Source organism: Hypomesus transpacificus, chromosome 6, assembly GCF_021917145.1.
Source record: "Hypomesus transpacificus isolate Combined female chromosome 6, fHypTra1, whole genome shotgun sequence".
NCBI lineage: Eukaryota > Metazoa > Chordata > Actinopteri > Osmeriformes > Osmeridae > Hypomesus > Hypomesus transpacificus.
The window spans coordinates 6,814,541-6,883,518 of record NC_061065.1 but is presented as its reverse complement, the minus strand read 5'-3'; the positions used below and the strand labels follow the sequence as shown (position 1 = coordinate 6,883,518).

Here is a 68,978-nt window from a genome sequence, read left to right as displayed (position 1 = left end):
ATATTTCCGTACAAATTAATTTACATGTATTAATTTACTAAATGCTTTTATCCAAAGCTTCATACAAATAGTGTCTGAAATACATGCAGCAGATCACTTCAGTCAAGCACCAGTTCTCACAATGCTTCAGTGGTTAGTGCCAAAGGATGGTCTGTATTGTTGTCGGACACAATCCAACAACCATTTCACCATTAAATCTTACTTAAAACTGTTCTTGCTTCAGACTACATCAAGAAATCGAAGAGAATCCTTCAACTGAAGATGGTCTAATCCACAAGACTCCCTAACATTGATCTTGCCCTACAGCCAAGATCCCCAACATGCAGCCAAAGTGAATGAAACTTGAACAAAGGTCAACGTGAACTGCAACTGTCTGTCTCCTTCCTACTCTGCTCATCAAGGTTTATATACAGAGTATTTTGGGCAGTCCATTACATAAGATAGCATTTCCTATTGGATATTGGCCAAGTGACAAAATCCAGAAGTGAGAAGTTTATTGAGAATGACCTTCACACCAAGGACCTTACCCTAACTTTAATTTGAGATAGTAGACATGTATTAACCAAAGAATACATTGCCAACAACAATGCACACCATTTTAAGATACTGTTTTGATTCACAACGAATTCGAGTAATTCTTACCTTGACAAATAGTGAGATTTCAGGTTGTGTGGGATTTGCTGGTGCAACACTATTCTCGTCCAAAGTGACATTCTCGAGAGTTTTGAGGCTGTAGTCGACAATCTCCTCCGGTTCTGAGGGCAGGTCGGTGTGACTGTAGGCCATTAGCATCCCATCCTCCGCGTTGTCGTCCTCGAGCAGTATCGGGGGGTCATCGCACGGGTCTCTGAGAGACTCGGAGAATGCCGATGATGCCGCTGACAGGCGTCTCGAGAAGCTCGAGACGTCGGCTGCCTCGCCGTTAACCTCCGCTGTTGCATCCACGACCACTGCAGCTGTCTCAACTGCTGCCACCTCTGGTATTGTCTCAACTTTTTCAACTTTCTCATCTTTGGTTTTCTCATCTTCATCGTCGCTAGAGGATGAAGATGAGTGCTCTTTGGATGGTTGCTCTTTTTCACCCACGGTCTCCCTGGTGTCCATATAGTCCGGTGATGATCGCTTTTCTTCTTCGGTTGCATGCACCACGATTTCACTGTAAATCGCCTCTGTCACCTCGCTCGGTGTCTCATAAACAGCTCCTTGGTTCTCATACTTGGGCTCGACTGGGCTGTCTGGTCGTTCACACGGTTTTTCATACAAATTCCCTTCGTCTACTTTTTCGTAAATGTTTTCCATATTTGTTGCTTATGTCTGAGCTCGGTTGCGGAGTAAGGTGAAGTTGGAGTTGAAACACACTGACGCACACACACTGACGGCTGCGCTGTTGGATGGAGCGCATGAGCAAATGACTGATGACTTATGACAGAACTTTGATCCTGGCAGGCAACAGGTGGCTTATGCAAATGAGCATCTCGATTGAGACCTTGTATCGGGGAATGCGTTTCCCAAGTCCGCTCCGTAACATATCAAGTTGGCTAGATGACAAACCTTTTCAGCAAAAGCCATCCCTGTCGACAAAAAATAACTGTTTTATAAGACATATTTAGCAATATGGATAAAAAAACAAACAGGAGCAAGCTTTCTAAAAGGTGTATTTTGACAAAAGTAATGTGACACACCGTCTTATCATTTGTCCCTTTATTTCAGCAGAAAATGTCAATTAAATTGCATCAATACCACAATGTTATTTTTCAAAAATTAGTACTGTCCCTTTATTAAATACCTCTTAATTTTATATTCGTATTATTCCAAATGCAAAATAACTGCACCAAATACAGAATTTAGATTTTCAATTAGTTCTTTTTTTTCTTAATATAACATAAACACGTATGGATTCCTCTTATTCAGGGAGTAGAAGCACGTGACCAGACAACCCTTTTTTCCTTTAAGAAACAAGACAATTGATTAATCAAAAGTTATCATTTTTTTATACAAATGTTTTGATTTGTCAATTTAAATTCAGTAAAAAGTATATCACAGTGATGTTGTCTGTTATTTTTGGGCAGAGATGTTTAATGTGTTTAAATCTAAAAAGACAAATTCAATCTATCATATTCTTAAATAATCTATATCAACATACCACAATGACGTAAGAGTAAGAAGCTAAATAACTCAGAATCAAATGAAAAGCGTTTCGGCTAGAGGCACCTATCATTGTTAAATTCAAATAACGTCTACAAATAAAGAGTGCAAACAATATATTTCCCATAATGCCCCTTGTTTTAGTTTAATCATTTAGTGCAAATCAGGGGAACCACTCATTCCTCCGTTCTCAGTAGTCTCAACAAAAAGGGGGCAAGGAAATGCTTACAAACCCTAAGACAAAATACTGACCAATAGCAATTGCACTTCACGTTTCACCAACAAATGGTCATGGATTATCAAACTTGTTCATGGGGCTACAACACACAAGCATTTTATACAGGAATATGCCCCCATCATGACAAAATGCATGAAACAAAATAAATAATTCACACAAAAAGAATTGCACATTACAGAGAGATGATCTCTATGAAGTTGAAAGGCAAATGGTATTGGCTACTGAAGGGCAAGGTAGCAATGGATGGATCAATGACTGTACACATGAGCAGCTTTTGAGAGGCTACTATCCTAGCCTTCTGCTAAAACATACTCCTCAAACCAAACACTAAAAACTCACTGACCCATTCAGTTCTTCAAACTGAATCTAGCTTATTGGAATAATTAGACATGGTATATCCATGCAATGTATAATGCTGATGTGTTATAGATTAAAAGAGAACAAGCCTGTTCTCTGGCCACACATGAATGCATTTCAACTGGAAATGGTGCCTGTGAATTTATGTAACAAATGATGCAAGCCAGTATCTAAACAACACAAGTAGAGCTTGCAGCTTTAAACTCTGTGACAAATGATGAGATTATGAGACGTTCAATGGCAAGGAAAGCAAAGCCAAACAGAAGCCTGCATTAAAGGTGTAAACCCTAAGTTCTTTAACTGCAGTACGGACTGACTAGAAACAACCCCATTGCCTTTTCCCTGTTTCCATTTAGACTCATCCAAACACAGGAGATAAGTAGACGTTTTGGACAGGCCTACATTACTGACTACGGATGTAGTTCTACATAGTGCACATGACTACTGTATAGATTTAGTCACACTTGGGAAGAAGCAACTGGGGTTCTGTTTCGAGACTCAAGCCATGTTTTATTTGGGGAATTAACTTATCTTTTTTTTTTTTTTTTTCTCTCCCTTCTTTTCTCCTTTTCGTACTCGCCTGCCCTACAGGTGAAGCTCTTCCTGCAACAGCGGCTGGGACATCTCCCTGTTTCGGATGGGCAACGAAGGCCGCTGCCTCAGAGTCACATGTCTGACAAACACCTTCAGGAAGCCCAGCACCATCAATACTCCCAGCAGAGAGCCCACAACGGGGGCATAGGAGGACTCTTCAGCCCCAGCCTGGGTGGTAGGTGTGGGGGGAAAGGGCTCAGAGAGGAGGTCCTGGACCCTGGAGAGGGACCCATTGTTGGGCAGAGCGTGGAGGGACAGGATGTGACACATTAGAGGGTAGAGGTCAACGGAATGCATGGAGGTCTTGACGTAGTTCCGCCGGAAAGCAGGGCCTCTGGCCACAAAGACAGGTTGCATGCTGGGTAAAGAGTTGTTGTATCCGTGGTTTCCCACTATAAATTAACAAGAAAGAAATGATTAATACCTCTGATAACAAAACGATTTCCTTTGGTAATGGTTTTTTAATTTTTTATAAAGGGAGTATTTATTCAGAAATCTAGAAGTCAATACTGGTTTGAACTTACACATGAATGGTCCACTCTTGTTCTGCATGATGGTCCATCCCTCTTTGGCTTCGATGATAATAGGCATGATTCTAGCGTTGTGTCGGTAATGGAAGTGTTCGGGGATATTCTCCTTCTTGTAGACCATCATGTTGGGGTTTGCATCCACCAGCTTGTCATACACCTCATCAAACATTCCTGTCAAATACGGGAGCGGTTTAAGTAAATTGTTACAACTGCATTTACTCCATTGTGAGGTCACTGAATATTGAGATGGCCATTGTTGTTTTGATTTGTAGAATATTATAATGCCTATTCTGATGGAGTCTTTAGCATGCTGTGACTATTGTGATGTCCATGTAGAATGTTGACATTGTTCAGCTCAGACGTCAGATTGCAATCACTCAAACACAACACAAAGGCAATGAATCTACCCCAAGATTGTTTGAAAAACAACAAGGAAAACCTGAATATTTGATGAGCACACTTTCTTACCCTCTTTGGGGAGTATGCCCACCACTGGACTTTTATCCACCCAGGTGTACAGCTCTCTGGGAACATACTCATCCAGTTCAACGATCTTGTCAGTGGACAGCTGCGTCATGCCGTGGTCACTGGTCACCACCAGGTTGATCCTCTCATACAGGCCAGCCTTCCTCAGCTCGTTCCTCAGATATCCCAGCTTATCGTCGATGTCGGCGATGACTACGTCCATGAGAGAGCTTTCTGGGCCCAGGTTGTGTCCGCTCTCGTCCGGTTCCTCCCAGTAAAGGACCCCGAAATCCACCGCTTCTTCTTCGGGGCCCGAAAACCATTCGATGATCTGCTCGACGCGAGTCTCGAAAGGAACCGAGGCATTGTAGGGAAGGTAGCGGCTCGGATACATCCCGTGGATTTCCACATCGGAACCAGGCCACATGACCGCTCCGCTGCGCCCTCCCGCTCTCTGATTGGTCTCCCAAATAGGCACCGCCTCCTCCCACCACCGAGAGTCATACATGCTTGCCGTCTCCATGGAGAAGGACTGGTTGAGTACCGGGTCGAACATCTCGTTGGCAACGATGCCGTGTGTTTCAGCGTACAGTCCCGTCACCAAGCTGTAGTGGTTGGGGAAGGTTTTGGTGATGTACGCGTTCTCCACCTTCTCCACCTTCACCCCTTCATCCATCAGAGCGTTGAAGTTGGGGGTGGGAACTCGGTTGACGTAATCCCAGCGGAAGCCATCGAAAGACAGAAGAAGAAGCTTGGCACGACCCCTAGAGTCCTGGCCTCTGGCAGCGTGGTTCCTGGCAGCGTTCCCCCTTCCATGGGGATCCTGGAGAGAGACCAGTGGCAGCAGTAGGCTCCACATGAGGACCAGGGGCCAGCCGGAGAATCCTTTCACTAGGCTGCCCAGCATCTTACCCTCCTGTGGGAGAGGGAAGGCAGACAGGTAAGCAATGAACAAATACACAACTCTTATAGCATGCTGTGTCTGTTGAACCCATGAAGTCAACATTTAAAACAGTCCCAATTGTTGATGACTGTTTGACGGTGTAGCTGAGATGTTTGTGTTTTGATGTGTGGCTAGGTGTGTTGTGAAATGATTGGTTTGAGTTGGCGTTGCAGAAATTGTAGGAAATGGCATCGCTGCAATGCATGCACTACATGAAGGAAGTTACGCCCTAAATTCAAGTCAAAGTATACTGTGCTATTACAAGCAACACGTAGCTGGTATGATAGCTTGATATCTGCAAGACAATAATGATGTCATCCCAAATATGACAGGTTATTACAATGTAGCATGCAGACTATATAAATACAAAGTGAAACGGATACCTTGATTGCCCTTGACAACCTGAGAAACAGAAAAACGTTAAGATGATGAAAAACATTTCGTATTTTGTTCGACGTTTTATCATGCTAGCGAGCCAGCTAACTGAGTGTTTCTTGCAACATAGCAGTGACGTCGGCATTAGTAAGCTGGTTTCAAAGGAATACATTATGATCATAAAAATTAATCGTATAATCTCAATGTTTTTGAATGCTTGTTTACGAATATATGCCATTGCTCTGCTGTCAACCTTACCTTGTTCTCTGATTCAGCACTTGCTTGCAGCCTGCGCTAAAATAAATAGACGTCTCGGTTCAGTCAAAGGAAGTCCCGCCCCTAGAAAATGCATAATCTAAAAATACATTCAAGAAGACTGCTACTACAGAAGCGCCAAATAGGAACATATCCTCACATAAATTTTAATGATATTAGTGTGGTATCGTTTATCGGTAAAGACCTCCATAAAATTAGCTGGAACAATCACACCTGTTCAGATGACGTAATGTATACACTTACTAGATTGTTAAGTAGCCTACAGGCCCTAAATGGTAGACCTACTTGCGCAATTGTGAGTGAGCAGATCGTAAACAGGTTTAAACATCGTATACTTTTTATTTTTATAATATAAGCCAATAATTGTGATAGGCTACCTTAGTTTTACCCTTTGCAAGACATTAACCTGGATGTGGCACAAGGTGACAAGTGTGTAAACAACAAGGAATGTAATAGGCCTCCCCCTTAAGGAAAACATAACCCACCCCTTTAGAGTTAAATCTATTGCACTAATGTTCTTTGGACAATGACGCGTTTTATCCACAAGATGTCAGTCAAGTGTTACTAATGCTATACGATTCCAAACTCACTAGTGGCCTGTAGATATTTACATGTAGTCATTTAGCAGACGCTCTTATCCAGAGCGACTTACAGTAAGTACAGGGACATTCTTCCCGAGGCAAGTAGGGTTGTGTGCCTTGCCCAAGGACACAACGTCATGTGTATTGGCTGGGAATCGAACTGGCAACCTTCAGATTCCTAGTCCGATGCTCTACCCGCTCAGCCACCTGACTCCCTATGACCTCAACTATTTCAAACCTGGGAGTGTCTGGTGGTATTAAAAACTAAGTTTTATGCCTTTTGTGTGTCAAAAAGTGTCAGGCAGTTGTCATCAAGCAATTTGCCCAGTCTGTTACATCACAACATTTACAATCCCAATCCAGAGAACATAGGCCTAAAGGTTTTTACATGTTCTCAAAGTTGACAATCACATCTTTTTTTATGAACAACATCCATAGTACAATATATAAATAATGAGTAAACAATCCACCGGGTAACACCAGCATCGCCGCTGACCCAGGAAATCCAAAGTATTTCTGGGTATTTCTCTGGAAGGTGACACTACAGTGCAACGCCAACCACAGTGATCCACCACATCTCCCTCCAACCCCCCCCCCCCCCCCCCCCCCCCCCCGCAGAGGGAACGTCCTCAACCTCCAGGAGACCGGGTTCCGCCTCGGCCCAGGCTGCACCACTTTAATTGGATTCCTCGCAGTCCTCCCACATGGTTGTTGTCTAAACCTGCAAAAGAACGGCTTCGTGGAAACTGATCTAATACATCCCCGAGTGTCTTTTGTTTGCAATCAAAGAAAATCTGAGAAATTTGAATTCTCTGTATCTCACTGAGCAATTTAATTAATGCTGGCTATGTAACCCTTCATCATTCACTCAGGCCATTCATGACACAATCAGCTCTGGAATTGAAGACCTATTGTTACACCACTACAAATTACCCATTCTCTTGCTCTCTGTATCTGTGTAGCCAATCTCTCTCGCTCTCTCTTTCTCTTTCTCTCTGTTATTTTTTCCTATCCATTTAGCTGACAGGGTAAATCTAGTTAGAAGTTGTGGGGCAAACCATGTGTGTTCTAGGTTGGTTTCTAAAACATTGAGGTATTCAGGTCCAAACAGTTGTGTAAAAGGTTTTGTGATGCGAGAGGATACGCTATTTATGTTACAACTTATTCCATTGTGATGTCACTGAATATTGAGATGGCCATTGTTGTTTTATTTTGTAGTATGTTGTAATGCCTATTGTGAAGGAGTCTATAGCATGCTGTGACTAATTGTGATGTCCATGTAGAATGTTGACATTGTCATTGCAAATTAAGTATACACTATTGTGATGCTTTTCAGGAATATTATGGTGTTTATGCCATGGAGTTGAGAGACTTTGTAGGACAACCCTATATTTGGTCTGGATAAAACATGATTGATCACACCATGATTCCAATGATAATACTGCCACTAAAAATGAGCTCTCAGTAACAAATATGTCACTACTGAAGTTGCTTGAAGTTTAACTACATGAACACAATATAATATAATCCGTCTGGAAAACACGTGTCTGGAGGGTGTTATAGTTGTTTATTTTATTGCGACTTCCCCTCCCATTAATTAGGTGTCTGAATGTCACCCCCACCGTTCTGGCCCGTTCCTGGCCTACAACACCTCGATACACCGAGAGCGGTGTCAAGTTTCCATTGGTCTCTGTCCTCTCTGTTTCAGCATACACATCCATCAGCGATTGAGCTGTGATTTGCGTACCAAAAGCAATAAGCCAATCACAAAAACACAATGGAAATTCTTTTCGAAACCTCGACCAATGAGCTCGTCTATATGATTTACATAGTGGAGATTGGACCAATCGCACCCCTCTATAGTAGACGATTCTCCTCATGCTGTCCTATGGTTGAACGCGGTTTAGAGTTTTAGGTCTGCATGTAATTAACATGTTATTATCGAAGGTGCTTAGATATTGATCCTGTCATTCGTGCAGTTACAAATTCGCGCCTTGGACCTTCAGATTCACCAGATCTATTTGCTTGGTCGGAAAGTTGATCTCAAGAAAAATGCCTAAGAGAAAGGTGAGGCTTTTTATTCCATCGCTAAAGCAAAATCCGTCAACTTGAAAATGTAGTTTCATTTCGATGCTTTTTTCCGATTTTATTTTGGCGACGTCGAGCAGGTGAGGGGATGCCAAAGTTTTCAGACCAAATATTGTCCGTTACAACCTACGAGTCGACTGATCTATCTTGACGGAAGCTAAGAGATATGCATTATGGGTATTAGTCACCTGGCGCGTATATTTTTATTTTAATCGTGTAACCTTGTTTAGTACTACGCTTAATGGCTGTTCAATCGATGGTGGTTTTATCGCTCTCCACCCACCCTGTCACCAGTGTGCGCACTCGAAAGTCACCCGGTGGTGGATGCGTGCCCAAACCCACCGTCAACGGTTGATATTTTAAAGTGACCGTGCATGAAAATTATTTATTTATGGGTATTATAAAAACGTACACTCCAATTTCGTCGATGAAGACTATGAGGTTTTAAAGGTGCATTTTCAAGAGACATCTTTATCCTCGCCCTGTCTCGTGCGTTATTTGTCAGCGGTGCCGCTGACTGTCCACAACCACCGATCGAGTCGGAGAGAGAGAGCGAGAGCACGGACAATTAGGCAATTGCAGTGCCACGGTCCAATGCAAACAACTGGAGCTGTGGCGCATTGTACAAGTCCATATACAGGGCTTCTCTCTAACCTACAATTGCCATTGTCTGTGTAGTCGTTTGTATATTTGCCTCTGATGACCAAGTGGGGGGAGTTTAGGGGCGGAGGTCGTTGCCATGCAAACGATGCCAATTATCCGACGGCAAAACGAGCAGTTTGTCCAAGCCGGTTTGCTACAAACGATTACCAGACTATTTTGTAAATAAATTGTAGGCAAGTCGACCACTTTAAACTAATGTAAAATGTTATCTCACTCAGGCAGTTAACCTCACACACAGCACATCATGCTGTCAGATGGTTTTGTGAGGAAATACTCTATACTTAATATATATCTATACATTTTAATAAATGTAATACGTTTATTTCCAACAATGTTCTATAGTCTTGAGAGGAGCAATGCTGACAAAGTACCCTACCACATCCTCACTTGAGATGCCTGATGTAAAAAAAAAAGTGGCCTATAGCTGTAAAAGAAACAACTGCTTGTTTGTGTAAAAGTGAAACAGCCGCTTCTGCTACTAGAAACTTTACAGGAAACAATCAAACAAGAGCAGATTATTTGAGTCAAAAGGAAATGACTTATTTTTTGGTGTGCTGAGGTCATGTGCATTGGGTTAGGGGTTACCTTGGACCACAACCAAACACACGTACTCTGTTAAGGAGGAAGTACAGTCAAATGTTTTGGCAGTTAAACCAGCATCTCACTTTGTCCACACACACCTGTCCACACACACACCACACACATCTGACGACAGCCAACACGGAAGGAATGCAGGATGTGTTGGGTTATTCAATGTGATGATTGTTTTTTGATCCTTGTGTTCCTTCCATAGTCTCCAGAGGTTGCTGAAGGCAAAGATGCCTCCAAAGTCACAAAGCAGGAGGTATGCTTATAGAGGGGAGTGTATACTGTGTGTTTGTTTGCTGTTTGTGTGCAGTGTGTGTGTGTGTGTGTGTGTGTGTGTGTGTGTGTGTGTGTGTGTGTGTGTGTGTGCGTGTACACTGTAACAAACACAAATAGGCTTGTTAAGGAACACAACACAATCACTACAAAACACATATTACACCTACATGCCCCTAAAGGTACAACTGATATCTGTCTCTCTCTCTCTTGCTCTCTGTCTCTTCCTTTCTCGCCCGTCCCTTGTTCCTTTAGCCCATCAGACGGTCAGAGAGGTTGTCATCGGTGAGTTTGATCCTCCTCCTATCTGCACCTCTCTCTCTCTCCTCTCATGTCTCTACCCACATCAGCTCACTTTAAGGCCAGACTGAGTCTATTTGGAAGTTGTATTTGCATCCTAGAAAGGGTTCTAAATTTGAATGAACACGTTTAACCGATTTATGGAAGGGATTTATCAGTTAAATCGAAAATCCTTGAAACAAACCCCAGTTTGCATATCTGGATGAAGAAACACCTCCACAGTATCTACACGCAGTACTGATGTCATCTACACGCAGTACCAATTTAATACCACGTACAGTACTGTACAACAATATATTATTATATTCTAAAGTAGAAACTGACTTTCAAAGTTCCCTGTAGATTCTGTCTGGCCTTGTCTATGTGTTATCTCTGTTGTCCTTGTTCATCCTTAGTCCTGAGAACTGTTGTTTGTCTGGGTGGTATACTGTTGTCCCAGTAGGACTTGGTTGTAGGACTTAGGGGTCAGATGGCTGAGCGGTTAGGGAATCGGGCTATTAATCAGAATGTTGCTGGTTTGATTGACCGTGCCAAATGACGTGTCATTGGGCAAGGCACTTCACCCTACTTGTCATGGGGGGAATATCTGTACTTACTGTAGGTCACTCTGGATAAGAGCATCTGCTAAATGGTTAAATGTAATGTATAAATGTATAAACTGAGTATCTGCTTATAGATGTTGTTTGTAAACTATTTGGGTTCCTTTCTAATATATTCAAGGATTGGTTCGTGTTATTTAAACATAGATATTATTAGCAAAGAGATCATTTTAATTGCGACAAATGAAATCTTTACAGCAAACAATTCTTTCCTTTTCAAACTTCAAAATCCATCTCCTTCTGTAATAACTTCCTACTTTCACCCAAAAGACCCATAGGTCTCTATTTGCTGGAGCAAACTTGGTTACATCAAAGCAACATAACCCTTCACTGAATAGATGCAAAATCAACAACAAAAACAGTGATAATAGCATGCCTTTTCAGCTATGTGTACATAACAAAACTGTAAATGTAAGTACCTTTCTAACATAACAACAAACATGTTTGTAGAAGATTTGCCTTACACCTCCAAAGTACCAATTCTGTCTCCAGCAAGCTTAGGCAGAGAAATTTCAACAAACATCCAGCCTTCTTCCTAAACTCTCGACACAGCGACTGGGGTCGTACCTTACACCAGTGGTTCCAAACCCTGGTTCTCAGGGCCCCCTGTCCTGCATGTTTTAGATGTTTCAGTGCTCCAACACACCTGATTCAAATGAATGGGTCATTATCCAGCTTTGCAGAAGCCTGCTATGAACATTAATTTGAATCAAGGTGTGTTGGAGCAGGGAAACATCAAAAACATGCAGGACAGGGGGTCCCTGAGGACCAGGGTTGGGAACCACTGCCTCACACGACCAGCTAGGAATTGTGTTAACAGAGCTTTCTCTGACCTGCAGAAAACGGCACCATCCAAGCCAGAGATGAAGCCCAAGAAGGCTATCTCCAAGGTAGGGTATTCCCTCACCAGTCCAGTCCAAGTGCAATAGCATCATGTTGTTGTTTGGATGGTGGATGCTTCTGTTCCTCTGTCTTGATTGGCTGCCTCTGCACAGAAGCCTGTGGAGGACAAAGGATTGAAGAGCAAGAAGGGCGGAGCCAAGGGGAAGAAGGATGAGGGTCCCACCCAGAATGGAGGGAATAAGACCGATGAGGTATTTATGGTGCACTGTTCCTTTAAGAGAAGATAGAGATATATAATGCCAGTTGAGTGCTCAGGCTCATACATTCATCTAACGCTGACTTCTCCCATATTGTGTTGTTAATGTCTCTTCACTCGTGTTAACACATGCAAACACAACACACGCCTTACGAAACCTCTCCACCCGCACTATACATACAAACACATGTTCTCACTCCTACACACACACACACAGATCTGTGTGTCTCGCTCGTCTGTGTGCGTGTCGTCCAGGAGAAGCGCAGGCCCTTCCTCGATGTCAGTCAGAGGGCAGAGTGAGACGGTCCGAGTCAAGGGTACGCTCGTGTGGTGGTGTGGCTTTTACATCGGCAGCTTGACCCAGATTTCTGTGCCCTAATACTATATTTATACCCGCATTGTATTCATCTCTGGTGTGATATTATTTTTGAGGACGTGTGCACGCGTGTGTGTGTGTCAGTGCACTGAGGTGTAGGCCCTGTTTAACCAAGGGCTGGCAGAAAGGCTGGCCATCTGCCTAGTGATTGGTTGGCTCATCTGAAGTTTGGAGGACTGCCTCCAGGATAAGGATGGGACAGTTATAACGTCAGCCAAACCGTGCTACGACATGACAGTAGCTTGTCGATGGATGACTCCATCTGAGTCCTTTCAGATCTGCCCAGGGTCCTTATTTAGGAAGAGTCAATGAGAAGGAAACATCTAAAGACTATTGAGACCCACCCGGAGTCCCATCTAACCTGTTGTTTATCTTTTCTCCGGCCGTCGCTAGGAAACTGAAACCGTGGAGACGGCCCCCGAGGAAAAGGCATGAGGAAAGGGGCGTGTCGTGCTGACCCCTCAACTCATTGGCAGCATAAGCATCTTTTTTTACTGAGGATTTTGTAACATGCTGAATTTTTAAACGGGTGATAGACAGAATGATAACCAGCACCCCATGTCCAGACACCTCCTTCAGTTCCCTGTTCTCCTTCCTTCCTCTCCGTTCTGTTGTACCACACGCCCCGCTCCGCCCCCCCCCCCCCCCCCCCCCAAAGACAGACAGAATGAAGTGACGTGTTTTTATAGAACGACTGGGAGTATTCTTCATCTCAAAGTGAGGGTACTGTTACAGTGTATCTTAGTCATGGTTTTACTTTTAATGAAATGAACCTGCCTTTGACAGACGGTGGGCGTAGAATAATGTTTTTTAGGTCTTCAACTCTGGCCTTGGGGTGACGGTTAGGATCCGGGGCAGGATGCTGATCCTACATCTATGCCTTTAGGCCTTTCCTTATCTCAACTAGTACACACAGAAGGTCACATCACAATCATAAATCACCTTCTCAAATATTTTTCAGAATTGCCACTCTTTGTTTTGCATACACATTTTGCATACATACCTTTTCTGTCACAGTGTTCATTCATGTGCGTGCGTGTGTGTTGCCCTAATTTAACTTTGTTTACAGTTTGTGGTATCATTCCTCTTTAATAAAAAACCCTTGTCTCCTTGCAGAGCAGTATAGCAATAACAAGTGGTGCTTTTAAAATGCTCAATGGGCAACTTGTTTCTCTTGAGATTCAATCTGTGGAAAATATTTTGAAATAAAATGTTTAAAAAAAGTAGATGAGCTCTGTTTGCTGTGCTTCTGTGTGTTCACTGTTTATTTAACGGTAATCAACAGTATTGATGATTCTAGTACAGTACCAGTTGACTAGTGTACCTTTAAAGACACACTACAGAATCCATTATCTTTGTCAAGGACTTTGAAAAATTAAGTTGTGCCAAACGGCCATGTGAGTCAGGTGAGTTCTAGCAACGAAATTCTTATCAGAGGCCCTCAGGGGAAAATGCTTGGTTGGCCTGATTGTGTACCCGCTTTGTTGGTTTGCAAAGCCCAGGTATCGGAGAGAATGTTTCTGGTGTGTGAAAGTGACAGTTTGCATGTGTGCATGAGGCCTGTGTTGGAGTTGGTTTGAGCGTTCAAACCCTTTTTGAAAACCCCCTACAAAGGCCATGCCTTGTGTGTGTGTGCGTGTGTGTGTGGCTGGGTGTGTGTTTGTGTGTGTGTGTGTGTGGCTGGGTGTGTGTGTGTGTGTGTGTATGAGGTCGGCAGGGGAAAGTGGCTGTGTTAAATACAAATGCTGTGTCAGGAAGTGAAAGGTCAGCATTTGACATGGGGGCAGGACAATTGTGGGAAGATTTGCCCTCTATGGTGCAGCCAGATGCCACTCAGGAACCTGGGCCAATCGTTTTTAATTATCACTTTACTACCATTTGTGGGCAAAATAATTCTGAATCTATTTAAAATATGAGGATGTAAATTTGTGAAACTCCGACTGTGCTACAGTAGCCTGGCTGCCAGTCCAACTTCTCCCCGCCCAAAATAAAATTTTGTCGGGAAGTTGGGTCTGGAGGGTCTCGTATTGGGGACCAACTACAGAAAACCAGAATCTGGGCGAACCAATGAAATTACCAGGGCGGGCTTTATACGATGATGGACAGATGATCAACAGTAACGTAATCACCCACGTCACAAAACAGCGCTTAAGTTGAATTTGTTTTGTATAAACATGGCTACCGCTGGAGATCTGGAATGTTATGTCTGCCATCGAGTCTGTTTTAGAAAACATCGACAGCGCATTAATTTTGAAAGAGGAACAGAGACGCAATCAAGGCATTTGTCGATGGAAAATATGTTTTTGCCGTCCTTCCTACGGATTTGGTAAAAGTTTAATTTATCAGCTGGCCCTGATGGTCGCGAAGAAGATGGGACACAATGAAAACCTAGTGGCCATTGTGGTTTCTCCTTTTCTTTTGTGGAGTTGTAATCCTAAACGGAGAACTTGTTCGTATATGCATTGCCCTTTATTGTTTCGCTCAAAAAGGTTGACTGTGTGAACAAGTACTCCCCTTACCCTTAAATTAATTTTACAACACCGGCAAAAATCGTTTGTATTCATTCTTCAAGCATACTTCAAGTCTACTTGTAGTTTAGTTCTGTTGACAACAACTATGCGGTGCTTAACATACGTCACATACTCTGTTGCTCTGATTGGTTGTAGATCTATCCAATTGAGCAAAGAGGCATTTGTTTTCCAGGCTCGTTTGAAACACGCCCTGTAGTCAAAGCCCAACGGAGAGTTCTCAGACTCATATTCTGACTAGAATTATGAGTATGACAACGTCAGGCTAGTGCTACAGGCCTACATTACACTTTATGTGTGTTGTAATGATCCATTCACATACAATAAAACCTATAGGATTTCAGATATTCTCTAGGCTGAGCAGTAGTTCTAACCGATGGTAAGGGAAACACTGGTCTCATCTCCCCCCTCTATGCCATTTAGAGGCGAATCAAAATAAACATTTTAAATCAAGGTTGCATTAAAGACGGTTTATAGTTGTCAATCATTCGTCTTGCACGGATATGAACCAGGAAAACTGTGTTTATAATTGTTATGATGTTGATTGCTTTAGCACAGTAGTTAATGTTTATGAATGCAATGTTAGCTTCAGTGAAAGTCTAAACATACAAAAGATAAACAGTTGGCTTCCAACAGTTTAACACAATACTCACCTGCCTTCCTAACATAAGCTCAGAGATTAATATATTTGCTTATAGCTGACCCAAACAGGCCATCAATGTATGAACCATGAAACCTATTGCATCCTGAGGTCCTATGTATATATCATAGTACATGTTCACATACTAAATTGATGTGCAGTTATTGTAAAACAGGCTTTCTAGTAAGTCATTCAGCTATCGGACATTCCATTGGTCTACTGAGTCACCTTTGACCCCTCCATGGCCTGGCAGTTGGTGGAGGAAGTTGCAAAAACACAGAAGGAGGGTGCCCCCTAGTGGATGAGTCAACCAGCACAGTTAAAGGTCAGGGATCAGTATGTTGGGTACAAGCAATTCAATGTGCCAGTATCTACCTGAGTCCACTGACACACACACACACACACACACACACACACACACACATACAGAACAACCAAACAAAAATGTTGTTGACAAATGAGCTGGGTAAAAAGAAAATGTGTCACAATAAAAAATGGGGCCTTTTTATTTGAAAGGTAACTGCTAACGTAACAAGTCACCTGTAGAAACCCTCCATGTTCTGGAGACAGAAGCCCATGTGGCCTGTCTGATTCATGCTGCCTCCTCTTTCTCTCTCTCTCCCTCCCTCCTTGTCTCTCTCTCCCTGTCTCTCTCCCTCCCTGTCTCTGTCTCTCTCCCTCCCTGTCTCTGTCTCTCTCTGTCTCTCTCTCCCTGTTTCTCTCCTTCCCTCCCTCCTTGTCTCTCTCTGCCTGTCTCTCTCCCTCCCTGTCTCTCTCTCTCTTCCTATCCGTCGTTTTGAGATCCATGTTCATTCTGGGAATGCGATAAGGTTCTTTCACGTTACGTTGAAGTGTGCAAAGTTTCAAATACGGCATGATTGGTCTCTCCCTGTTCCCTTGATTACTTAGTAAGTACGTCTGTGTCTACGTGTGTCGCAGAGAGAAAGTAAACATTTGAGAGTGTGTGTGTCTTTTCTATTTGACATTAGAAGGTTTGAAGTCTTAATTAGAAATTAGGGCAGATAACATTGTATCGCAAGTCCTTAAGCTTGGAATCTTAATGGGATGCTTGCATAAACATGGTTTTAAATGGTTGGGATGCTTATGAGGTTGGTTAGGGTGTGTGGAAATATTTCCATGATGAACGTATTGGATAATTACACAAAACTGTGTAAAAAAAAGGTCAAGGGCTTAACTAAGTCTCAAATTTGTCTTAACATCCCATGGTACATTTTTAACTCACCGTAAGGGAGGTGCTGTCTATTTGTCTAAGACTCTAAGGTGTTGAACACCATCCCACTTGTGTTTGTTTACAGTCACCGCTAACCTATCAGCGTCAAAACAGGCCTAATACAGTAACACGTGTTCCATTACTAAGGCTAAATGATGACCTGTATCAACACTACTGATTTGTTAGTGCACATTATTAATATAACGTTCAATATTGTTTTTCACATTGATTATCTAGGAACCGTATTACAACACAAAACGCACTCACGAGATGGAGGCTGTATCTCGAACTTTAAGAGATAAGTCAGTCGGTAAGCATTAACATATAATATATGGTGTCCATCTCTATGAGTCTCTTCGATGATTATCGTTGGCGTTGAACGTTGATTCCAGTCACTCACGAGGTTTCATTCATTAGGCTGCATTCCCCTTTTATCCGGCCCTTCCCCCATTTTACTGCCAGGCAGCATTTGGAAGAGAAATGGACGACTTCCCTACCAAACTGCTCACGGAGTGGGTGGGTTAACGACATGTTACACAATAATGTCAAAATGACCATGTCAGCCACTAGATTAGTAAAAGGAATGTTGAAGATGGATAGATCAAAAATAGCGTTCTACATTTAGGCAACGCTTAAAAGGACAGACCTAAGCCGACAACATCGGAAGAGTTTATAAATACATAGATCGTGGTCATACATTGAAAATGTAGCGCCGCGCACCAATTATTTTGACGATGTGACAAGACAATCATGTCAGTAGCCGTCTTGATTAGACTGAAACAACCATTTTCTGCTACATGCCTCCCTTTCCTCTAATGTTGCCATTTCTACCTCCCCTTCTCGTTCCGTGCGTGCGTAAAATACACTACAGTGTTCGGTATTCCTGCGCAGAGGGCTTGCGCTTTTTCAGTGAAGCAGGGGGAGGGGGGAGGGAAAGCGAAAACGCAGCGCTATGACTGTTTACAAGCAGCGATATGAACGGAAGACTCTTGTACCAATCTCATATGCTTTTAAAGGTGGTTATTTCAAGTATATCACATTATGTTTAAGACTGAGCACATGTGAAGTACTAATTGTCCACAACGCGTAAGGATACAGACGCAGCCGGATCTGCTTGTGAGCAGTGGCTGTGTGTAGCTGAATGGTGGAGCTCTCTTCCTGGTGGATAAACAGTGACAGCTCAGGGCAGCCACCTAAACCTAGAACTGAGTCTGGCGCTGCCCTGCCAGCCATCCTAAACAACATCAAAATGGCTACAGAGAGTAAACACGTCGTGCAGTTGAAATCTGGTGAGTAGAGAGATCTGGATATGTAACATTGGTAGGTTTAGATTTACCTAAATTTCTTCTTCGCCCTCCTCTAACACTGCTCCCGTCCTCTCCCCCCGAACAGAACTGTACTTCCTAATAGCCCGGTTTCTAGAAGCCGGACCGTGTCAAAACGCAGCAGAGGTTTGTATATTGGTATTTTAAGATCATTTGTAATGTTTTTAAGATTGGATAGTTCCATGTTTTTTTTATTTGTGTTCTAATTCCAGACCCTGATAAGAGAGGTGGAAGAGAAGGAGGTAAGGCACTGTGTCTGCTCGGGTTGAATCTGTCTGCACACGCTGTAGTTTCTGATGTTGGTTTCACACAGATTTCTCATTTAATCTTTAAAAACCATAAGTGGGTACATTTATAGACGGACTGACCGTGCTCAACATTGTTTCCCTGTCGCAGCTTCTGCCCAAAAGACTGGACTGGACGGGGAAGGAACACCCTGGGACATACGAAAATTTGGTAAGGGAGCACTATAACTGAGAAAAAGTTTTTAGAGAGCAAAATATAAATTGAATTTCCCGCAATTTTTATTCTAGAGGAAAAAAACTCAAATCCACTTTACCTAGAAAACTGAAACAAATCGGGGTCACATGGCACTAAAAGGTCGAGTCCGGGGATCCAGTGAATCACGATGTGTGAGTTTTGTGAGATGCATGCCCAAAAGATGTAAATAGTTCAGAGAAATGTATGTGAAATGTTGGTACGTCATGAGTGTTGTGGTGTAGGAGCGCGAGGATCCGGAGGAGGGACTCCTGCGCCATAGCACGAGATGGAGGCTCTCGTGTCCTGCGATAGCCATAGTCTGTGTGGGTAAAACACACACGGGGACTAGTTGAATCACTGCTTTTAGGAGAATATAAACAGTGTTTTAAAAATTCGTTTGGACTGAAATACAGCTTTATTTGGTCCGAGTAACACTTGAAGAGGTGTGGACATGGGAGAGCTGGGGAGTGTGTTACACCAGGGCAAAAGAAGAGCGAGATCTAGACATAATGTGCATATGAGAGGTAACGTGGGCTGGTGTTATTTTATAGCGTTTTAATTTGCGTGTTAATTGACAGGTAAATAACCAGTGCTCTTTTATGCATGTTTTAACGCAAGAGGGCGTGGAGAGTATTAATGCACTTTCAGTACGACACTTGTTTAGGGCTAAGAGAAGGATTGCGTGTGTTCATATTTTTTTTGCGTTTTGAAAGTTTTAGATTGTTTGCAATTTGTGAAAGGATTGACCTATACCCTATATACGAAATAATACCATTTTTTTTTTCTTATTTTGGCAAGACAAATATTTTTCGCTCACACACATTAGTGCTACACCCATCAGGCGTCAACGGAGGCTGCAGACTCGAGTAGATTTAAATATATAGGTTTAGAACATTATTGACGTTGTCTGCCTGTTTTTTTATGCTCGGCTCTTTCCACTCCCCGCGTTCCCCCTCCGCCTCCGAGCGGAGCAGTGACGCGGCCGTGCCTCCTGTCTCCTGCATGTCTATTGTGGATAATTCCTCCGCGTCTCGTCTTGAAATGCGACATGCTCTCAATTATCAGACAAAAAGAAATAAGACGTTAGAGAATTTGATAGATTAACATCGTCTCATTATGTGAAATTAGCTACGAGTATACGTAGCCTACATAAAATAATCCAGCCTATTCGTTTGATCGTTACTTATGAAGACATAAGTATTTGATAAATCTAGTGGTAATTAATAATGTTAATAATTATTATGGATATTGACCTACTTTAAATGAATACAAAAGTGTATAAGAAACAACTGAAGCTATAATCATAGCCATTTATTGTATTGACATTTGTGAATGTCTTTACTTTGAATGTCAAATCATAAGTAGCCTATTAGCAATTTATTAATAGGTCATTAGCAATTATCATTATTATTTGTATACATATTTTTTTCCGAGTTCGTTTGTCAACTCATTGATTGAGTTTGTTGATGAGTAGGGCCACATTGACAGTTGTTTAATGTAATGATTAGGCATAAAATTCACTTATCTGTTTAAATGAGTTTATCCTAACAAGCTGGCTCAGTTATTAGAGTAGTGGTTGTTGGTGTTGGTGTGTGAGGTTTACTGTCCTGTTCAGGATTATGAACCAGTGTGTCCTGCTGTTCATGCACACCCAGCCTGCCGCCTGCCTGTGTCTGGTCTGGGCCACACGCTGTGTGGAGGTGTGTGTGGAGGTGGGCGTGTTCCTGTGTGACTGCAAGTGCATTTAAAAAAACAGATCACGTCTGTGAACCAGCGATGATGTTCAAGGCAATTAAGAGGTCATTAATTGTGTGTGCTGTGGAAGGAATCAGTCGCGCTAAATGCAAAGATAAAAGGGAAAGGAAAACATGTTTCATTCAACAAGAAGTGCAGAGTAGGTCTGTGTTGATATGTGTGTGTGTGCTTGTGTGTGAGAAAACAAATGTGTTTTCCATCCAAAATGGACATATCAGATGTCCTTTTGTAAAAAGCTATCCTGTTTAAATGTCTTTTTTTCCAGCGTTTTTTTTTGTTGGTATAAGGAGACCTGTTTGTCATTGAACAGAACTAGGTCATGCATTTCAAGAGATGTGCATACAGTGATACAATATGGAACAGTAAACTCTTAAGAAACGGTTCAGTCCACACAGATGCTTGCAGTTAAAAGGCTTTTTACAGAATTGTGTTTTTAATGTGTGTGTGCTTGTGTGACTGTGTGTATGTTCTTGCGTGCATGTGTGTGTGGGTGTACGTGCTTGTGTGACTGTGTATGTTCTTGCGTGCATGTGTGTCTATGTGTGGGTGTGTGTGACTGTGTGTATGTTCTTGTGTGTGTGTGCAGGTGCAGCTGTATGGGCACGTGCGTCCAGACCACCTGCTGCAGGTGTGTTCCAGGGTGTGTCCCCTGCTGGAGCAAGACGTCCCGGCCAGCGTGCCTGGAGTCCACAGCCTGCTGGGGGCAGGACGGCAGGACCTGCTGAGGACCAGCAAGAGTAGGTCCACACACACACACACTTACACTTACACACACCTACACACAGACACACACTCACTTACATTTACACACACTTACACACACAGTAACCCATACACATGCAGACAGACAGACACACTTACCACATAAACACATGCACACACATTTTGTACACACACCCACACACTCTAAATAAGGGTGTGAGATCTAATTGTATCATGTTTGTGCTGCAGGCTGTAAGCATGTGGTGTGGAAGGGCTCTGCCCTGGCAGCCCTGCACTGTGGCCGACCCCCAGAGCCCCCCATCATCTACGGGAGCCCCCCCAACATCGGTAGGTGGTGCTGGGCTGGGTGGGCTGGGCTGGGTGGGCTTGGAACACCAGGGTCATTTACAGGACGTTCACCAGAGCATAGGGAGGAAGAACACAATACTAACAAATGAGGGAAATTGATTAATTTCAACAACCACTTAACAAACGCTGTTTCTGATTAAGAAACTGAGATTACTGATGAGTGTTTGTTATTTATTTGTCTGACTGTGTGTGTATTTGGGACTTTTATTAATGGTGTGTGTGTGTGACCTCTCTCTGTGTGTGTGACCTCTCTCTCTCTCTCTCTGTGTGTGTCGCTCTGTTCTGTACAGTGGAGACGAGTCACGGGCGTCGGCTGAACGGCTCGTACCGTCTGGGCCAGCTGCTGCCCACAGCGGTCTACCAGCACATGAAGATGCACAAGAGGATTCTGGGACACCTGTCCTCCGTGTACTGTGTGACATTCGACAGGACAGGACGACGCATCTTCACTGTAAGAACTGTGTGTGTGTGTGTGTGAGCATATATGCTGTGTGTGTTTGCAGAGCTTCTGGTGTGTACAAGGTGTGTGTGTGTACTTTGCTGTGTGTGTTTGGAGAGCTTCTGGTGTGTACAAGGCGTGTGTGTGTGTGTGATGTTTGCATGCAACCAAATCTTAAGGAGGTTCTCTCTGCTGTGCAGGACGTGAATATGTGTGTGTGTGACCAGAGCATCTGGAATGCTGGGACATATTCACGCATGGTTTTCATTGCCATTATTAAAGAGGTATTTGTCCAGATTGAGTCTGGGTCTCTGTAGCACCCAGGGGGCGGAGGGCGTTCGGACAGGGGGCCCTGTCAGGGCGCTCGGTCAGGGGGCGTTCGGACAGGGGGCCCTGTCAGGGCGCTCGGTCAGGGGGCTCGGTTAGGGGGCTCGGTCAGGGGGCTCGGTCAGGGCGCTCGGTCAGGGCGCTCGGTCAGGGGCCTCGGTCAGGGCGCTCGGTCAGGGCGCTCGGTCAGGGCGCTCGGTCAGGGGCCTCGGTCAGGGCGCTCGGTCAGGGCGCTCGGTCAGGGGCCTCGGTCAGGGGGCTCGGCAGGGCGCTCGGTCAGGGCGCTCGGTCAGGGGCCTCGGTCAGGGGCCTCGGTCAGGGCGCTCGGTCAGGGCGCTCGGTCAGGGCGCTCGGTCAGGGGCCTCGGTCAGGGGGCTCGGCAGGGCGCTTGGTCAGGGGGCTCGGTCAGGGGGCTCGGCAGGGCGCTTGGTCAGGGGGCTCGGTCAGGGGGCTCGGCAGGGCGCTCGGTCAGGGCGCTCGGTCAGGGCGCTCGGTCAGGGGGCTCGGCAGGGGGCTTGGTCAGGGGCCTCGGTCAGGGGCCTCGGTCAGGGCGCTCGGTCAGGGCGCTCGGTCAGGGCGCTCGGTCAGGGGGCTCGGTCAGGGCGCTTGGTCAGGGCGCTTGGTCAGGGGGCTCGGCAGGGCGCTCGGTCAGGGGGCTCGGTCAGGGGGCTTGGTCAGGGGGCTCGGTCAGGGGGCTCGGTCAGGGGGCTCGGCAGGGCGCTTGGTCAGGGCGCTTGGTCAGGGCGCTTGGTCAGGGGGCTCGGTCAGGGGGCTCAGGCAGGCCTGGCTGGCTGGCCTGGGGCTGTTGAGTATGGAACTGTCTGGAGGTAGAGGAGCTGTCTGTGAAGGATCATTCTGACCTTTGACCTCTAGGCGGGGTTGAGATGTCAGTTCTGGCAGTGTTGTCGGATCTTGTTCTGATGCTGTGCTAACGCAGGTCCGATGCTAACGCAGGTCCGATGCTAACTCAGGTCCGATGCTAACTCAGGTCCGATGCTAACGCAGGTCCGATGCTAACACTAATGCCTGCTGCTACTCCATTTTCAGCTCTCAGTTTTTAAATCTCCAGAAATGGCTGCTGGGAGAGGTGCTGTTGAAGGCGGATTAGATTGACTCTGTCTCCCTCTCTCTTTCTCTCTCTCTCTCTTTCTCTGTCTCCTTTCACCCTTCTCTCTTTGCGTGCTCTGCCATATTTTCAGTTTCTGTCTCTCTATCTCTCACTCTCTTTCTCTCTCACTCTATCTTTCTCTGTCTCATCATACTGAAGAATAAATGTTTCCTCTTAGGCGCTGGCTAACTGCCAGAATTCAAATTCACTCCCTTTCTAATTCTCTCCATCCCTCGCTTACATCTTTTTTTCCTCACTGCCTTTATCGTCAGCTTATTTTTTTTAAATAGATAGATCTTTCTTCTATTTGTATCTATTGATGTATCCTCCTGAGTTATGGAGTGTTGCTTGTATTATTGAACATCTGATAAACTAAATAAGATTATTGATCAAATGCGCCATGTATTGACAGCATAGTTAGTGGTGTGTCTTCAGTCAGGCTGGTGTGGATGGGACAGGTGAGGGCGGGGTGCTCATTCCATCTCCATCCCTCAGTCGTCAATCGACTGCCTGACTGACTGTCCATGCCAACAGAGATTATTCCTGATCGATGATCGAGCGCAGAGTTTGAACTATCGATTGCTAGATAGACGTATTGATCAGCGTCTCCCGGGTGGACGGTAGCGGCTCGAGGCGATGGGACTACCACGTCGATCTCTTGCCTCCTGGATCTGTAATCCTATTGGTGCCTTTTTTCCCAGGGCTCTGACGACTGCCTGGTGAAGATCTGGGGGACGGATAGCGGGCGGCTGCTGGCTACCCTGCGGGGCCATGCGGCTGAGATCTCCGACATGGCTGTGAGCTATGAGAACACCATGCTGGCTGCAGGCAGCTGTGACAAGACCATCAGGGTGTGGTGTCTGCAGACCTGCGCCCCATTGGCTGTGCTGGAGGGGCACGCTGCCTCCATAACCTCACTACAGGTGAGTGTGTGTTTCAGCTCTCCCATTGGATATTTCACGGTGTCTTGTCCTGTGATTGGTGGTTTTGCAGTTCTCTAACCTCTCATTGGTTGTTTGCAGTTCTCTCCTCTGTGTAGCGGGTCCAAGCGCTACCTGTCCTCAACGGGGGGAGACGCCACCATCTGCTTCTGGCAGTGGGACGCATGCACACTGAAGTTCAGGTGAGACTCATGCCTCCACGCTCTCCTCACACACACACACACAGTGGTGCTGACAGCTGGTGTGTGTGTCTCCAGTCAGAGGCCCAGTAAGTTCACGGAGCGCTCCAGACCAGGGGTCCAGATGATCTGCTCTTCCTTCAGCGCAGGTACGCAACCATGACAACACGATCACTCAGTCAGGATGCCTTGAAAATAATACTGAACGTCTGTCTAATTCGGGTGTGTCTGTATGTGTGTGTCTGTGTGTGTGTGTGTATGTGCGTGTGTGTGCTCTCCCCAGGTGGAATGTTCCTGGCCACAGGAAGCACAGATCACATGATCCGAGTGTACTACTTTGGCTCGGGTCAACCAGAAAAGATCTCGGAGCTGGAGTCCCACACGGTAGGACAGAACTTTCTAGAAAACACGCTTCGGTTCACGTGTGTCGTGAGGATCTCCCAAGCCCACGTGGGGAAGGGGGCCCCTCTAAACACAACACTGTGACGGCATTCAGCCTCCTCCCTAGTGCTCATCGCATTCACTCACACCCAACCTTCTATCTCCCTGCAGGACAAAGTTGACAGTATCCAATTCTCCAACTGCAGTGACAGGTAAGGTGTTTCTAAGCGTGTGTGTGTTTTGTGGGGGTGTTTTGTGTGGTGTTGTGGGTCTTGTATGAATCTGAGGGGTGTTGTAGCAGGACTTTGTGCTGTCAGCAGAAACACTACCGTCATTTTCTCTACACCTGCACGGATAAACACATGTACACACACACGCTCACAAAACACACACACAGGCACCAAAAACACATTAGCAGCGTATTTAGTGTATGCGTGTGTGGCGTTTGCAGAATAACGCATTCAGCTGAAATTCCTAAATTCTTAATCTGCAGTGAGGGGAAGAGGGAGAGAGAGAATTACAGAGGGGAAAAGGAGGAGGGAGAGAGAGGGAGTGAGAGGAAAGGGTGAAAGAGAGGGAGTGAGAGAGGAGAGGAAGAGAGAAAGGGGGTGAGAGAGAGGAAATGGTGAGAGAGGGAGAGAGAGAGTAAGAGAGGAAAGGTTGAGAGAGAGGGAGTGAGAGAGAGGAGGAAATGGTGAGAGAGGGAGAGAGAGAGTGAGAGAGGAAAGGGTGAGAGAGAGGGAGTGAGAGGGAGTGAGAGAGAGAGAATGAAAGGGTGAGAGAGAGAAGGAGAGAGGTCGAGGTTGAACAGGAGGAGTCGAAAGACTCCGTAATGTTTATGTAACTATTGCATATGTATGTGTGTACTTGTCTGTGTGTGTGTGTGTGTGTGTGTGTGTGTGTGTGTGTGTGGCAGGTTTGTGAGTGGCAGCAGGGATGGTACTGCACGGATCTGGCAGCTGCAACAACAGGGCTGGAGGAGCATTCTACTGGACATGCAGACCAAACTGCCTGGGTATGTACACACACACACACACACACACACACACACACACACTATGCAGACACACACACACCAGGGAGGCTTTAGGGTCCTTAAAAAGTCTTAAATCATTTTTCCTTATAAGGCCTTAAAAAGTATAAAATTGTCTTAAATTCAGATTGGATGGGTCTAATTTTTTTTTAATGTCACTGCGAAAATGCAGGCAATCTGTTTGCCAGGTTGAATTTTTTTTTTGAAGGCCATATGGGCTGCGTTATCTATGTTAACGTCAGAGCGTGGCCTACTGTGCAGATTTTGATGACGTACAAAGCATTGGCATTACAGGTAATACAGCAATGGTTGATAGCCACTCAATTTACAAACATGGGGAAATGAAAGTTCAATTACAAAGGGCTTGAAAAGAACAAGTATTCTTGTTTAAGTTTGGTGCCTGGAAAGGCTTATGAAGCAAACTGTGTGTTGGAAGAATTTCAAACTTGGGACAATGGGGATCAGAGCGATGGAATCGCACGTGCAGAGCAACAGCACAGAGACTACGTAAAGGCACGCCAGCAACCTGCAATGGCTAGTTTCTGCTCAACCATTTCCACCGCTAGCAACGATGTCAAAGCTACAACGCTGGATGTTACGATAGGAAATCCAGAGCCAACAATGCCATGTGACTTCTGAGCAGTTACACACATTTAGTCAATGTTCTTAAACTCAACCGATTATTGTCATTTTACTATACTGTACATTTTGAACAGACATCAGTGTGTTTATTTAGAAAGATTACTGTATATTTCCACTTTTGATTTGTAGTTCCATTGTAAGTTTGGTCTTAAATTTCATTTTGAAGTGGTATTAAAAGGTCTTAAGTCTTAAATTTAACTTGTTTATACCTGTGGACACCCTGACACACACACTATGCAGACACACACTCAAACACTTCCTTCACAGACAGCCCCTCTCTCTGATGATTCATGTGAAACTCCCTTGACTCATGACTACATGATGATAGCTGTTACAATGTTTTCCTTTGTTGCATCAAAGCTTCTGATATTTACCCCCTCCCCCCTCTCCCCCTGCAGGAAGTACAACCCCCCTCCGCTGGAAGACAAGGTGACCAAGCTGAAGGTTACCATGGTAGCCTGGGATCGCCACGACAGCACGGTAATCACCGCTGCCAACAACCTGACACTGAAGGTCTGGAACTCCACCACAGGGAACCTCATCCATGTCCTCATGGTACGGACTGACACACACTCACACACGCATGCACGCACCACCATCAGCGGCTAGTATTGATGGATGATGTCTCTTGGTGGCCGTACAGGGCCACGAGGATGAAGTGTTTGTCCTGGAGCCCCACCCCTTCGATCCCAGAATCCTCTTCTCTGCCGGGCATGATGGGAATTGTATTGTGTGGGACCTGGCCAGGGGAGTGAAGATCCGCTCTTACTTCAACATGGTGAGAGATCTCTACTGTCCTCTCTCTCTCTTTCTCTCTCTGTCTCAGCCATGCTACAACAGTTATGTGTGCATGTGTGTGTGTGTGTGTGCGTGGGAAGTACGGGGATAGCTGATCTGCGTGTGTGAAAGCGTCCTTCACTCGGGTCATTGTTTTACATCCTGACTTTGTCTCTATGGTAACCGAAGAGAGTGTGACAAGCAGGATGTCTGAGGGAGGGGGAGCGAGGCAGCTCAGAGGGGTGATTAATACCAGGATCACCAGGATCAGGAAGGTGATTAATACCTGGATCAGAGGGGTGATTAATACCAGGATCACCTGGATCAGGAAGGTGATTAATACCAGGATCACCAGGATCAGAGGGGTGATTAATACCAGTATCACCTGGATCAGAGGGGTGATTAATACCAGGAAAAGAGGGGTGATTAATACCAGGAACACCAGGAAAAGAGGGGTGATTAATACCAGGATCACCTGGATCAGAGGGGTGATTAATACCAGGATCACCTGGATCAGAGGGGTGATTAATACCAGGATCACCAGGATCAGAGGGGTGATTAATACCAGGAAAAGAGGGGTGATTAATACCAGGAACACCAGGAAAAGAGGGGTGATTAAAGAGGGGTGATTAATGCCAGGAAAAGAGGGGTAATTAATACCAGGAAAAGAAGGGTGATTAATACCAGGAAAAGAGGGGTGATTAATACCAGGATCAGAGGGGTGCTCAGGATCCTCTGCTGCTCACTGGGCCTGGCGGAGTGGACCGCCACGGACACCACGGCTGTGGGCTATTTCAGTCCCGATGCTGGTGTTGTGGAGCATAAATAATAACGATGAAAACAATGTTATTGATTTAGCAGAGGCTTGGATCCAAAGTGGTGTACGGGTGGGGGTTGGGGGGATTTGAACCTGCAGTCGAATGCTCCACTGCTGAGCCATCCTCTATCCCCTATAGCTGTACAGAGTGCAGACGGAGGATGTGTGAGCGTGTGAGACATGTTTGCTGTGTTTGCTGTGTGCAGATCGAGGGCCAGGGCCACGGGGCGGTGTTCGACTGTAAGTGCAGTCCAGACGGACAGCACTTCGCTGCCACTGACTCTCACGGACACCTGCTCATCTTCGGCTTCGGCTCCAGCAGCAAGTACGACAAGGTAGTGCCTCCGAACCGCCCCGCACAGTGGTGGCTCCGCGCTCCATGCTTTTACCTAACCACACGGGCGCTCTGCCCTCACTCTCAGCCCACAGAGTGGTGTGTGAAGGCTGCATCCTTCACTTCTGAACAGCTTCCGGAGCTAAGACAAGCACACTGTCTACATCTGATAACACTGTCTGCGGCAGCCTACCTCTCGAAATGAACTGTTCTGACCCACATGGAGGAAGGCTTCACCGATATTTCTTTCTCATCTCTGTGGCTCTCTTTCTCTTCTGTCTCCTCTGTTGTCTCTCTTCACTCTGCTCTTTTCTACCCCTCCTCTCTCGACTCCTCTCCTCACTCCTCTCCTCTCTCATCTCACCTTTCCTCCCTCCTCTCCTCTCTCATCTCCTCTCCTCCCTCCTGTCCTCTCCCCTCTCCTCTCTCCTCTCCTCTCTTCTCTCCTCACCCTTTTTTCTCTCTCCTGCCCTCCTCTTCTCTCTCTCTCCCTCCTCCTCCTGATCCTTCTCTCTCTCTGTCTCAGATCGCAGATCAGATGTTCTTCCACACGGACTACCGCCCGCTGATCCGTGACGCCAACAACTATGTCCTTGACGAGCAGACCCAGCAGGCGCCCCACCTCATGCCCCCGCCCTTCCTGGTGGACGTGGACGGGAACCCCCACCCCACCCGCTACCAGCGCCTGGTCCCCGGGAGGGAGAGCTGCAGGGAGGAGCAGCTCATCCCCCAGATGGGGGTCACCTCGTCGGGTACGAGCCCACGCAGACACCCCCCCCCCCCCCCCCCCCCCCCCCCCCCCCCAGGGTCAGGCCTGCTGGGTGCTGCCACATGTTTGAGTCAGCCTCTGACTTTCTGTTTTTTTCCATGTGTCTGTAGGGAGCTCTCTCTCTCTCTCTCTCTCTCTCTCTCTGTCTCTCTGTCTCTCTCTGTCTCTCTCTCTCTCTCTGTCTCTCTGTCTCTCTCTGTCTCTCTCTCTCTCTCTCTCTCTCTCTCTGTCTCTGTCTCTGTCTCTCTCTGTCTCTGTCTCTGTCTCTCTCTCTCTCTCTCTCTCTCTCTCTCTGTCTCTCTCTCTCTCTCTGTCTCTCTCTCTGTCTCTCTCTGTCTCTGTCTCTGTCTCTCTCTCTCTCTCTCTCTCTCTCTGTCTCTCTCTCTGTCTCTCTCTGTCTCTGTCTCTCTCTCTCTCTCTCTCTCTCTCTCTCTCTCTCTCTGTCTCTCTCTCTCTCTCTGTCTCTCTCTCTGTCTCTCTCTGTCTCTGTCTCTGTCTCTCTCTCTCTCTCTCTCTCTCTCTCTCTGTCTCTGTCTCTGTCTCTCTCTGTCTCTGTCTCTGTCTCTCTCTGTCTCTCTCTGTCTCTCTCTGTCTCTGTCTCTCTCTGTCTCTCTCTCTCTCTCTCTCTCTCTCTCTCTCTCTCTGTCTCTGTCTCTGTCTCTCTCTGTCTCTCTCTGTCTCTGTCTCTCTCTCTCTCTGTCTCTGTCTCTCTCTGTCTCTCTCTGTCTCTCTCTGTCTCTGTCTCTCTCTGTCTCTCTCTCTCTCTCTCTCTGTCTCTGTCTCTGTCTCTCTCTGTCTCTCTCTGTCTCTCTCTCTCTGTCTCTGTCTCTGTCTCTCTCTCTCTCTCTCTCTCTCTGTCTCTGTCTCTGTCTCTGTCTCTGTCTCTCTCTGTCTCTCTCTCTCTGTCTCTGTCTCTGTCTCTCTCTCTCTCTGACATACGCCTTCTCTCTAATGTGTGTTTGGTGTTGACTGTCCCCCCCCAGGTCTGAACCAGGTGGTGAGCGAGCAGGCAGAGGAGGGGGGCAGTGCCCTGGACAGTATGATCCAGAGACTGCAACAGGAACAGGATCAGAGACGCTCCACTGACCCCTCACACAGCAGGGCCAGCAGAGGTACACACACCCACCCACACACACACATATACACACCCACACATACACACCCACACACACACATATACACACCCACACACACACATATACACACCCACACACACACACTAGGGGTGGAACGGTACACTAAAGTCACGGTTCGGTTCATACCACAGTTCAGACATCACGGTTTGGTACGAGTTCAGTACAACGGAGGGAAAAGCAAAACAAACCAGGTTCCTCTACGAGTGAATACGGGCGCATTGAAAATGAATTGTAAATTCCGATTGCGTAATTTTTTGGGCCCTATTTGTATGTGTATCTGAAGGCTGGTTAAGCACTGTAGTTAAGAGAAGTTGGACATTTCTTTTTTTTTTGTGGTCTCGTTCCAGTGATTGGCACACCTGGGTGATGGTGTTGGATATGTTTAGTCATTTAGCACCCGCTCTTATCCAGATGTGTTACATGTGTTAGCATGTTAGATGCATCTCCACTCACATACCCCACAACTGCTGAACAACGCCGACACAGTGCTCGTCTTATCCACCACTCTCTCACCTGTACTACTGGAACTGAATGGGAAACCCAAGTTTTCCCAAACTTGCGATCTTAAAGAGGCCGGCGGGTCCTCTATCCATACTCGTCCTTAGCGCTGCTTGCTAGCTCTGACTCACAGCGTCGCCATTCAAAGCTTAAGAGCTAAAGCGGTGCAACAGATTAGGTGTCCCTAAAGAACACGAGTATCTAACAGTAGTTCCGCATTACATTACCGGTAATCAATTTGCATTCGAATTGTATTTATTTTTATACCATGTATTTTCCATGTAATTTCATGCACCGAACCGTGACGCCCGTACCGTTTCGGTTCAATACGAATATATGTACCGTTCCACCCCTAATACACCCCCAGACACACACACACACATATACACCCCCACACACACACATATACACACCCACGCACCCTCACCCACAAACCCACACACCTTCAAACTGATTGGTCCATCTCCTGTCAGTCATGTGGTGATGCCCTTCCCCCCCAGGCTCTGTGGGCTCCCCCTCGGAGGTGCACTCGCCCCCCAACGTGGGCCTGCGGCGGAGCGGGCAGATTGAGGGCGTGCGGCAGATGCACAGCAACGCCCCCCGCAGCCAGATGGCCACGGAGAGAGACCTGGTAGCCTGGAGCCGCAGGGTCCTAGTGCCTGAGCTGGAGGACGCCACTGTCAGGTGACACACACACCTGATTCACCTATACACACCTCTACACACACACACACACTCTCGTACACTTATTCACACAATCATATATACACACACACACACAGTTAAGGTTGAAAGAAACAGGCGACAAGTGTGAAGGCGGGCAGTCTGACCGCGTGTGTGTGTGTGTGTGTGTGTGTGGCAGGCGACAGGTGGAGTGGAGAGAGGCTAAGGGAGAGGAGGAGATCAACATCTACAGGTCAGAGAGAAGAAGACGCACCATCCACTCCCACCGAGAAACCAAGGTACACACACACACTCACACACACACACTCACACACACTCACACACTCACACACACACTCACACACATCTGCAGCCCCGCTGAGCGGTGCTCAGGCATCTTCAGTGGTCTGTTGTGCTCAGCAGATTCTGCCACTTAATCTACCTCAGGTCCACAACCCGGAGTGTGTGGGCGAGGAGGGGAGGCGGAGCCAAAGTAACCATGGCTACCACACGCGGGCCGCTGTGGAGGAGACGAGCCGTGAGAGCGCCGACGTCGCTGACGATGACGACAGCACGTCTGAGGTACTTCCTGTCACCACGACAACACATGGGCAGAAATCCAAACTGATAGATTTTACGTTCGTTTTTATTCACAGCACATAATTTTAGTTGATTAATAATGTCTGATATGCCTATGAGATGCCAACATGTTAACACTGTGTGTGTGTGTGTGTGTGTGTGTGTGTGTGTGTGTGTGTGTGTGTGTGTGTGTGTGTGTGTGTGTGTGTGTGTGTGTGTGTGTGTGTGTGTGTGTGTGTGTGTGTGCAGGGCGAGGCGGAGGTCCTACCTGTAAATGGAAACTCCTCTGAGGAAGAGAAGGAGAAGGAGGAAGAGGAGAAGGAGCCTTGGCCGGACGACCACAGCAGCTCCAGGTCTGAACAACATTCACACAAACACACACAAACACTCACACACCACACTCATCATACACACTCACTAACAAACCAAACACCCTGTCCATCCTGTTCTCTGGTGCCTGCAGTGACTACTCCAGCGACTACTCTGACTGGACGGCGGACGCAGGGATCAACCTGGAACCACCGAAGAAGAGCGTGAGGGTGAAGAAGAAGAGCAGCGGCTCGGAGGAGGACGGAGAGAAGAAGAGAGAGAAGAAGAGAGACAGGAAGAAGGACAAGCCAGACAAAGACGAAGCACTACCAAAGAAGAAGAAGCCAAAGGAGAAGAGGAAGGTGTGTGTGGGCTCGCTTGTTCTTGTCCGGGGCAGCCCAGAGAGGTGGAGCTCTGTCTGTGCTGTGTGTGGGCTCGCTTGTTCTGTGTCTGGGGTGGCCCAAAGGGATGGAGCTCTGACTGTGCTGTGTGTGGGCTCACTTGTTCTGTGTCTGGGGAGGCCCAGAGGGGTGGAGCACTGTCTGTGCTGTGTGTGGGCTCACTTGTTCTGTGTCTGGGGCGGCACAGAGGGGTGGAGCTCTGACTGTAATGTGTGTTTCAGAGGGCGGAGTTTCGAGAGGAGGAGCTCATTCTTGAGGAGTGGCTCCCGTCTCCGTGGATCACAGACACTGTCCCCCGGAGGTGTCCCTACATACCACAGATGGGTGACGAGGTACAACAAACACACACACACACACATGCTGTCTGTAGATACACATGAACTCACGGGGACACTTTCACTTGTGTAAAGCTGCATATGTGTCTGTTGTTTTGGGGTTACTTGCAATATTGTAATGTGTGTGTGTGTGTAGGTGTATTACTTCAGACAGGGCCATGAGGCCTACGTGGAGATGGCCAAGCAGAAGAAGATCTTTAGCATTAACCCCAAGAAGCAGCCCTGGCACAAGATAGAGCTGAGGGTAAACACTAGTCATAGCCATCTCGTGTGTGTGTGTGTGTGTGTGTGTGTGTGTGTGTGTGTGTGTGTGTGTGTGTGTGTGTGTGTGTGTGTGTGTGTGTGTGTGTGTGTGTGTGTGTGTGTGTGTGTGTGTGTGTGTGTGAGAGTTTGTGAGCACAGGTGAAAGGATAAAGTAGAAGTCACACGTTGATGTAAAACTGGGAGATGGTGTGTTGATCTGTGTGTGTGTTTGTGTGTGTAGGAGCAGGAACTGATGAAGATTGTGGGTATCAAGTATGAGGTGGGTCTTCCTACACTGTGCTGTCTGAAGCTGTCCTTCCTGGACCCTGACACGGCCAAGCTCACCGGAGGATCCTTCTCCATGAAGTAAGACCTCACTCTGCCTCTTAGTCTCACATTCATCTTCTAATCATGAGATTAGTTCAAGACCTTTAAACCTGAAATATATGTGCCACTATTAACTTACCCTCATAGTCCAAGCCCAGCCAATAGCAATGATTCACTGTGGATCTTGGGGGAGGTTAACTGCTGCTGGTGTTGGTCTCTGTTGCCATAGGTACCACGACATGCCCGATGTGATTGACTTCCTGGTTCTGCGGCAGCAGTTTGATGATGGCAGAGACAGGGAGTGGACGATAGGTCAGTCTCTTCTCTCTTTTCCTCCTCTTCTCTCTCTTTCTCCTTTTCTTTTTCTTTCTCCGCTTCTCTTTCTCTCCCTCTCTTTCTCTCTCTCAGTTTTTTTTCTCTGCGGTACGGATGGATTTAACTGTGTGTGTGTGTGTGTGTGTAGGGGACCGGTTCCGCTCGGTCATAGATGATGCGTGGTGGTTTGGGACGATAGAGAGCCAGGAGCCGCTGCACCCCGAGTACCCTGACAGCCTGTTCCAGTGCTTCAATGTCTGGTAGGTTTGGTGTCCTGCGCACCTCATACATCACCACACACCTTGCTTTACATCATCACACACCCTGCTTTACATCACCACACGCCCAGCTTTACATCACCACACACCCAGCTTTACATCACCACACGCCCTGCTTTACATCACCACACACCCAGCTTTACATCACCACACATCCAGCTTTACTTCACCACACACCCAGCTTTACATCACCACACATCCAGCTTTACATCACCACACACCCAGCTTTACATCACCACACACCTTGCTTTACATCACCACACACCTTGCTTTACATCACCACACACCCAGCTTTACATCACCACACATCCAGCTTTACATCACCACACACCTTGCTTTACATCACCACACACCTTGCTTTACATCACCACACACCTTGCTTTACATCACCACACACCCAGCTTTACATCACCACACACCTTGCTTTACATCACCACACACCCTGCTTTACATCACCACATGCATGGATGTATGTTAGTGGTAGTGATGATGCGTTTCCTGTTCAGCTGGGATAACGGCGACACAGAGAAGCTGAGTCCCTGGGACATGGAGCCAATCCCCAACGAGGGTGAGACTTGGTCACGCCCACAGGCACACGCACACGCAATGAATTGTTGTTTGATATCTTTGCATGCGTATTTTCATACTTTCTGCTCCCTCCCTCCTTCCTTCCTTCCCTCCCTCCCTCCCTCCCTCCCTCCCTCCCTCCCTCCCTCCCTCCCTCCCTCCCTCCCTCCCTCCCTCCCTCCCTCCCTCCCTCCCTCCCTCCCTCCCTCCCTCTCTATAGCAGTGTTTCCAGACGAGTTAGGCCAGAGCGTCCCTCTGACGGAGGAGGAGCAGAAGGAGCTGCTCTACGTCCCTCTGGAGGGAGAGTGGGGCTCACGCACACGCTCCCAGGAGTGCGAGCGCATCATCAAAGCCATCCACCAGCTGATCACCCTCGGTATGATGTCATCCGCAGGGGACACACCACTAACTCTGACCTCATCGCTCGGAGACTGTTTCCCAGAAACGGGCAGTTCTCAATGGCTTCCCAGCCACAGATGAGCTGGTGTTAGTCATTGTGCTTAACGGGAAACTTGGCTTCACAGACAGTGTGCTGTGGTGTTACTTGCTCCCCCTGGTGGTGGTTGGCGGTCTTGCAGGACAGAAACCCAGTTCATCCTCTGATCTTCTGGGTTCTCTGTTTCCTACAAGCTGCCTGACTCAGAGGATTGTACTTGTGTTCATACAGTTGAGGGTGAAGGATCTAGAGAAGAGATCATGCTACCAACTGTGAACCAGTCCTGTCTTAACGAACGAACCCCCTCCCTCTCCCTGTGGTCTGGTTTCAGATGTGGCTGCTCCATTCTCCTTCCCGGTGGACCTGCAGGCGTACCCCACCTACTGCACGGCCGTAGCCTACGTGACAGACCTCAGCACCATCTGCAGCAGGCTGGAGAACCACTTCTACAGGTGCGCAGTGTGTGCGTGAGCTCGTGTGTGTGTGTATCAGGAATATGTGTATCAGGAATGTATGTATGTGTGTGTGTGAACCAGGACTATATGTGTGTATCTAAGTGTGTGTGTGTGTGTGTGTGTTTATCAAGACTGTGACTATGTGTGTGTGTCGTCCCCAGACGCATGTCCTCTCTGATGTGGGAGGTACGTTACATTGAACACAATGCCCAGACCTTCAACGAGCCGGGAGCCTTCATCGTCACGACGGCCAAGTTTGTCTCCGACGTCATGCTGCACTTCATCAAGTACGTGTGTGTGTGTGTGTGTGTGTGTACAGTCATTCCCATCACGGCCATCTGTATGACTCATGAATGAACCTGAGCACTGTATCTGATCTTTGTCTTTCTCTTTATCTGCCCCCCCCCCCTGCCTCTCTCTCTCTATCTCTCTCTCAGGGACCAAAGCTTGACTGACATCATTCCCCTGTACAACAGCATGAAGAAGACAGCTTTCTCAGACTCTGAGGACGAGGTGTGTGTGTGTGACTTGTTTGTGTGCGTAATATTACTGAGTAGAGACCGATGTAGGACTGTACACAGTCTTTGAACACGGGGAATCTTTGTCAATCTGTGTTTCCGTGGCGATGCAGGATGATGATGAAGATGACGATGATGAAGACACCGACGCTCCTGGAACCTCCACCAGGAAACAGAAAGTAAACAAACAAATGCACCTCCAATCACAAACACTGCTCCGCCCATACTGTGGTGCATCTTGCTGATGTCACATCCTGTCTCCAGACGCGGCGTCCGATGAAGCGGCAGCTGTGCACCAGGCCGCCGTCGTACGACCCCCAGGCCTGGAGAGGGCGCTGCAAGGAGCTGCTGGACCTCATCTTCCAGTGTGAGGACTCGGAGCCCTTCAGAGAGCCTGTCGACCTGCAGGAGTACCCGGTAAGACCTGACACCCCTACTGTGTCATCACTCTCTCTTTAGCTGTCTGTCTGTCTCTCTCTATGTCTCTATCTAGCTGTCTCTCTATCTAGCTGTCTGTCTCTATCTGTCTGTCTCTGTCTCTCTATCTAGATGTCTCTCTCTGTCTCTCTCTATCTCTCTATCTAGATGTCTCTCTCTGTCTCTCTCTATCTAGCTGTCTCTCTCTCTATCTAGCTGTCTGTCTCTCTCTATCTAGCTGTCTGTCTCTCTCTATCTGTCTGTCTCTGTCTCTCTATCTAGATGTCTCTCTCTGTCTCTCTCTCTGTCTCTATCTGTCTGTCAGTCAGTCTCTCTGTCTCTCTTTGTCTCTCTATCTGTCTCTCTGTCTCTGTCAATCTGTCTGTCTTTCTCTGTCTCTCTCTCTGTCTCTATCTGTCTGTCAGTCAGTCTCTCTGTCTCTCTTTGTCTCTCTATCTGTCTCTATCTGTCTCTGTCAATCTGTCTGTCTTTCTCTGTCTCTCTCTCCTCCTATGGCCCCCTGCCCTGACCCGTGAGTGTGTGTGTGACAGGACTATCTCCACATAGTGGACACTCCCATGGACTTTGGCACGGTGCGGAGCATTCTGGCGGCGGGGAAATACAAATCTCCCACGGAGCTTTGCAAAGACGTGCGTCTCATCTTCAGCAACTCCAGAGCCTACACGCCCAGCAAGAAGTCCCGGGTGAGGCTGAACTCGGCGCTCGCTTAGCATTTTCGTCCCGTCTAACGGCTCAAGCACGGTCCATACATCTGACACACAGGATAATCCCGTTTCCTCCCAATTAATAATAATGATTGTTCTTATTGATATTGATGATTATTCTTCGACATACTGTCGCTGGCAGGGTGTTCATTAGTGATGGAGGTGTCTCGTGTGTGTGTGTGTGTGTGTGCAGATCTACAGCATGAGTCTGCGTCTCTCGGCGCTGTTCGAGGAGCACGTCAGCTCCATCCTGGACGACTACAAGGCCATCCACGGCCTGACTGACCGGCCTACCAGGCAGACGGACAGACAGACTCGACTCGCCCCAGACAGACAGACGCGACACGCCCCAGACAGACAGACGCGACACGCCCCAGACAGACAGACGCAACACGCCATGAAAAGGCGGAGGAGGAGGAGTGACTCTCCCGCCAGCAGCACTGCATCCAGGTAGTGTGTGTGTGAGAGTGTGTTAGTGTGTTAGTGTGTTAGTGTGTTAGTGTGTTAGTGTGTGTTAGTGTGTGTGAGAGTGTGTGAGAGTGTGTGAGAGTGTGTGTGTTCTGGCATATAACCCATGTCCCTCCCCCTATTAGCCCAGAGAGAAAGAAGCGCGTGTCGTCACGTGGGGCTACGAGGGCTGAGTCCTCCGCCCCGCCCCCCCCGGTGGCCCCCCCGCGGCCCCCCTCCCTCAGGCAGAACCTACCCCTCAGACAGCCCCCCCAGCTGCTCAACGGCAAGGCCGACACACACACGCCTGGACGCACCCGCAGCACGGCCCGCCACGGCACTCACACCCCGGGGTCCTCACACACGCCTGGGAGCAACACACACAGCCCTCCAGGTGAGAACACGTCCTGTCTACCTGGAGACACAAAGGCTACGATGCCTAGATCTACTAGCTCCGGTGATCCTTTCTGACAGGGGATGTCATGTGGTTGCAGAGCTGTACAAGCGCCTGTAGAAGTGTACAAGCGCCTGTAGAAGTGTACAAGCGCCTGTAGAAGTGTACAAGCGCCTGTAGAAGTGTACAAGCGCCTGTAGAAGTGTTAAAGTGTGTTTTTGTGCCGTCCCCCTCAGACCTCCCTCCTCCTCGCTCGCTGCGAGGCCACAGCTCCGGGCCCACCCCGTCTCCGGCCCCCGCCGAGCGCTCCCGACACCCCCCCGTTAGCGATAGCAGTGGAGGGAGCAGCATGCGGAGGAAACTCCGGACTCCAGTACGGCACACTCCCGGTAAGAGGGTGACACAATGTCATAAAAAGAAATATATGTTTGATAGACTGTGTTGTATAGATCCTCAATATCTCTCTCTCTGTCTCTGCAGCCTCTCCCTCTAGCCCCTCCCCCCAGTCTACGCCTCACCTGAATGGCCACGGGAGTCATGTGACCTTGGGCGTGGGAAGGAGAGGACGGAAACCCCGAGCGGAGCCGCCAGCGAGCCCTCCAGAGGTAGTGACCCCAGTGAGCCCTGCCCGTAACCCCCGGGGTCGACCGCCCAAGAAACGAGGCAGAAAAAGCAAGCAGGAGCTGGAGGCCATGAGGAGAAACTCCGCCCCCGACGATGACCTGGACCAATCCACAGGGGACGAGGGCGGGACTTCCTCCTCAGCACAGGAAACGGCTGTGCTTTCAGACTCCGGTCTTTCAACTCCCAAGCCACGACGCGGTAGGCCGAGAGTGGTCAGGACTGAGGAAGCCCCACCCCCAGGCTCATCTGACCTATCCCCTTCTCCGCTGAGAAGGAGCTGCCGGCGACTCAACGATGAGACCACTCCCCCTTTGCAGGCTGCGCACCAATCACATCAGCGGGATTCCCCAGAGGAGGACGACGAGGACGAGGTGGGGGGGTCGATGCGCACCCGTAACCAGGGGCGACGGACGGCCTGGTATGTGGAGGAGGACTCGGAGGAGGAGCAGAGACAGCTGTTGTTTGAGGACTCGTCAATCAACTTTGGAACCTCCTCTAAGGGGCGGGTCCGCAAGCTCACTGAGAAAGCCAAGGCCAATCTCATTGGCTGGTAACTACAACAACCAAACAGACACACAGGACAGACAGGGGAGGTGTCTAGGGGCTGACTATAACCCCACAGGGAGCAAAGTAATTGGATCCGCTGTGTGTGTGTGTGTGGGGGGGGTGGGCGCTGCCAGTCTATCTGCTGCTAAACAAAGCTGTGCCCAGAGCCTCCCCTCTCATCCTCTCATCTCCTCCTCCTCATCCTTCCCTCTGCTCCTCTCCATCCTCTCCTGACCCCTGTCTCTCTGTCTGTCTCTCTGTCTGTCTGTGTCTGTCTGTCTGTGTCTGTCTGTCTGTCTGCTCCTCCAGCTGTCCAGGATCCGGACCCCACACATGTTCTTCTGGGCTGCAGGACTATACTGGCAGGCCCCTCATCCTGACTTTTTTGGGGGAGCCTTGTGTGTGTGTGCGTGTGTGTGCGTGTGCTGAAATACCAAATGGAAAGACTGAATGTGCACCTTGGTGTTAGTGGGTACCATTGTTTTCCATTCTCTGTGTCCGCATGCCCACGACAAACTCTGCTCTCCTGTGCTCTGAAGACCAGAGCTCTGCTCTCCTGTGCTCTGAAGACCAGAGCTCTGCTCTCCTGTGCTCTGAAGACCAGAGCTCTGCTCTCCTGTGCTCTGAAGACCAGAGCTCTGCTCTCCTGTGCTCTGAAGACCAGAGCTCTGCGCTCTGAAGACCAGAGCTCTGCTCTCCTGTGCTCTGAAGACCAGAGCTCTGCTCTCCTGCGCTCTGAAGACCAGAGCTCTGCTCTCCCGCGCTCTGAAGACCAGAGCTCTGAAAAACACATTGTTGTTTCTGCTGCGAGAAAGGAGAGGCAGCAGCAAGGTTGGATGGATCATATTTTATATGTCTCAATGAATTCTGATAATTAGCAATACCTTGTGCCTTTCTGTGGTGTGTGAGTGTGTGTGTTTGTGTGTGTGTGTGGGGGGGGGGGGGGGGGGGGGGGGGAACACTCACCCCATTTCCCCCTTCAGAAATGTTCAGTTGATGAAGGGTTTGTCATTCTGGTGACATGATCATGCATGGTTTCATTGAGGTATATACCAATAACTACCCAGAAAGTGTGTGTGTGTTACATGTGTTTGGCTGTTTAAATATGACTGAGAATAGGGTCCACATGAGCGTACAAACAGTGGCATACAGTATGATCATGGTTTAACCTCTCAAAGATATTTAGTGATAACATTGTTAATTGAAAGAAAAAAAAATGTTTTTGATGTTACAATACCAATATCCATGTCAATATTATCCTATTATAGCCAAGGTGTAATTGTGAGTTAAACCTTAGGTACAGAGGATTGAGCTTGGTGTTTAGCTTTGAGATGCTCTCTCAACAGTGTTTTATGCAGTTGTAGGGAGCATCCATGTTTATTTTTCAAATGAGTTTAAACTCTTAAAAAAAAAAAGAAGGAAAAAAAACAAAAATAATTTCAAATGTTTCTATGTTTTGACGGTGACCACACACATTTCCGCCATGCATGCCCTTGCACTTTCTCACGCCTAACCCAACCCAACCGGATCGACCCAGATCAAACTGGATTGAACAGGCTGGAGCGGGCCTCTAACGACCTGGAGGCAGATCCCAGACTCTATGTTCTGATTGTGCCTTGGCTCCTCCGGTTCCTTGGATCCTCTTGATTCTCCATGTCCCACTTTGGATCTTCTTGTTCAGCCGGGCTCTGTGGACTCCCCAGGGTGTGCTGGTTCTGGTCACTGGACGCATGACGCTGGACTGGACTGGTGTCCAGACTGTTTTGAGGGCTGAAACAAGACTAGCTGTGTCCAATGTGGACAAGGCATTACAACACATACACACACACACAAGTTTATTGTTTTCTCTGTCTCTGACACATGGTGACGAACTACGATACTGTTTGTTTTTATCTTTGTAAATTTTATATTATGATTCTTTTATGCCAAAATCTGTCTGTGGCTACTAGAGGGCAGACCGTGGCTGTTGAATGTTGGTTTGTTCAGAGTCAATACCGGATCATACCTAAAACACACACACACACGCTCTCTGGGGAGGGAGGGAGACCGGGGGGAGACGGGGGGGCACCCTGGCCCCCTCAGCTGATAAAACATCTCTCACTTCAGCCGACTCAACACACGCCCACGTTCCTGTAGTCCTGGAGCAGTCGCACTGAGCTGTGAGAGGGTCACAATGTGCTGAAAAAGTCTTTTATACTCTCCTCTGTGCTAATATATATATATATATATATATATGATATACATACCTGATATCTGATGACTTATACGTTTCTATGGGCCTGTTGTACGTGCTGTGCCGGTCTCTGATCAGAGGGGGTGGGGGGGGGGAAGGAGGGAGGGAGGGTCTTCTGGTGTGTGTGAAGTGGCTGCATGCTAGCCACTGGGGAGGGGGTGGGGAGGAGGGATTTTGGGGGTGGAAGGGTGGGTTGTCTTTGTTAGTTTGGATACTTTTATATAAAAAAAAGAGTTCTTGCAAGAAAGCATAAAGCTAGAATGTATGTGTAGGGGAGTACTGATGTCCTGTTAGTTCATACTGATATTTTAAGGAAATAAACAGTTGTGTTTCTATATCTGGCTTGTTTTTGTCAGCTATACATTTGTGCAATTTTGATTGATAGGCTACATGATATACTGTGCTCTGCACACAAAAAATACAAGGCTGGATTGGACCTCCCGCCACAACACCGCCTCCTATGTCGGTGTCGCGCCACTGACGCAGCGTGTCCGCGAACTGGATCCGGTTCTGACGTGGCGAGATTCAAGAGGCTCGCTGGCTGCACGTGGGCTGCCACTATTGGGCGCATAACCAGTTTGGCAATTTTGGAAATGGAAATACGCAGGTGGCAGCCAGGCCGAAACTGAAATGTATGTAAATACAAACTGGCGAACCACACAGAGACAACTCTACTCCCTCCCCTATGTCCTTTACACCTACAAGTGCTACAACACTCTTCACTAGACCGCATATCTTCTATTCCTTAATGTATTACAGCAGTTTAACGTTTATTTGACCCTGGAGTTCCTGAAAGGTAAGGGCTTTCGTAACTTGTCAACATACTGCTAAAGGAAGTAGACTACAAACAGGGACAATGTGCCATATTACATTTGTATTATGTTAATGTTCTGGCTGAACTGTTCATATCAATTAGTCAACATTAAGTGGAAAACATTAGGTAATATCTCCCTAAATGTTTCACACATTTTCACTTAAGGTGACGCCATGCCCCGCCTCACACCAGCGACTATACTGCAGCTGTCACTGCTCCTTTCCGCTTTACCAGCGCAGTAGCCTACCTCATCTCCCGGTGGACCGGAGCCTCGGTGGCGCAGCGCTATCATGCAACCAGACGGTACACACGGGCCACATGACGCAGATCAGAGCCACTCGCACTCGGCAAGAAAAGTTGACGTCATCATCAGTGTCACGTTTATTTCAGAATTTTGGCAGTTTGGAACGAATGGAGCGATACTTACCTGAGCGCGGACGCCTGGACAGAGTGGCTCTCTAAGATACTTTTCAAGTTTCAGTGAGTGGGGATGTGCTGGACTATACCTTGCTTTTGTATCCATAGTTGTGACTTCATGACACAGTCACTTGAGTCAAAGGCAGTACAGTCAGACCAGCTTTTGGCGCGTTTGCATTTCTTGCAGGGAGCTCGTGACAGGAGAGGAGGAGCCTGGCGAGTCTCCCGCCCTGGAGGTTCTTCTCCATGACAACGACCAGGGATACTTCGGAGGTGTGTGTGTGTGAGCCAGTGCACTTAGCAGAGCGAGAATACTGTTGCACGTAACCAGTTGACTTCAATGAACCTAGATAGAATGTGTGTCTATGTAGCCAGTGTACTTGACCCAGACAGAACACATCTCCATTAATCTACCACACATCTCCCATTCCCCCTCCATGCAGCCTCCAGGACTGTGCGTAGCCCACGGCCCCCATTTGTGTTCATGCGGGTGGGGCAGGTGGTGATGGAGAACCAGGGTAACATGGTGGGGGTGGTGGTGGCCTGGGACTCTGAACTACAAGCTCCACCAGAGTGGATCAACAGGGTGTACTCCAACTCTGAGGTCAGACCCCACTGTGACCTTTGACCTTTAACCTCTGTCAAGCCACACTGCCTGGTGATGAGTCAGGTAGCATGTTTGTATCTGTGTGTTTTCCAGGAGGTCGCAGCAAAACACACGCCCCACTATAAGGTGGTGTTCAGTGGGCCGGGCCAGTCATCCATAATGGTGGGCTACCTACCCCAGACAAAACTGAAGAGGATAACCGGGATGAAGGTAGGTACACACACACACACACACTTTTCACCCCTGACCCGGAAATGAAAACGAGGGTGCATTTGATTGTTCAAGCCGGACATCCCCACCCTGGAGCAGTATTTCACACACTTTGACGGGGAGCAGTTTGTGATGCAGCCTTGGCTCAAAGAGATCTTTCCTGAGGACTAAGGTGGTAACAGGGAGGTGAGAAGAGATCCAACACCGTGGAAAGGGACTTACCGCTGCAGTGTGTGTGTGTGTGTGAGAGTGAGAGATAGAAAGAAATGGAGAGTATGTGTGTGTGGTGCTGGAACCAAACTTGTGCTTTTTAAAATGGCTTCTTTAAACTGGTGTTCTTGATCAAAGTGGACCGTTCCAAGGAAATACAGTAAACATTCTGTAATGTCCTGGTCGAACTGGTGAATCCCCCTCTGAGCCACTGTCTGTCACAAACGTGAAGGAAAACAGAATAACCAAACAAAAACCCCAGTACCCAGTGTCAGATCAAAATATTTTAGTACCTTGTGCAATAAACGACAGAAGTACATCCATGTTCTTTGACGTCATATTTTATGTGTGGATGAATGTGTGTGTGCATGCTGCTGACTGCACTGGATTGTGGGTAGTGAGTTTTTATAGCTTCTTCCTGGGTCTGAGGTTGAAAGACACAAACACACGAGAGGAGACGGTGAGGGTGGGCCTGTGCGGTGGTCTCCCACCTCGTTCCTCTGCCCCTTCCTCATCTGTCCACTCGCTGGCGTCCTCCTCTCTGACCACCAGGGGGAGCCCCAACACCTGTCCCAGGCGGCTGCTCATCTCACAAGCCTTCAAACGGGCGTTTTCCACGGCTGCAACACACGCGTCTATCCTGGGAAAGCAGAAATAGACGACCAAAACGTTTACTGACACCAGAGACGTGATCGTATGTAAAATAATGTGTCTGTGTGTGAGTTTGAGCACGCTACCTCAGTTGGCTAATACCCTCGGTGCTATGGTAAAACTTTGGCATCCCAACGCAAACACTTTTGTCCAGTTTCAGCAGCAGAACGGCACACACGCTTTCCATCTTCACAAAATCGGAGAACTTGACCACAACCTACAGATAAACACATGTGACAAGTAATTGGTCAAATGGAAGTATGATGATCACCTAAGATTTTAAACGTTGATTGAAAACCTACCTCTGCTTCCATGTGATACTGGTCTTGCTCTCTGTGGATGTGTTTCCTCATCGATATTTCCTCCTCCTTTGAAAGAAAACATAAGTGTGGTTAATTCTCTCCTGGAATTGATCTCTTTTTCTGTAATCAAAGTAGGCTATGTTAACTACTTTGTTGTCTTTTTCTTGTAAATGCTATTTTAACTCTTTGCTGAGTTTAGGACCCTTCATGGCCCACCACTTTAGCTACAGATTTAGACTACATGTCTAGGTCTACCTTAACATCATGCTGCCGTAAAGCTTGTAGGATGTACTCCACTCGCCGTGATATACTGTTGGAGACATCGTTCACAGACTCCTTGTTGTTGCTTAAGCTGATTCGCATCGATGCCTTGTCGGCTTGGCACGACATTTCCGTATGTCCGGTGACTTGGATCTCCCTCGAACTGTACGGGATTTGTTGCTCAACTGATATCTGTGCACCTCGATCCACTGGCTCATCTTCGTCTTTGTACATGATCAAATTACCGGCAAGTAGGCTACGCTGCAAACACGCGGCTCAGACCGCTTTCCAATGTCCATGGTTGACTCACACCAACCTTTTGCTGCTATGGTAACATTGAAAGTAGGGATATGTAGTTCTTTGATAGAACTACAAAAGTGTCTTCAAAGTCGATAGGTGGCAGCCAAGGCCTTCGATGTTATCCACAGCTTGTCCCAAAAGCGTGTTCCTGCAGGTTTGTGGTAATTTTGTCAGGAAAACGATCACTTTCCACACAGTCATATTACTTCCAACAATGTTAAACTACTTTTACAGATAGACCCACCAAATATTTCTGTTTTCCCATTAAAGTAGTCGATAGTTTCGACAGCAAGATGATGATGATTTTTGATTATTTGTTATTGTCTATTATCTACAGGTCTAATTTATATAGGCTAGGTGTAACTAAGGTCTGTACTAAGTTAAGGTCTATCAAACGGCATTTTGTAGGCATATGCATTACTTTTAGCTTCATTATGTTGTAATGAACTATTATGTTAACAATATTCCTAATATATAATAGGCTAATACTAGCCTAATAATTTGTATTATTATGATTACCTGTTTTCATAATATATTATTAATAATTATGATTGCTAGTAGGCTATTATAATATTATCATAAGGATATAATACCCCAAAAAGCTATAATTTTCTTGATTTGTATTCAACTGTATTCTGTAGGCATAAACACAAAAATAGTAATCACTATCATTATTTCAAATAGGCCAATATCATTCCTTCCAAAGAGTAATGAACGTAATAACATAGTTAGCCATTATTACCATTATAACATTTTAGGTCTGAACTGTTAGAATAGTCTACAATACATGCTTAGCCTTATGAATTTACCTTTTGTTTCTAATAATTTCACGATAATTATGTTGTAATGTTTCTATTTACAGAATTTGAAGATACTGTTTCAAGACAGAGATGTGAGAATACAATTCCTTTATAGAGACAATATGAGTAATGTAGGCTACTGTATAAATATACCTATTTGGGTGATTGAGATTATTCATCATTTACTTGGCACCAAATTCTCGTTTTTAGAGTTTTCTTTTTAAGATGCTATAGTGTGAAGCAACATGGTGAAAATAATTAACCAGGATAGGCTTACTGTTCAGTAGCCATTGACCATTTAGTATAGGCCTATAATTGTATGACTTTTCATGATGATTTGGGAACTCCATAAACGTCTGTTTATCTGAATCAAACATATTTAAAGAACACCGTTTGTTTGGCTTGCCTCGAATATTAAACTGTGAAACGAGCTTTATAATCAAAACCTAAAAATACAAGGACATATTTGTTGTTATTGTCTCGGGTTTCGCCGGTCCCCCGGTTTGCTCTGTGAAACTCGAGATCTGATGCGGAGCTCCCGCCAAGAGAGATGCCGCGCTCTGCAGTATTTTCATAACCGCGTGGGTTATGTGCCTGGAAGGGAGCCATCTTATTGAAGACTGAGAGTCGAGAAAAGACCGAGATTGAGAGAAGGAGAGCTCGGCGTTTTAAACGAAAGATAAGAGGACCAGTTAATTTCGAGAGGAACCGGGAGAAGAAGGGCCCCGAAGGTTCCAATATGGAAACGGGGCACGCGGAAAGTTCCTGGCCGTTAGAATCTCTCGCTCTCTCCTCTCGCTCTCTCTCTCTCGCTCTCTGGCTCTCTCGCTCTCTCTCGCTCTCTCTAGCTCTCTGCGCTCTCTCGCTCTGATGAGGTAATAAAGTTCGCAGTCTCTTGGAGGCCCTCCATGTCTCTCCATAGGCTATACAGACCGCAATCAGAGCCCAGTTTTAATGGAGCTTTATTTTCATATTGTCCAAGAAATATCCAGCCTCCCCCTGTGCCCGACGCAGTAAATCATGTGTGTTTTTTATTGTTTTTATTCCATTCTGCGTTTCAAACGCATATTTCTATTTATGGATGAAGGCGTTAAAACACGCTGCGCGCACCCTTCTCAGCCAGAGCTGTCATCTGTCACGCGCTTCTTAGAGAAGGATTTGCGCGAGGCCTGCATCAAAGAGGCATTGTGTTTTTTATTTTCTTGCCGAATTCCCCCCGTTAAAAACAGATGCGGCTGATATAATGAGAAAACACAGTTAATTGACGTGTTTGGTTGTTTCCCATTCACTTATGATCTCGACTCTTCTTCCGGTATGTTTTTTTTATTGGTTGATAAATTGTTTTTCCTGAAATATTCAGCTTCACTAATGGGGGGGGGGGGGGGGGGAGTATTTAGTTAGTTCTGCCTAGTTAGTATAAAGAGCAGTATTTGGTTATCAGGGTGTGAGTGTGTATTTGTATGTGTGAGTGTTTGCGAGTGTTTCCATTATATCCTTCTTGGTTTTAATACCAGTATCAGTAAGGCACAGATGAAGGAGTCAAGTGCCGCCCAACAGGCCTACTTTTTGTACAGCCTTCGCTGTTTCAGAGGTATTTTCTTATGCTTCCAGCTATTCTCTCTGTAAACAGCTAAAAGTCAAACAAACAGCTTCCTCTCGTCTCCTCAGGCACTCTGCCCACGTCCGCCGCCTTCCTTACGCTGGATGAGATGACTTCTACAGTAGAAGATCGCTATTTCAGGAGGAAAAAATGAACACTTAACATCCCACACACTTCTTTAAACACGCTCACACGAATGCGCTCGCACACACACACAGAAGCTGAGCACCTGTAAAGCTGCCATATCATGCACATGCGCATGCACACACACATCTCGAATGGCAATAAAGTGCCCATAAAGAACGAAACATCTGTTTACTGCAGGGCTGGAAATTACTCTCTCACTCGCGCTTTCTCACAAACACTGCATTTTGGGCGTGGGCATGTATCACAACCAAGTAGAGATCTAATAGGTAACTGGATGTGACCTTTTGATGATAGTTAAAATACATTTACATTTAGTCATAAAACAGTTTTAGTTTTTTTTTCTGCTGGAGTGATTTTGATTGGTCAGGGCGGCTGTTCGTCAATCAGGTCAGCGGGTCTGTGTTTATGATGTCATGCTTCATTAGTGTTGATGGGTGAAGGACACCCGTGCTGTAGTGTGTGTTTGAGTGTGTGTTTGAGTGTGTACCTACTTATGTGTGAGTTGCAGTCTGCTCCTGGACCATTACAATGTCTCGCTTAATCCGAGATTTAGACAAACATTTTTTTTTTTATCACTTTCATTTTATTGATTACTCTACTTTCCAGTCTTCCTCCCTTACAAGACTCCGTCCTTCGTGTCTTCTGTCTCACAGGCAGATCTGTGTGTTTTAAGGCCTGGTTGGGTTTCAGGGCTCTATTAAAAGTTCAAAGAAAACGTTTACTACTGTAACTGGAGCTAGTCTGCACCATAGGTTTGCACTAATGAGTGTACAGAACAGCACAGCCAGACACACACACACACACACACACACACACACAAACACATGTTTCCCTCATGGGCTTGTCACTGACTGCAACGACACTCCCCACAAAGTCTGTCGTTACTATGGTAATAGTCCTTGGTCTGCGCCAAAGTTCTGTCACAGACTTAACAACCCTTTCATCACTCTCTCTTTCTTTCTTTTTCAATTTCTTTCATTTACTCTCTCTCTCGCTCTCTTTCTCTCTCTCTCTCTCTCTCTCTCTCTCTCTCTCTCTCTCTCTCTCTCTCTCTCTCTCTCTCTCTCTCTCTCTCTCTCTCTCTCTCTCCGTAAACAGTCAGTTATCCTGACATCTGAATTCGGACATCTTCACTAGGTTTCCCATCAGGAAACTTCATTCCTTTCAAAGAGTTGGATATGCATGAAGTCCTAATGCCCTGTTTTCTCAGTATTATATTGGGCAGCAAATGGACAAGAAAATAACCAAAGAAATTGTTAATAGTTTCACAGTGTATCATTCTACTAACCTTTATAAACGGTTCAAATGTAATTATCTTTGTTGGGTCTTTAGAGGTCTGTGGTAGAGACTATTCCCCCTCCATGCTCAACATTCCAAAGTAAACATGTAAACAAACAGAACGAATATCAGGTTTGATCGGGGGGGGGGGATTGATATGTTAGGGAATTGATGTATTGTGTATGTGTGTGTTTGTGTGTGTGTAATCATGTGGACCCGAGGCTGAGGTTCATGGATCCATCCAAAATGTGTGTGTGTGTGTGTGTGTGGAGGGCCTGGTTGGTTAACCCTTGCCTCCAAACATTTATAATCATCCCTTTAAATGTAGACTTGGCATCAGAGGACTGTCTAACATTAACCTTTGACCTTTAACCCTCCAACCCCACATTTCTGGTTCATAAACGAGTGAAACAATGTCTGATGTCATCTGCACTGAAGTGGTTTTGAGGCAATATTCTTTTATTCTTCTGTAGCGGCAGAACAAGAGAAGAGAAAAAACTCATTTTTCAGCCTTTTATCCAGGATGTGATCCAGGGTGATAAAAATGGATGCTCAATCTTTCCAACCAAGGTTTTTACAACCATGCTCTCTCTGTGCTCTCCCTGTGCGCTCTCTGTGCTCTCTCCCCCCTCCTCCACAGACACGCCCACCCCCTGCGACGAGGGAGGCACCTGGTGCCCGGTGGCATTGTGGCCCATAAACATCCCCCCTGCACCTTGGGGCAGGAAACCCCACATACGCACCTGCGCAGGCTGCCATGACGACCAGTTCCATCTGTCCGTCAGAGCACTTCTGAGAGAACCTGCTCTCAGAGACGCACACACTGCTCCCTCAGAGCTCCCAGAGGACTCTGGGGCAGGGTCAGAGGTTAAGGCGCCTGATTTCCTGTCCAGACAGAAGAGGGCTAAACACCCCCCCCTCCCCTCACCCCCCCCCCCCCTTTCCCTACTCTCCCCCCCTCCACGTCTCCCTCCTTGTCTAGTTGGTTCTCCGGTCGTTTCAACATGGGTTCGAGACTTGTTTAGACATGTTTGCTTCCAGTCACAGCCTGGCACTGCACATGCAGGTCAGACCTCAGGCTTGGAAACGGAACTCTCTGACCAGTAATGAAGCTTCATGTTTCTGACCAACGCCCCAAAGAGACGCCAGAATCAAAAATAAGACACACAGGAAACAAGTGTTATTTATGCACTTCCATAGATTCACTATTGAAAACTTTGTTTGCCTGTGATATCTTGGGGGGGGGGGGGTCGCGGGGGGGGGGGGGCGGATTTGTTCATAGCCTTCTACTGGAAAGCAATGGAGATGGGGTGGTTAAGAGCTGGCCTCGGTAACAGTGTGTTGTGAGTTTGCCTGGGAGGCTGGGCCTAGAGGGCTGTGGGGTTCTGAGATTAATGTGAAGAGTTATTGATGTAATGATGGAGTCATGAAAGAGTGCTCTGGGCCGAGTTGGGCCCCAACACATGAGACTAATAGAAGAACGGGAGAGAATGTGTTTGGGTGTGTGCACGCCTGTGTCTGTACGTACTTGTGTGTGTGTTAACGTTTTGTGTGTGTGGTTTCAGCTGAACCGGAGGAGATTGACGACGCTGTGAGACGTTTTACATTCAGCAAAAAGGGAGAATGACTTTAGGAAGTGTGTGTGTGTGTGTGTGGATTTACTCCTCACAGGAAATGCCTGAACTGTGTGTGTTGGGTTTCTTTCTCAGCTGCTCAGTGGCTGGTTATTAGTGTGTAGCAATGTAGGGGAGCGTGATGGCGGCACGGTTGGAGGGTGAAGCCTTGGAGGGAGGGGGCGGGGGAGGAAAGGGTTGAGTAAATACGTCTGATATTAGGTGGGTGCCCACACAGTCACCACCCTGGGGTCTGTGTGTTTGTTGGGAGGCCTGTGTTCCGCCAGATACTCATGTGAACCCCCAGCAGGTGATGACAGGGCCTCCTCCTCTCCCCCTGCACACCCCTCTCTAACTCTACCTCTCTCTCTCCCGCTCTCTCTCTCTCGCTCTCTCCCACTCTCTCTCTCTCTCTCTCTCTCTCTCTCCCTCTCTCCCACTCTCTCTCTCTCCCGCCCTCTCTCTCTCCCGCTCTCTCTCTCTCCCGCTCTCTCTCCCTCTCTCTCTCTCTCTCTCTCTCTCTCTCTCTCTCTCTCTCTCTCTCTCTCTCTCTCTCACTCTCTCTCTGTGTGCCACTCTGGTTCGAGGCTAATGTTAGAGTGATTGACAGAGCAGCGGTCGAGAGGTGATTGAGAGCAGTTGTGGGAAGAGGGAGACCTTGCAGCCCCAGCCTGGGGGCTCGCACTGTGCAGTCAGAGAATGAAGACTGTGTATTCACCATACGCACTAACACTCCATGTGTGTGGGATACAGAATTGTGAGCTGATTGGCTGCTCCTTCGGTCAAATAAAAAGTAGATGAGTATTCAATTCATACCTCCCCTCATATCATTGGTGGGCTACTCCAAGAAGTAGCGAGCGAGGAGCATACTCATGCTTTGCGGATGATGTCATAAAGAGGAGACAGACCCTGCCGCCCCTGACTGATATGGTGATGCATGTGTGTGTGTTTGCATGTGGTGTGTGAGTGTGTGTGTGTGTTTTTTATCGTGGATGGCTGATTTGGTATGCATGGCTCTTCCTCTCCCATCACTGTTCAGTCTGGCTGCTTCCTGAGGGCTGGTGTTCAGTCTGGCTGCTTCCTGAGGGCTGGTGTTCAGTGAAGAGTCTGAGGTTGATAGGCTGGACGTTACTCAGGTTTAGCTGAGGGCTTTTTCCTGTTGGCCTTCCTCTTTTCCTGTGTCAGTAAGAGCTGCTGTGGGGGAGACAGGGCCTGTTGCCAGTCAAGGTTCAGAAGAGACTTAAGATGGTAGAGGTGTCAACCCACTGCCCATGTGCGAAGGGGTGTCAGTTTTTCCCTGGCCTGCAGACCCACTCACAGATCAATAAAGTTAATTTAAAACATTCACACTCTGCCATCTGAAATCAACCATTTAATGAGTCGCTGTTCCTGTAAAAGTGGAAAAGGCCCCTTCAGATTTATTAGAATAGAAAGAGAGAGAGAGAGAGAGGGGAGAGGGGAGAGGAAGGAGAGAGAGAGGGGGGGGGGAAAGGGAAAGGGATAAACAGGGGAATGCCAGAGAGGAGGAGGATGAGGAGGAGGAGGAAGAGGAGAGGGGAACTATTGGGTCTTTGTTTGGATCTAGCTCTGAATAAACATTTTAAGAGCCACATATTGACAGCAGGGCCACAAAACGAACAAATAAACATAGAAAATATTTTCTTGATCTGCTTTTATGACAAGCATAATTAAATAGAGGCAATTGGATGTTTTTACAGCAGTGTGTACAGAATGTCCGGACTATAAAAGACAACTGGAATAACTCGATCCCGTTTAATTATTATTTTATTAAAACGGCCAGTCTGTGTTATTGAGATCATTTCTGCCAACAGCAGAATGGCAACAATATATGTTTCACTAATGACATAAGCGTTTCACAAATAAATCTAAATACTGAGTACCAGAAAACGAAGGTCGCCTATTTGGCCGCCGGCGACGTTCTAATGACGTTCTGTTCCCTATGAGGGTCTGATGAGGTCATCATTCTATTAACGTTATTTATTTTATACATATCTTACGTCTAATTGAATTACTGAGTACAAGTGTAATTGAGCCAAACATTGTGAATGATGCTTGACAGTTTTGCGTCGAGTGTCGAGGTAGAATCAGAGTGTAGTCTCGCCTTTAGTGGGACGTGAGCAGATTCTCACACCCTTTTTTCCGTTTACCGTGGCCTGAGGTACTGGCCTCCGACCCCCCTAGGACCGCTGTCCCTCCCCGGGTCCTCCTACAGCCTATCCGAGCTCAGGAACACGCTCCATAAACACACCTTACCATGTCCGTCCAAACCTCCCTTCCTCCCTTCATAAAACCCAGCCGATGATTGGTTGATGCTGATGGAGTGAACCGTTTACCGGCAGCATCTCCCGGCCTCTCCTCTACCGGCCAGTGGTCCCAAGGGAGACCAAACAGAGAGGAAGGAAGACAGATGAAATCATCCTTTTTACTGCGATGTCTTACTTTGGGTTTACATTACTATATTACGAGGTAAATCCCTTTCGCAGCTGTCAGAGAGAGGAGAGTTTCATGAGATCACGTTACCAGCGCGCTCTGCTTTTATGTGGCAGCAAAGAAAACGTGCGTTCTAACTAGCGCGTATGGAATGAATTAGCGCGCGCCCGAGCAGACCGCAAGTTACCGTGCGCCAGGTGTGACGTTATAGGGGCACTGCGCATGAGCGCTGAGACAGATGTCGGGGGTGAAGCTCACTGACAGATGACGGTGCGCTCCTCGGTAACACACTGTCCGGTTAATGGGAGGGCGTGTTTTACTTGTCGAATCTGTTTGTTTGAAGAGCCTTTGTTTCGTTCTGAACAGAAACGTGTGTGACTCTTGTGTGTTTGTGCTAGTAATGGGTAATGGTTTTTGTGTGTGTGTGTACGTGTGTGTGAGGGGGGGAGAGAAAGAGGGGGAGAGAGAGAATGTGTGTTTGCTCTGCTAATGAGGTTTAATTTGATAAGCAGTAGGTGGATTTGTCAGCGCTCAGTCCGTGCAGTCACATGGGCCCTGTATATTTTGGATAAACATCAGCAAATTCACAGCAGGTTTTCTCACTGGCGTGTGTGCGCATGTGCGTGTGGACTGCAACGAACACCTTACCCAGTAGTCTGTCTGTCAAATTCTTCCTGTGAAAACATGGTGATATTCACTGCATTTGTTAGTTGCCATAGTATACAGTATATTCAGAACTGTGTAAATATGGCTAGTAAAAACCTTAGTTTGAGGTTGAAGGCATTGAAGGACAGATAGGAGGAAGAGGAAGAGGAGGAAGAGGAGGAAGAGGAGGGGGCTGTAATGGAATCACAACAGATGAGGAAAGCCAAGGGAAACAAAGGTCCTCACTCTCTTCCTAAACAGGATGAGAGAGTTAGACCACACACACACACATTATACACATACATATAGACACACACACACATCTGCCATGTATGTTCTTCAAGCATTTGCTCAGTCCTGTGAAACACACACACACACACACACCATTTCACATTGGGTAATCCTTCCATGAATGGTCTCACTGTGCTTCTCTTATCTTCCTCCTCCTCCTCTTCCTCCTCCTGCTTCTGGGAAGGAAGCAGACAGAGATATAAGCTCTCTCATCATAGATACGATATTACTGCTTATTCTCACACACACACGCATACAAACACACACGCTCTAGATTCAGATAGACAGTTCTTCTCAATCCAAGCTCTTTGAAGAAAAATGCAGGCTAACACTGATACATACTTTACCATGGTAGGACAGTATCTATGTATGTGGGTGTGATACACTTGTGTGTGTGTGTTCTATGCGTGTGTGTGTGTGCGTGTTCTATGCATGTGTGTGTGTGTGTTTTGCCAGGTGCTGCGTCAGCGACAGTATGTGTGAGCATCAGCTGGAGACCGGAGAGGAGAGGGGTACTATCCTTAATCACCACATGTGTATGTGTGTGTGAGAGAGAGAGAGAGAGAGAGAGAGAGAGAGAGAGAGAGAGAGAAAGTGAACAGGAGAGTGTAAGAGAGAGAGAGAGAGTGTGTGTATAGGGCAGGGAAGTGAGTGTAGTATTTCCGATACCCTTCTACACACACACACACACACACAGCTGCTTTGAAATATTATATAGGGAAACGGGGGGGGGGGGGGGGGGGGTAGGAGTCAGGCGGTTGTTGGAAGTGACAGATAGAAAGAGGAAGAGGAAAGGAAAGAGACAGAACAAGAAATAAACATATGGAGGAATCAAGAGAGAGAGAGAGAGAGAGAGAGAGAGAGAGAGAGAGAGAGAGAGAGAGAGAGAGAGGAAGAAAGATAAAGAGAGGAAGAGATTGAGCAGGAGAGAGGGAGGGAGAGAGAAAGGGAGGGATCGACAGAGAAACAGAGTATGGCCATGTCTATAAACATTCTGGTCCTCCCCGCCGCGCCGCTTTGACGCTCTGCCAGGACGTGCCCTCACTGTCGTCACGGTAACGCCAAACAGCGGGAGATCCTCTGATCACGTGTGTGTGTGTATCGGGGGGGGGGGGGGGGGGGGGGGGGGGGGTCTGGAGTCTCTCTCTCTCAACGTCACATGTGGCGGCAGCATGTGCCAAGCCCAGGACGTGTGATGTTACCATGGAGATGGCTTGGGGAGGCTGGTTTGTCCTTTTCTAACTGGATGGGCCGGTCCATTCACCCCCCCCCCCCCCCCCCCCCCCCCCCCCCCCCCCCCACACACACACACACACACACACACACACACAAACACACTACTGGACTGTCCTGGAGGAGGGAGGAGCAGGGTGGGCATAGAGAAGTAAGAAGAGGGGGATGGTTGATGGAGGGAGATGAAAGAGAACTAGAGAGGAATAGAGCTGAGAATGAGAAAGAGGAATGGACGGAGAGGAAGTCAGAGATGGAGGCAACGGATTGGCTAGCGGACGAGAAAGGGAGGGATGAGAAAGGGAGGGAGGTGTGGGCTGGATGGAGGCACACCCTAACGACTGAAGTGTGTGTGCCTGTCTGTGTGTGTGTCTGTGTGTGTGCCTGTGTGCCTGTCTGTGTGTGTGTCTGTGTGGCTAAGGGTGTGCCACGGTCCACTGCACACACAAAATCACCACGTAGTCAGAAGGCATACCCGCCAAACTTGAGAGAGAGGGAGAGAGAGAGGGAGAGGGAGAGAGGGAGAGGGAGAGAGGGAAGGAAAGAGAGAGGTAACAGGACGGAAAGAAACAAATGTAAAAGCCCCCCTTTGAGGAGCCCCTACTGTAGAGTGGATCAGTTACCGTGGTGACAGCCCAGGTTGACCTCTCACCTTTGACCTCTGACTTGGCGTAAAGGAGGTGACACCATTTGCTGCTCCTCTTCTGCCTACTGGTATCCTCATAAAGGACCACACACACACACACACACACAGTACAGCCCAGTTTCAGCCAGATAAGCATTTGGTATGTTGACTCTTTATAAGAGGTGATCATGTTAGCATGTAAAGTATGTATTCTCCAGCTGGCTGCTATGATCCTATAGACTATGGTAGCTGTGTTAATGCTAGCTGTGCTAATGCTAGCTGTGATATGTAGACTGGAGTACAGGCAGCAAGATCACATGCAGATAACATACCACAACACTGTTCCCTTTTAGTAGAGAGTAGACACACACACACTCACAGTATGCAGTGGTTTTGAGGAGGATATGGAGAGTGGAGGATCTCTGTGTGACTCCAGGAAAAGCCTACTTTAACTTCCTCCTACCCCAACATGAAACGAGGACAGGGAGATAGAGTTCCACTCTCCACCGTGTGTGTGTGTGTGTGTGTGTGTGCATGTAGTCCCACCATGCTGTCCCTATCTCTTACCTCTGTGGTTCCAGTATAAGCACATTACAAATTCGCACACGCTCCCCATGTACAGTACCCCCCCCCCCCCTCCCTCCCTCCATCCATCCTCTGATACTCAACCCACACAACACACACACACACAACCGGATACACAATCACAACACTGCTGGGCATTGTATATTAGGATGCAGGTTTTAGGCCTTTGGTGTAGAGAGGTGTGAAATACCAGCAAACCTCAAAGACTGCTCCATAAACATCCATTCTCTCTCTCCCTCCCTCTCTCTCTCCACCTCTTTATAGTTCCTTCTTTCTTCTCATGAATCTCTGTGAAAATCTGTTCAAACTGAAACCTTTTTACACCTCCCTCAGGAAGGAAAATGGCTTGAAACCTTTTGGACTATGGTCAAAGTGTCTGTCTGTGTCTGTAAAAATGGCAGAGATTCTACTGTATTCTATTCTCGTCTTTTCTGTTCTCTTCTCTTCTACCCCTGTGGTGTGGTATTCTGGTCCAGTGGAAGGGTGTCACACTGTACAGCACTAGTACACACACAGACCCAGGAAACTAGAGCAGAGCAGGGCATTGAGGACAGCTCTACGCCTCAGTTAGGGCAGATTGTCCTGAAACGAGCTGAACTGTGGACACACTTCCTGCTCAGGAATTCAATTAGACATACAACTAGAAACTCATCAATACTCTGAGGAGTCAAGCCACTTTACAGTAAGAGATCCTACCCACACACACACACACACACACATGCTCACACACACACAAACACACATTCATACACACTCATACACGCACACACACGGTTCACACAGTGACGATAACAAACACACACACACACGTAAAGACAGATACTAAGAGTTTTGGGACACATGCACAGACTTATTACATATCCCAGAATGGGGCTGTCGTTGACACACGTGCAGACTGGGGGAGATTGACACACAGTAAAACTTTACAGGTGCGCTGAAGCGGATAATTAGGCTGTTAGCTGTGACTAATGAAATCTCCACTGGTGTGCCCTCACTGCCTCCAACCCTCACCCTCACTGCAGCCCAGGCAGGGGCCACCTTCCTGTTTGGATAGGCACCACTTTAAAGGAGAGGAGGGGGGAAGGGAGGGGAGGCGGGAGAGATGAAGGGTGGGGTGAAAGAGAAAGCATTTTGTGTGTGTGAAATTGTGGTGGTTTTGGTTGATTATCACACACACACACAAACACGCACACACACCCACACACAAGAAGTCCTAGAAGTCCTGCTTCTAGCTATGGCACAGCAGCTTAGGTTTCGGAGTCTTTCTCCCTCTTTCTCTGGTTCATCTCTCTCTCCCCTCGCCTCCCTCCATCTTTCTCTTGTTCTGTCCCTCACTGTTCTATTCATGTCTGCCTGAGATGGACTTCGCAGAATGCCACAGGGCACAATGGCACAGGTCGAGTCTCTCATATTGATGGAGGGAAGAGAGTTAGGTTACAGCTAACTGACTGCACTGACTTCCTCTATACCTCTCCTTATCTCCTATCTCCTCACTACCTCACCTTCCTTCCCTTCACAGGGACAATGCCAGCATGTTGAGTGAACACTGACCCCATTATAGGAGTGAGTCATTAACATTAAGTGTGTGTGTGTGTGTTACCCCCCAGGAGGGCTGATGAGAGGTGCACACAGTTGACCTCCGCCCCTTACACCATCCCAGGGAGAGGAATGCACGGACACACACACACACACACACTGCTCCCTCACACTGTCCGAACAACTGCTGACAGAGCTCATCGTCAGGGTTACGTTGACTGATGATAGATGCTGATGGATGATTGGCTGAGGGAGCAGGCAACAGGCATGCCGACCCTAACCCTGACCTCTGACCCCTGACTCAGACCAGGAGTCTGTCAGAAAACAAATCTCATCCCAACACATGGAGCGCTGAGGGTGCTGTGTCAGGGGGAGGCCAGGTATGTGTCCAGGTGGACTGGATGACTGTGGCAGAGGGCCACTGGTGTTTATAGCCAGTCTCTGGAACTGTGATGAGGAGCCAAGCTGTGGCCTGAGAGGGAGGAGGGAGGGTGGGAGGGAGGCAGAGTTGGTATGAGAAGAGGGGTAGGAGGGAGGGAAAGAGGGGGGGGGCGGGAGGGGGAGGGAGAGAAGTGGAGAGAAGGAGTGAGGGGGAGGAGTAGGGAGAGAGGGGGAGGGAAGGTGGGAGGGAGGGGGAGGAGTAGGGACTCTGCTTTTGTCATCACTGCTGTCACCTCTGCAGTAGTCCTGACACCTCTGAAGGTGTCACAATCCAAGCTAAAGCACACACACACACAGACGGAATTTCCACAGCCACACACTCTCATGCACAAACACACACGTGCTGTGTGAAGAAGGCTGTAGTTTTAGTGAGTTTTGCACATTCTGAAATAAAACTTTTACCAGCTCAGCTCTCTGAAAGAGCCCTGAGGGGACTGCCTTTAAAAAGACAGAGAGTCACACTCACATACACACACACTCACACACACACACTCACACTCACACACACACACCATCACACACTCACACACACACACACACAGTCAGATGGTAGTTTTGTATCTCTTTCAGATTGAGGACTCCAGCAGGGATGGAGAGGGGGAGTGAGGAGGAGAGTGGAGGGCTGGAGTGGAGGATGAGAGGAGAAAGAACGGAGAAAGAAAGGAGAGAGGTTAGCGATGATGATGGGGGTGAAGATATAAAACTTGTGATGTGAATCTCAGCTGGGGGAATGAAGGACCAAAGCAGATGTGTATGTGTGTGTGTGCACGGTTCTTTGTGTGTTAGTGTGTCACTGGATGAATGTGTGTGATAATGTGTGTACGTGTGTGTGTGTCAGAGAGACAGAGTGTTCGTCACTCTCTCCTATCATCCACTGTGAAGCTGTTATAGTGATCTGGGCTCTGTTAAACCCACAGTCCACTGGGACTCACACTGACCCAATGAAGACATCATGCACACACACACACACACAAACACACGCACTCACTCACACACGCTCTCCTTTGTCCGCAGCACAGGCCCAATGAAGACATCACACACCGATACAAGCCCTGTCACTTTACCCCTCATTCCACCCTGTCCCACCCTGGCCCTGCCCAACCCCCTCCAACCCTCCCTGGGCATCTGGAGCACATCTCCTTCTCTTTGTTAAACCAAACTGTCAGAACTTTGCTGTAGTTCCTCCAGCTGCCTCCAGGGGGCACCAGGAAACATGCTGTGCAGTGGGGACAGTTACTGTCACTCACTCTCACTCTCTCTCACACACTGCACTCATGACTAAAAGGCTTGGTTGTGGTTGTGTTTTTGAGATGGCAGCAGAAATGTGTGGTTTTAACTTTTTAAACAAGGAAGACATATAAATGGAAGAGGATACTTTTATGTACATGTACATCTTTTTTCTTAGTTCTTTTCTTTTGTCCTTTTAGAATCTCCTTTTTCAATTTATAAGATTATTTGAGCCTATACCATTTCTTCTAATACAATTTTTCCTACGACTATACAAAAATAAGAGAGAGGGTACAATTTCTGGGGAAATGTGAGGTGTGCTTGCGTCCTTTGCAGCTGAGGCATTTATTGGTATTTTTTTTATTTACTGTATCACCTCCAAAACTATTATTTGAACTAATATCAAACATAAAATCATTTGAGGAAGGCAATATTTGTCATGGATAGTAGTAGACTACATTAAAAGGAACTGTTGCTCCCAAACCATTAATTTATTATGCTCAATGACTCTTGCTTAGACTGTTGCTCTTGTTGGTTAGTGGTAGCTGATTTAAACTGTTGTATTCTTTTTTAGTTAATCCTATTTTTATTGCTTTCCTACAGGTACACCTGCACTTAGAGATTAATGTTGTGTAATTTTTAACTTGTTTAACTACATGCTCTTATGGTTTCTTCCCTTTAGCACTATTTTTTGGTTGTTCACAATATGTACTTCTTGTTTTTGACTACCCGCAATGCTGTGGGGCTATCTTGTTGTTATTATCAGTGACCTATGCACTTTGCGAAGCTCTATCTTGGAAGTCGCTTTGGATAAAAGCGTCTGCTAAATGAATAAATGTAAATGTAATTATGCGATCGATCATTCGAAGAAGGGGGATGGGATAGCTCACCTTTCTAATAGCCTGAAATATGCATGGTTTCCCAGAAAAAAAAGAGAAATGAAAAAATATGAGAAATCCTTCCAAAATTCAATAACCGAGATAAGCCTATTTATTTATTTATTTATTTTAGTCTGTGATGTAAAGGGAACAAAAGTATTCAAAATGCAACTTTTGTTTTACACACGTGGTCATCTACACTAAGAACTGTTACTGTCCCAATGTTACAGTACTGCATACTTAAAACTATAATAGATATTCTCAAATCAGTATAATATTATCCACTGAATAGTGGATAATGAAATGTCATTTTCCGACATTGTAATTTCTCTATGCAAAAAACGCCATCTAGCGATCATCACGTCTGTAACAACTGGAGACGGGGTCATGTGACCGGTTATCCGCGCTCTGAGCAGGGAAATCACTTTGTGCTTCTAGTGTTATCCAATCCAATCTTTTGGATTTTGACTGGCATCGATTTTCTCTACAGGATTTATGATCATCATTTGATACCCCTCTTGTAGTTTTCCTTTAATCTATCAGTACCACCACAATAGCCTACTAGCTCAACTGCGCAAATACAGGGAAAACAAAGCTGAAGTATTAGCAAACTGGTTGGTAGCTAACACCGTAGCTGGTTTGACATCCCGGTGCTTTCTTTGGAGAACTGGATAATCAGCTACAGAAGAGCACATCCTAGCAGCAATGTACTATTTTGCTCATGTGGAGAAGCCGCTCCGTTTGGCTTAAGGTCCAGCTTCAGACTTGACCTCCGGACCGATAAGTATAACTTCAACAGCTGAGCTAACTCTACTGCTGTCTCGGATTGCTCGAGCTAACCAGTACGAAGGGCGACAGGGTTATGTTATCATCAAAACCTGGAAACATAACTAGCTGCGAAGATGTTATCACCCTGGCCTGTGCCTGTGGCGTTTCTGCAGCTGTCTTTATGATGTTTTAGCTGGCTAGATATCTCCCAGAACCTAGTATTAAGGGATGTTCTGTACTGTAGGTAATCACGCTCAGGTTTGTGACTGTGTCACGTTAATGATGTTGGTGACTGTGGATAGCTAGTTGGCTACCGTTAGCTACCACAAAAACTGAAATGATGCCTAAACCGTAAAACGGAACGTTTGCGGAGATGCAAGCAACGCAATCGGGACGACTACATTGCCAAGGCAAGAACACCCAAAAATAATAGCTGGACTGAGTCTTAAAATGAGAAACGTTATTTAAAAGCTAGAATAGACAAACTAATGTGGTCGCTGCTAAATGCACACTAATGCCCTCCCATGTTTATGGAGATTTTCTCATTTTCATCTTTTTTTCTTAAATAAAGTGTACGACTGTTTGAGCTTGCTAGTTGCTAAATGTGGTTGCATGTTTTCAGCTTTGAAAAGCACAATAAAAAGCCGAGCTATTTAAGGCCAATCTCAATTCTGTATGTTAATTAAATTCAACAGAGTCTTGGCTTTCTTTGAAGACAACCCGTTAAAATCTTTGGGATGTTTCCCTCTGCTTTTGGACTCAAAAATAACCAAAACCGAGGACCGCACTCGACATAAAGTTTCACCCTTGCGAAACATGAAATGTTTTTAAAGAGGCGTGGAAGGAAACAATCATGATAAATCTGAAACACAAACCCCATAGAATACACACACACATACTCCCACACTTACATACACATGCATACACTCATACAAACAGACACACAGACAGACGCACACACACAGAAATACACTCAAATACACTTAAAATCACACTCACAGGCAAACACACACACACACACATTCTCAACTGTAGCCCGTTTAAGACATGCTTGGCAGTGTTTTAACCAACTCCTTGAACTGTGTTTCATGTTTTCTGCCCATGCATTCAGGATAGCCTTGAGGACTGAAAATAAACCAAATGTTATTTTGATTGTCAGCGCATTTCAGCTGCCCAGCCTACGAGGAAATGATTAGTGGACTATATGCGATAATACCTTTTAAGACGCAAGGAACATGGTTTGATAGTTATTTGTTATTTCATTTAGCTGTAGAATTAGTTTTGATGTGTTGATTTAGGTTGTGTAGTCGTCACAGCTAATCCTTGTTTATTTTCCCTATTGTGTGTGTGTCTGTGTGCGTGTGTGTGTGTGTATGTATGGATTATGGACTGAGCCAAAGTGTTAGTAATGAGGTTGCTAGCAAATGTGAGAGAAAACTCTGGAGCCTAAACAGTGTGTGTCTGCATGCGTGAATATGTGTGTGTGACTGTGTGTGTGTGTGTGTATGTGTCAGGCTTTCAGACAAAGACTGTTCCTTGTGTAACTTAAAACCTGACAGCTCCCCATGTAAACAAAAACATTGTTTCTAAAGTTGAGTCTTAGAGTTTCATCTGTAGATTTATATCTGCCATCTCTCTATTTGCTGTCTCTCTGTCATCTCTTCTCTGTCATCTCTCTATTTGCCATCTCTCTATCTGTCATCTCATTCTCTATGATCTCTATCTGCCATCTCTCTATCTGCCATCTCTCTATCTATCATCTTTAGCTGTCATCTCATTCTCTGTCACCTCTCTATCTGCCATCTCTCTATCTGCCATCTCTCTATCTGCCATCTCTCTATCTGTCATCTCGTTCTCTGTCATCTCGTTCTCTGTCATCTCTTTATCAGTCATCTCTATCTGCCATCTCTATCTGCCATCTCTCTATCTGTCATCTCTCTGTCTGCCATCTCTATCTGTCATCTCGTTCTCTATCTATCATCTCTCTATCTGTCATCTCTATCTGTCATCTTGTTCTCTGTCATCTCTATCTGTCATCTCTATCTGTCATTTTGTTCTCTGTCATCTCGTCTTCGGCCTCTTCTGTGATTTCTCTTCCCCCTGTTTATCAGTGGTTAAACATCCCTGTCTGGGTTTATACTCAGGAATGAGGAGACTTACTGGTCTGTGAGGCCTTGAAGCGTGTGTGTGTGTGTGTGTGTGTGTACAGTAGATATACGTGTGTGTGTACAGTAGATATGTGTGTGGATCTGTGTGTGTTACTTCAGATCTGCTTTATTAGGGAAAACCACAGCACTGACATGCTCGGAAAATATGAAAAAGCACCTTTAACATCTTGGTCATGCAGTGCCGTGACTCTGGTCAACGTATTATCAAGATACCTGTGTTAGGACGGACACACACACACCTGGCAGATGCACCTATTCATTTCATAGCACACACACACACTCACACTCTGGCTCTCTTGTATCTGAGTTATGCTGCAGTCCATAACCCAAGTGCTATACCTGGGCCAGTGACACGTGTTAACTGTCCATACTTAACAAAGGAATGTGAGGAGCTACGATATTACATACAGATGCCCAGCTTGGGACGTACTATATCAATCTGTAGCAAGACAAGATGGACTGGAGTATAGGATGGCTTGATATACAGCACAGGATATGGTGTTTAAAGCTCGTAGTATGACGTCAACTTTTATAAGTAGCTTGTGGAGCGGTAGACCTTCCTTCCTTTTTTGCTTTCCTCTGTCCTTCCTTTCTTCCCTCAGACGCTTCCTCTGGACCTTCCCTCTGTCCTCATATCTCTGCCCTAAGGCGTCTGTGCACCGTCTGTGAGGGTTGTGGGACCGTGGCTCCTGACTGGCTGGATCCAGCTGGACTGATGGAGACGGTGATAGCTGTTGAGATGCAATTGGCCCGTGATGATGACCTGCCAAGGGACTGGTGAGGGTTAGGATGATGATGTCATACACGGTGTGGACTATTAAAAGACATGTGATGATCAAACCAGTCAGACACACATGTGAGCTCTCACACACACACACACACACACACACACTCTCATGGCTCCCACAGTTCCATTAGGTTCTGCCCTCTGACGTCATTTGTGGGATTCTGATTTGATTGGAGGATGGACTAACTCATCTCCTGATTGTGTAGTCTCGTAGCTTGTTTGTTTAGTTCCCTCACTGCGAGGTCACTATCCAGAGATGTAAAGTGTCTGGAGCAGGAAGGAGAATATCCCCTTCACAGATGAGCCACACACACCTTCCCCACTGATGGTAAAGCTATAAGCTTGAGGTGAGACCTTAACATTTCTGGACGTGTGTGAGAGAGTGTAGTTTGTGTGACGAGTATGTGTGGGTGTGTGTGTGTCTGGTGTTCATAGTGCGTGTGTGTGTCTAGTGTTTATAGTGTGTGTGTGGGTTGGTGGAGGATGACTCCCTGCTGAAAGGTTGAGAGTGACACAATCCCATAACCTCATCAGCCTGTAATGGGTTTAGCAAACGACACACATGTGTTAACACACACACAACACTGGGTGAGTTGGGTCTCACCTTTGGTAGAACACTTGTTTCTAGCCATTGTTATTCTGGGGCACAAACTCTCAGCTTCTCAGGCACAATACCATCTTATTCTCTCTTCTTTTCTCTCCCTCTCTCCATCTCTCTCTATCGCTCTCTCTCTCTCTCCATCGCTCCCTCTCTCTATCGCTCTCTCTCTCCATCGCTCCCTCTCTCTATCGCTCTTTCTCTCTCTCCATCTCTCTCTATCGCTCTCTCTCTCTCTCCATCGCTCCCTCTCTCTATCGCTCTCTCTCTCTCTCCATCGCTCCCTCTCTCTATCGCTCTCTCTCTCTCTCTCGCTCCCTCTCTCTATCGCTCTCTTTCTAACTCCATCTCTCCCTCTCTCCATCTCTCCCTCTCTCTCTCTATCGCTCTCTCTCTCTCTCTCTCTCTCTCTCTCTCTCTCTCTCTCTCTCTCTCTCTCTCTCTCTCTCCATCGCTCCCTCTCTCTCTCTCTCTCTCTCTCTCCATCTCTCTCTCTCTCTCTCTCTCTCTCTCTCTCTCTCTCTCTCTCCATCTCTCCCTCTCTCTCTCTCTCTCTCTCTCTCTCTCTCTCTCTCTCTCTCTCTCTCTCCCTCTCTGCATCTCTCCATTTTCTCCCTTTTGCCCTCCTTTAGAATAGTTAAGTTTTTTTCCCCAGTGGATGTAATCATACATACTTTAATACACGCGCGCACACACACACACACGCATACAAAAACACACGCCATCTCAAAGGCATGTCTCCTCCTGGTGTTGCTGAGAATAACCAGATTATTTTATCTGGAGATACAGGCTCCTCAGACAGCGTGGCGATGGAACAGCCTGGCCACTGGCCGCGCCCACGGTAGGGTCATCTCTCCCTCCTCTCTCCCTCTCTTCTCTCCCTCTCTTCTCTCACTCCCTCTCCCCTCTCTCTCCCTCTCTTCTCTCACTCCCTCTCCCCTCTCTCTCCCTCTCTTCTCTCTCTCTTCTCTACCTCTCTCTCCCTCTCACCTCTCTCTCTCTCCCTCTCCTCTCTCCCTCTTTCTCCCTCTCCTCTCCTCTCTCCCTCTTTCTCCATCTCCCTCTCCTCTCTCCCCCTCTCCTCTCTCCCTCTCTTCTCTCCCTCTCCTCTCTCCCTCTTTCTCCATCTCCCTCTCCTCTCTCCCCCTCTCCTCTCTCCCTCTCTTCTCTCCCTCTCCTCTCTCCTTCCCTCTCCTCTCTCCCTCTCTCTCCATCTCCATCCCCCTGCCACACACACGTTTGATGCCTCTGAATCTTGATGAAGTTTAATGAGGCTCTGTGCAGTCCATGGGTAGCCTGGATGAGCGCACACTAGAACTGTTCTGGTTTCAGCATCTGAAAGGGTACATGCAGCCTGTCCAAACTTTATCAGTGTCTTTAGGGAGGGCGCTGGGGTTAAGGAGAACTGTCCAGAATCCTTGGTTATTAGACTATGGGCTTCAGACGGAGGAGGACATTGATGTTAGGTGTGTGTGTGAGTGTGTGTGTGTGGGGGGTGGGTGGGTGATGGAAGAAAGTGTATCACTAAGTAGGTATGAAGAGTAGAATGGAAATATGGTTTTCCACATTTTCACTTTGGGTAGTTTCAGGAAGCGAGGGAGGGAGAGTGGGGGAAAGAGTAAGTGGAGAGAAACGTTGGTAAGAAAAACAGTTAGATGTAATAACATATCATTATTACACTGGATGTGGATGCGAGAGGATTCTATGAAACCTATAAAGTTCTTACCCGTCATCACCTAATCATATTTTTTCTTTGTGGATTCATTTAAAAACTAAACATAGGCCGTGTCAAGAGAACAGTTCCCCTAGCCATCTCATCCTGTCTCCAGACTCCTGGAGACTGTCCTGATCTCAGACAGAAGCCTCAGTCTGTTCCCAGAGCCCCCCCCCCCCCCCCAACACTTCCTCCTCTCCTCTCTCTCTCCACCTATCACATCTCTCCTTATCATTCCCTCTCTTATCTCTCTCTCCTCTATCTTTTTCTGTCTGTTTTCTGTGTCTCTTACTCGTTCCTCTCCAAGGAGACTGAACTACTGCCCCGTGTCTGTGTGGGAGAGAGGACACACACACACTCACACACACCACACACACACTCACACACAGAGACTGGAGGAGTAAAGTAATGAACAGACTTGTTATCAAACGTCCGAGGCCTGGAGTCAACCAGCCTCATCACTCTGCTCCTATGAGACAAACAGCCACAGTCAGAACAGAAGGGTGGGGGATAGGAGAGAGAGAGAGAGAGAGAGAGAGAGAGAGAGAGAAAAAGAGAGAGAGAGAGACAAAGAGAGAGAAAGGAAGAAAGAAGGGAATGAATGAAGGGGGGAAGATGGAGGGAATAGAGACTAAAAAGGATAAATAATGATAAGTGTGGCGGGTTTCATTCTTTCTGTCTCTCTGTTTCGCACACAGTCACTGGCTTTGTGTCTTCCTGTGTGTTTCCTTAAGACATCGATACTCCCAACTTCAAAGGACAGGAATGAACTTTTGCCATGTAAATATAGACTGAATGTATTATACTCACACACACCACCCACACGTACCATACACACACACACACCCTCTCACACACAGCACACACACACCGTGCACACACACACACACACTTCTTCCTTTGCGGTTTTTTCTCTGTGGTCTTTCATCCAGAGGAGCAGAGGAACTGAAGCTAAAATAACTTCATCACACTGATCATATTCACACACACACACACTGAAACACACAAGCACACACAGTGAAACACACCAACACACACACACACACTACAGAAGGTGCCAAGGAAAGCGCCTAGGGAAAGCCTCCGGACAGGCTCCAGAGTAAGGGAGGGTCTGTGGGGCTCAGGGGAGCCCAGGTCGTCCTCTCCCCACCGAGGCTGAGGAAGGAAAGGCTTGTACATCCATATGGATGAGTGTGGATGTGGAGCCGTGCTAGTTGTTGTGTGGTTACACAGTGTATTCATGAAGCCTCGTGATGTGGACATCAGACGTCTGAGGTGGGCCTATTCTCCAGGCTTGGTCCCTACGGCTGCTGTTACTATGTGAGTCGAATGGTTTGGCGTCATACTTTTAGGAAAAGTAGATGTGAGCGCATTTGTGTGGCAACGTATACGCCACTGTTTAAAGAGGAGAGGGAGTTGTGTCGTTGAGAGAGACAGTGTGTGTCTGTCTGTGTCTCTGTGTGTGTGTGTCTGTGTCTCTCTGTGTCTGTGTGTGTGTGTCTGTGTCTCTCTGTGTCTGTGTGTGTGTGTCTGTGTCTCTCTGTGTGTGTGTGTCTGTGTCTCTGTGTGTGTGTGTCTGTGTCTCTCTGTGTCTGTGTGTGTGTGTCTGTCTCTCACAGTCACACGACACCTCAGCTGATAGCTCATCAGTCGCCATACGGCGTGGTATCAGCGCGGAGGCCGGCTCTGGGCCGTGTGGAAGATGCTCCACAGATCCTCCAGACCACCATTCTCACCCACTCCAGCACTTAGACCCCGATAAGAGAACACAGGCCTCCACCACACGGGCAGCGCCCGGGACAAACTCACACTCCAGATCCACTTACCCTGGCTGCAGCCTCTGGGTGTCTGTCTGGAGGGTGTGAGGGGGGCACCCAGGGCCTGACGCCCACAGGGCCGCTCAGCGGGACATGTGATAGCACCTACCAGGACAGGAGAGGGGAGAGACGTTAACAGACGTTAAACAGCCCACCAGCCTGACATGCGTCCCTCTTACAGAGCAGTGCTCCTGAGCGACGCTTCAAACTCGGGACAATCTGTCAAACACGACGTCGGCGTGTGGGGTTGTTGCGGCGTCTTTACACTGAGATTGGAAGGACACAGACACACAC

General features: G+C 47.1%; 6 protein-coding genes across 14 annotated transcripts in view; 3 read left to right on the top strand and 3 right to left on the bottom strand.

The window, feature by feature from the left end:
* The window catches only part of clic5b (chloride intracellular channel 5b), an 8,503-nt gene extending 7,137 nt beyond the window's left edge, over positions 1 to 1,366 (bottom strand). Inside the window, exon 1 of the mRNA XM_047022006.1 lies at positions 643 to 1,366. Coding sequence (XP_046877962.1) covers positions 643 to 1,299 — 657 coding nt within the window. The 5' untranslated portion in view covers positions 1,300 to 1,366. The remainder of the gene's footprint in view (positions 1 to 642) is intronic.
* Positions 1,367 to 1,684: 318 nt separating this feature from the next.
* enpp5 (ectonucleotide pyrophosphatase/phosphodiesterase 5) lies at positions 1,685 to 5,988 on the bottom strand. Of its 2 annotated transcripts, XM_047022004.1 has the most exons (5): positions 5,906 to 5,988; positions 5,656 to 5,674; positions 4,333 to 5,245; positions 3,859 to 4,035; positions 1,685 to 3,726 (listed from the first exon to the last, which is right to left on the bottom strand). In XM_047022004.1, the coding sequence occupies exons 3-5, from the start codon at positions 5,234 to 5,236 to the stop codon at positions 3,326 to 3,328; spliced, it is 1,482 nt and encodes a 493-aa protein (XP_046877960.1). In that variant the 5' UTR covers positions 5,237 to 5,245; positions 5,656 to 5,674; positions 5,906 to 5,988; the 3' UTR covers positions 1,685 to 3,325. The 2 variants fall into 2 exon arrangements, with proteins under 2 accessions (XP_046877960.1, XP_046877961.1); XM_047022005.1 differs by lacking the exon at positions 5,656 to 5,674 and having other exon boundaries at positions 5,906 to 5,985.
* Positions 5,989 to 8,398: 2,410 nt separating this feature from the next.
* On the top strand, positions 8,399 to 13,139 carry hmgn3 (high mobility group nucleosomal binding domain 3). 6 transcript variants are annotated; one of them, XM_047022215.1, is made up of 7 exons: positions 8,404 to 8,571; positions 10,049 to 10,099; positions 10,372 to 10,401; positions 11,855 to 11,905; positions 12,014 to 12,109; positions 12,332 to 12,431; positions 12,884 to 13,139. In XM_047022215.1, the coding sequence occupies exons 1-7, from the start codon at positions 8,557 to 8,559 to the stop codon at positions 12,889 to 12,891; spliced, it is 351 nt and encodes a 116-aa protein (XP_046878171.1). In that variant the 5' UTR covers positions 8,404 to 8,556; the 3' UTR covers positions 12,892 to 13,139. The 6 variants fall into 6 exon arrangements, with proteins under 6 accessions (XP_046878173.1, XP_046878172.1, XP_046878171.1 ...); XM_047022214.1 differs by having other exon boundaries at positions 8,408 to 8,571; positions 12,011 to 12,109; XM_047022217.1 differs by lacking the exon at positions 10,372 to 10,401 and having other exon boundaries at positions 8,399 to 8,571.
* A 4,686-nt stretch (positions 13,140 to 17,825) lies between these two features.
* On the top strand, positions 17,826 to 42,050 carry LOC124468441 (pleckstrin homology domain interacting protein). Of its 2 annotated transcripts, none has more exons than XM_047021159.1 (40): positions 17,826 to 18,178; positions 18,282 to 18,340; positions 18,427 to 18,456; positions 18,611 to 18,670; positions 21,036 to 21,186; positions 21,401 to 21,499; positions 21,811 to 21,971; positions 24,096 to 24,317; positions 24,417 to 24,517; positions 24,593 to 24,663; positions 24,798 to 24,898; positions 25,067 to 25,107; positions 25,812 to 25,910; positions 26,969 to 27,125; positions 27,214 to 27,348; positions 28,371 to 28,499; positions 29,025 to 29,250; positions 30,251 to 30,379; positions 31,402 to 31,585; positions 31,764 to 31,863; positions 32,012 to 32,146; positions 32,393 to 32,496; positions 32,607 to 32,814; positions 33,075 to 33,185; positions 33,325 to 33,432; positions 33,673 to 33,797; positions 33,988 to 34,070; positions 34,222 to 34,333; positions 34,858 to 34,919; positions 35,142 to 35,294; positions 35,686 to 35,806; positions 35,971 to 36,096; positions 36,247 to 36,322; positions 36,441 to 36,506; positions 36,592 to 36,744; positions 37,296 to 37,448; positions 37,663 to 37,919; positions 38,063 to 38,310; positions 38,547 to 38,699; positions 38,791 to 42,050. In XM_047021159.1, the coding sequence occupies exons 1-40, from the start codon at positions 18,031 to 18,033 to the stop codon at positions 39,486 to 39,488; spliced, it is 5,655 nt and encodes a 1,884-aa protein (XP_046877115.1). In that variant the 5' UTR covers positions 17,826 to 18,030; the 3' UTR covers positions 39,489 to 42,050. The 2 variants fall into 2 exon arrangements, with proteins under 2 accessions (XP_046877115.1, XP_046877114.1); XM_047021158.1 differs by having other exon boundaries at positions 35,139 to 35,294.
* A 646-nt stretch (positions 42,051 to 42,696) lies between these two features.
* Positions 42,697 to 44,289, top strand: si:dkey-261l7.2 (uncharacterized protein LOC569751 homolog; the record flags this gene model as incomplete). Its single annotated transcript, XM_047022124.1, has 6 exons — positions 42,697 to 42,830; positions 42,918 to 43,007; positions 43,132 to 43,217; positions 43,388 to 43,548; positions 43,645 to 43,761; positions 43,837 to 44,289. Coding segments are annotated over 6 exons (684 nt in total), but the record flags the coding sequence as incomplete, so codon positions are not given.
* irak1bp1 (interleukin-1 receptor-associated kinase 1 binding protein 1) lies at positions 44,236 to 45,542 on the bottom strand. Of its 2 annotated transcripts, none has more exons than XM_047021161.1 (4): positions 45,180 to 45,542; positions 44,925 to 44,990; positions 44,709 to 44,839; positions 44,236 to 44,611 (listed from the first exon to the last, which is right to left on the bottom strand). In XM_047021161.1, the coding sequence occupies exons 1-4, from the start codon at positions 45,417 to 45,419 to the stop codon at positions 44,377 to 44,379; spliced, it is 672 nt and encodes a 223-aa protein (XP_046877117.1). In that variant the 5' UTR covers positions 45,420 to 45,542; the 3' UTR covers positions 44,236 to 44,376. The 2 variants fall into 2 exon arrangements, with proteins under 2 accessions (XP_046877117.1, XP_046877118.1); XM_047021162.1 differs by having other exon boundaries at positions 45,226 to 45,508.
* Between the last annotated feature and the right edge of the window lie 23,436 nt (positions 45,543 to 68,978).

What these genes read in the sequence shown, in the direction of transcription:
- hmgn3 (XM_047022214.1), top strand. An exon ending in CCAAAGTCACAAAGCAGGAG is followed by an intron (nt 10,100 to 10,371) that starts GTATGCTTATAG and finishes TTGTTCCTTTAG; the next exon opens with CCCATCAGACGGTCAGAGAG. An exon ending in GAGGGAATAAGACCGATGAG is followed by an intron (nt 12,110 to 12,331) that starts GTATTTATGGTG and finishes ACACACACACAG; the next exon opens with ATCTGTGTGTCTCGCTCGTC.
- LOC124468441 (XM_047021158.1), top strand. Translation starts at nt 18,031, where the DNA reads ATGGTGGAGCTCTCTTCCTGGTGGATAAACAGTGACAGCTCAGGGCAG. An exon ending in CTGCTCTTCCTTCAGCGCAG is followed by an intron (nt 24,664 to 24,797) that starts GTACGCAACCAT and finishes TGCTCTCCCCAG; the next exon opens with GTGGAATGTTCCTGGCCACA. An exon ending in ACTCCCACCGAGAAACCAAG is followed by an intron (nt 31,864 to 32,011) that starts GTACACACACAC and finishes AATCTACCTCAG; the next exon opens with GTCCACAACCCGGAGTGTGT.
- enpp5 (XM_047022004.1), bottom strand. Translation starts at nt 5,236, where the DNA reads ATGCTGGGCAGCCTAGTGAAAGGATTCTCCGGCTGGCCCCTGGTCCTC. An exon ending in GGGCATACTCCCCAAAGAGG is followed by an intron (nt 4,036 to 4,332) that starts GTAAGAAAGTGT and finishes CGTATTTGACAG; the next exon opens with GAATGTTTGATGAGGTGTAT. An exon ending in CAAGAGTGGACCATTCATGT is followed by an intron (nt 3,727 to 3,858) that starts GTAAGTTCAAAC and finishes GTTAATTTATAG; the next exon opens with TGGGAAACCACGGATACAAC.
- irak1bp1 (XM_047021161.1), bottom strand. Translation starts at nt 45,419, where the DNA reads ATGTACAAAGACGAAGATGAGCCAGTGGATCGAGGTGCACAGATATCA. An exon ending in TACGGCAGCATGATGTTAAG is followed by an intron (nt 44,991 to 45,179) that starts GTAGACCTAGAC and finishes TTTCTTTCAAAG; the next exon opens with GAGGAGGAAATATCGATGAG. An exon ending in AGTATCACATGGAAGCAGAG is followed by an intron (nt 44,840 to 44,924) that starts GTAGGTTTTCAA and finishes GTTTATCTGTAG; the next exon opens with GTTGTGGTCAAGTTCTCCGA.